This window comes from Oncorhynchus mykiss, chromosome 1, assembly GCF_057628025.1.
Source record: "Oncorhynchus mykiss isolate SJ-2025 chromosome 1, ASM5762802v1, whole genome shotgun sequence".
Lineage (NCBI taxonomy): Eukaryota > Metazoa > Chordata > Actinopteri > Salmoniformes > Salmonidae > Oncorhynchus > Oncorhynchus mykiss.
Window position 1 is genome coordinate 22,848,063 of NC_143022.1, and position 72,089 is coordinate 22,920,151.

Here is a 72,089-nt window from a genome sequence, read left to right on the forward strand (position 1 = left end):
TGAGTGGCTGTAGGGCTGAAGTTAGTCATCTCATGAACAGACATATCTACTATATAAACATCATTTGGTCATAACTACGGTACCATTTATGCAAGATTTTAGTTTTGGGTTAAATGAGATTAGTAAATGAGTCACCATCTGTCAGCATAGACTGAAATAGAAGTTCAATAAGCCTGGTGTAGTTAAGAGGGACTGACAAAAAGTTTAACCAGCATATGGCATCATGTTATGACATATTGTTGAGCAATGCTATTGCAAAACCGCTCAGCAAGGATGAAGCCACTGCTCCAGACTACGGTTTGCAACTAACTGCACATGAGGAGAAACTGGAGAAATGTCCTCTGGTCTGATGAAACAAAAAAAAAGAGAACTGTTTGGCTATAATGACCATTATGTTTGGAGGAAAAAGGGGGAGGCTTGCAAGCCGAAGAACACCATCCCAACCGTGAAGCACGGGGAGTGGCAGCATCATGTTGTGGGTTGCTTTGCTGCAGGAGGGACTGGTGCACTTCACAAAATAGATGGCATCATGAGGGAAAACTGAATATATTGAAGCAACGTCTCAAGACAGTCAGGAAGTTAAAGCTTGGTCGCAAATGGGTCTTCAAAACGGATAATGACCCCAAGCATACTTCCAAAGTTGTGGCAAAATGGCTTAACGACAAATAAGTCAATGTATTGGAGTGGCCATCACAAAGCCCTGACCTCAATCCTATAGAACATTTGTGGGCAGAACTGAAAAAGTGTGTGAGAGCAAGGAGGCCTGCAAACCTGACTCAGTGTTACACCAGCTCTGTCAGGAGGAATGGGCCAAAATTCACCCAACTTATTGTGGGAAGCTTGTGGAAGGCAACCAGAAACATTTGACCCAAGTTAGATTTAAAGACAATGCTACCAATTACTAATTGAGTGTATGTAAACCTCTGACCCACTGGGAATGTGATGAAAGAAATCAAATCTGAATAAATCACTCTATTATTCTGACATTTCACATTAAAATAAAGTGGTGATCCTAACTGACTTAAGACAAGGAATTTTTACTTGGATTAAATGTCAGGAATTGTGAAAAACTGAGTTTAAATGTATTTGGCTAAGGTGTATGTAAACTTCGGACTTCAACTGTACTTGCACACAATAATTATTTATTAGAGGCCTGGTGAGAGTAAACATTCATAAAACCGGTTGTGGTTGGAGGACTGAAAGTCTTGAGTCAGAACATGATTAGAACTCTGGAGTGCTTTTGTTAAGATAGAACCTATGGTTGAGACCAGAGTCCTTTTTTTTTTTACACTAATTGCGGTTTTAAAATGGACAGCACCACAAAAACCTGAGGTAACCATATTGACTCAAAGAACATTTCCACACCGAGACACAAAGAGGGAGTGATGGAGATCTTTACATGGTCAACAGCCCCCCCCCCCCCCCCCCCACATACATTGAGTAACACCAAAGCAACCACCTGCTGACGAAATGTGAAACAAAAGCAAGCATACCACCAAAATCAGTATGGACAAAACATGATGCCTTCAATAAATTAATTAGAACACTTGAGAAATCACAACATAGCCAAAACAAAAGGTGATTGTAATAGCTACCCTTGGTTAATGGGTTTGTCTCACCACAATGGAACAGACTTTGCTCCATTTGCTACGTGCTTTGACTGGTCTACGAAAACTCGCCAAGTGGCGGAAAGGAGAACTGCATTAAGTATAACAACAAAATACAGGAAAAACACATTGTACACAGAATAAATGTATGTTTGGTCTTCTTTCCCTTACAAAATGTATCACACAATACCAGTCATTGAATCCTACATAAAAAGGAACAAAAATACAGAATTATTGGCAGGTAAATCCAAATCAATTTATTGGTCATTTCATTCCACTGTACAAAGCAAGCATGAGATCTTGCAGTTACTGACTTGACTGGTCCGGGAAACAGTTGGAGAATTTTCATTTCCTTTATACCAACACGACACCTGGAACAAATGCGAAAATCTGATTACGGTAAGTACACAGTCATCCAGAAATAAAAACAGTCTGACATAACATTGGGGTGTGCTAAAGACCCAACAACCTGTCCAAATACTTACTGAACCTTATAGATAAAATGGAAGACTACGCCTGAACCCCTCGGTCAAGGACACTTGGACCTTTGATATTTTCAGTGGTATTGTTAACAAAACAACCCCATAAAGAAAACACAAATAAATAAAAAACAGGTCCAGCCCCTGGTTCGTCTGATCTGGCAGTTACTCCACTTCTGTTGGTCTAACCCCAAGTGGTTCTGGAAAACGGTTAAAGAAAATAAACCCTCCTCACAGCTGCCCATGTCCCTTAAAGTTGAAGTGGTTTTTACTGACAAGAAGCACATGGCTGAGCTCGAATCACCACTATTAATTCAGGATTCCTATGACTCAGCCATGCCTCCTTGCCCGTCCAATATTTCCTCATCTCCCACCCCTTCTAATGCAACTATACCTGATGCGTCGCTCTTTTTCCCCCTGCCCCTCTACAAAGTTTCCCTCTGCAGGCAGTCACCTAGTCCGAGGTGCTAAAGGAGCTCCTGAAACTTGACGCAAAAAAACTATTTTTATTGACTTGGCCAAAGCTTTTGATAGGGTGATACCTACTGCAGCCCTCGTCCTCCACATACAACACCCGTTCTGCCAGTCACATTCTGGTAAAGGTCCCCAAAGCACACATATCCATGGGTCAATCCTCTTTTCAGTTCGCTGAAAATTGATTGTCCGATCCCTCCTGATAACCCGATTGGACATGACTCCAACAGGGTCACTAGGATGGATCAGCCAATGAAGTAGAAAGTCCAACCCAGTTGACTATATTAAAACTTTATAATCCCTCAATGGTGCTACCCATGCCATTAAAGCCTTTTGGCTACCAGAGGCTTATCATTCTCTAGAGTCCCACCTAGTTGACTACTTCAAAACGGTGAATGTACTCAATAGCGATGCCCATGCTGAAACAATCTCTCCTTCAAACAGAGTGCATGATGGCAATTCTGTTAGCCAACGTCAAAGCTTGGTAACAAGATCTACCCTGCACCTAGTGGCTGAAATGTGCATAACTCGTCATCATCCATTAAGTCACTGCTGTCTGCTTTCATAAAAAATAGCTGGTAGGCGATTAGCTCGGCAAGTGTAAGCCTTTAAAATACACACTGATCGCTTCAAGGAGAATATGAGCGAGGATTGGATGCATTTTAAAGCTTTTCCAACAGCATCTAGGTCAGATGTGAAGCTCATATGCTCTACACTTCTACCACCTTACATGGTTGCAATACATACCACAAAGACCAGTAGCGCGGTCTACTCCAGGGCTTTGACGATTGCCTCGTTGGCGTCTATGTTGATCTGGACCTCGGCCCTGGCAGCCTCGTCAGACGCAGACGCCATTTCAGACTGAGCCTTCTCCAAGTTGACCTTGGCAGCCTAAAGAGCAGAGAGGTCAAATACAGAACCATAACCCAATATCCATACTACAAAGTGCTGGACATCATGCATACTAAATATGCTAGCACAGTACCAGTTTTTTTTTCTTACATTCAACTGAATAACCAATTAAGGCTAATAGTTTTTGGGATGCATTTACACAGGCAGCCGAATTCTGAAATATTTCACCATATGTCTTTATTTTAGTTTTTTTTACCCCTTTTTCTCCCCAACGCTAGGCCAATTGTGCGTCGCCCCACGGACCTCCCGGTCATGGTCGGTTACGACAGAGCCTGGGCGCGAACCCAGGGTCTCTGGTGCGCTGCAGTACAGCGCCCTTAACCACTGCACCACCCGGCAGGCCTCACCATTGGTCTTTTGACCAATCAATTCAACTCTAATGCCAATAATTGGGCAAAAGAACTGGGCTGCATGAGTAACACAGCCTTAGACAAGGGTCAGAGCTAGGCAGCGGGTCCCTGTAAGCATAGTTTGGGGAAACACTGCTTCAGCGATGCTAAAGCTGCATAATCCAATCCTGTGCGGATAAATCTTTGAGCATAGAACATAGTTCAAAAAAAGGACATCCTGTTCTTTATGCTTCTGCCAGGCAAATAAACTATTTTCAGTGGGTTTGATCCTAAATGAAATTGGTGGTATCAATAACTCATTGGTCTAGGTTAAATGTAGGGGTAATGATTATTCTAATAATTAAATTACTGGATGCAATGTAGTAGTCTAGCTTACTGTTGCCAATTTGGACTATGAAGCTGAACTAGGCCTATGGGCTTGTTCCAGATCTCCATCTCTGACCTAATCCATCAAGTTAGGTGTGATTACTACCATTCATTCAACATGCCTTGTCATTGATGAACTGACTATTATCACATCATTAGTAGCCTATTGTAGACATTTGCCAATTTTGCAAATATTCCAAAAACATGCTCCCTGTTTACAACAAGGCACTATAGTAATATTGCATTAAAACATGCTCCCTGTTTACAACAAGGCACTATAGTAATATTGCATAAAAACATTAAAGCAATTCACTTTTTTTTCTTCTTCCATGAACACCAAGCATTACTGGATTTCCCCAAAAATACAACATTACTGAGTACCACTCCATATTTTCAGGCACAGTGTTGACTTCATCTTATGGGTATGCTTGTAATCGTTAAGGACTAGGGAATTTATCCAGGACAAAAAAAAAGCAATGGAGCTAAGCACATGCAAAATCCTAAAGGAAAACCTGGTTCGGTCTGATTTCCACCAGAAACTGGAACATCAAATTCACCTTTCAGCAAGACAATAACCAAAAACACAAGAACAAATCTATACTGGAGTTGCTTATCAAGAAGACAGTGAATGTTTCCAAGTGGCTGAGTTACAGTTGAGACTTAAATCTATGGCAAGACCTGAAAATGGTTGTCTAGCAATGACCAACAACAAATTTGATAGTGTGTTGAGTACCAAGCAGTTAACAAGTTGGGTAGGCTACTAATGACCATCAGCAGCATCAGAGCTTGGAGAAGCCTAGTTACCGTGCGTGACCAAACAGTCACAGGCAATTTGACCGCTGTCACGACTTGTGACCGCCGGTAATATGGTCAGCGTAACAGCCCTAGGCCTAACATGTCCTCTCCTTGCAAGATAGACTAATTGAATAGGAAGTTTAAACAAACCTGGTACATTTCTGCTTTACTAGATCAACTTGACAGCCTATGGATTTTATGAAGGCACAATATATTTTTCCTACACTTTGAAGTAAACATACCTTTGACAAGATACAATTATAAATTAATATTTAGAATAGTGTCAACGTTTTTATTTAGGTCCTTGAATTGCACAACAGGCAATAGGAATGAACAAAAAAAATACATTAATAGAATCTAAACCATGGGGGTATCTACTAAGAAAATATGGAATTGTTTTAAGATAGCTAAATGATCCATGGTATGACTATTGGAATTGGAATTTTAGGACCCCTTAAAAATGATCAGAACTGTTTTTAATTGATGAAACATTGAATTTGGCCTTAATGCTATTCGCCCATAGAAACCTTTAATAAGAGCTTCATACATGGATAAAAACTAAAATATGTGGAAATAGGAAGTTTGTTCAGAAAGTCTGTCCTATAGCTGACAGATAAGGATAACTATGTATTTATTTTGACAAGCATTTAACACCTTATTTTAGGGATTAAAATATCTCCATATATAAACTCATCAACAATAGAAATATCCTCACTGTCAACTGCGTTAATTTTCAGCAAACTTAACGTGTGCCCAATCTGTTCAGACACTACATAGAGGACGGCAGATCGGCTGTACCGACTACAAAACGAGTCCCATGATGCTTGTGGGTCATAGAGCACTATCGTGAGGCTCTCAGACATCATGTTCATGGGAGCCAAGTCTTTCCGTAGTGGGGTCATAGTTTGTAGGCCAAACCGTTTGGGCTCCAGGCTTTGTGAGAACACCGCTCTAGTTTGTCACCTTTCACAGCAGACGCGGAAGGGTAACGTTGGCAGATGTGGTGGATTGAGACGCAGCCCATGCAAAACATCTTTTAAACTGACAAGATTGAGGGGGATTATTTTATTATGCTAATTAGATTCCCCACGGGGAGCAGACAGCGACTCTAGAGGGCTAATATTCTCTTTTTTTTAAGGTAGGCAAACTTGATTTTTTTGTGAAGGATGGTATCAGCAGAACAGCTCTCTGCCATGTCTGTCTCCATCCATGCCGAAACGTACACTGAACTATCGCAACACCACGTTTCCTTTCTCGCCAATGCGCTAGCACCTACTGTTGCGGAGTGCAAGTGCTCACAAGAAAGTATTCTCTTAGTTGACTAAATTCTGTAGCTAACTACTTTCGTTGTAATGATGGCTTTTCTCCTCACCCAAGTCTTCAGATTGGATCAGTTACAACTTCAGACAGTTGGGTCAAAAACCACAATGTGCCAACGAGAAGCCTATTTTAGGGCATCTTTTCATTCCAGCATACTTTAACCTAAAATTGTGTGCATGTTGGCAGGTCTGGAAGAGAGAGACTAGCATTGCAAATTCACATTGCCTCTTTCCTGTGAAAGGCCCATTTGTTACAGTAGCGATTACAGCGTAGAAATGCCAAACATAGCTGGGAGTTAAAGGTCTCCCAGTGGGAACTTGGCACATCTGCTATAACTCAACAGTGACTGACCTTTCCTGCCTTATTAACAGCAGGGTTTCTCCTGTGCATTGTTCTCAGAGGGAGAAAAAAAAAAAGTCATCCATTTCTTGAGTCAACTTGACAGTATGTGCCCTTCTTAGGACAGGGTCAAAGAGAAAGAGGGAGCTCCTCTACGATGAACGTGTTTAGTCGGCTGATGGGGCTGTGAAAAGTAAAGAGCAACATGGCCTTAGGGACATTTCACACAAATACATATTTTGACTGACATTTGAGCCAATGCTGTGCAGAATTCTGTTGAGTAAGGGATTTGGTCATTTAATGGAAGGTTTCCTTTTGCAAAACTATGGCTAAGGTCTGACTGAGCAGAGCTGCACACAGTTAACATCTTTATAAAAGGGTTTGGGTTTCAATCAATGACTGACTGCATGGGCTGAATGATGCCAATCACAACTCTAGCCTAGCTTTTCAGAGAACAAAGCAATCCTAATGTAGAGGATGGGAAATGTTCATGCAATTGTTATTGCTCTGATGAAGAGCCTCTTGTGATTGCTCTGGTTCAATGATTTAAGGACATTCTGCTCCCATTGGCAAAGGAAACGCAAGGTATCCCTCTGCGGCCCGTCTTCCTGCCCAGCTCTAACACACTACACCAGGTGTGTAACCATTAGCCAAACAGTTGAAAAAGAACGACAAATTCAGGTAGGTCCATCAGTTGTTTGCTTCAATTAAATAAATGTTTCGCAACAGAATTGTATCCACCCCAGGGGTGTAATCATTCCGCCGATGCTATTGCAAAATATTTTGTCTGTTGCAAAACGTTTAACAGACACCGTTTGCTCCAAAAGGAAAACAAAAATGAATTTATATTTGATAAATTCAGGTAGGAACCTCCGTTTCGTTTTGGTTCTTCAACGGTGAACGGTTCCCGTAACGAATACACCCCAGTCCAACTATACCACTATGATTAGTTGATTACTAGAATCAGTTGTGATGCGGTGGCCTGGAAGACAAGCCTGCCCACCCTGTGGCCTGCAGGACAAGAGTTGCCCACCCGTTGCCATAGAGATAATAAATAGGTCTATGAGTGGGTGCTGGGTACTTACAGCCACATCCAGCTGGTCCAGGGGGAAAGCCTCTTCAGCCAGTAGTTGCACCGAGGAGTCTGCGTTCACTGTGATTGACCCGCTGCTCACTGAAACAGACAGAATTTGAGTAAAGCAACCGATTCCATTCAACCACCCACCCATCATACCGGGCAGACTTCTCTGTATACATCAATGATGTCGCTTTTGATGCTGGTGATTTTCAGATCCACCTTTAAGCAGACATGGTACTTCTGGCCCTTCTTTGGACACTTAACTAACCTTCAGATGAGCTTCATTGCCATACAACTCTCCTTCCGTTGCCTCCAACTGCTCTTAAATGCAAGTAAAATTAAATGCATGCTCAACAAACCGATCGCTGCCCGCACCTGCCCGCCTGTCCAGCATCACTACTCTGGACGGTTCTGACTTAGAATATGTGGACAACTACAAATACCTAGGTGTCTGGTTAGACTGTAAACTCTCCTTTCATACTCACATTAAGCATCTCCAATCCAAAATTAAATCTAGAATCAGCTTCCCATTTGGCAAAACAAAGCATCCTTCACTCATGCTGCCAAACATACCCTCGTAAAACTGACCATCCTACCGATCCTCAATTATGTCATTTACAAAATAGCCTCCAACACTCTACTCAACAAATTGGATGCAGTCTGTCACAGTGCCATCGGTTTTGTCAAAGCCCCATATACTACCCACCACTGCAACCTGTACACTCTTGTTGGCTGGCCCTCGCTTCACTCGACCTGGAGCCAGTGGGTTTGGTGACATCAAGGTTCTGCTAGGTAAAGCCCTGCCTTATCTCAGCTCACTGGTCACCAACCCATAGCACGCGCTCCAGCAGGTATATCTCACTAGTCACCCCCAAAGCCAATTCCTCCTTCGGCCACCTTTGTTCCAGTCATTGGCAGCAGAGAACTGGAAGGAAACTGCATTTTTTTTTTTTTTTTAAATGGGTGATTATTTAACTGAAACTAGAAACACGTCTCCCTCATTAGCTTTAAGCACCAGCTGTCAGAGCAGCTCTCAGATAACTGCACCTGTAAATAGTCCATCCTGTAAATAGTCCATCCAACTACCTCATCCACATACTGTATTTAATTATTTATTTATCTTGCTCCTTTGCACCCCGATATCTCTACTTGCACATTCATCTTCTGCACATCAATCACTTCAGTGTTTAATTGCTATATATTGTAATTACTTCACCACCATGGCCTATTTATTGCCTTAACTCCCTTATCTTACCTCATTTACACACACTATATTTTTCTACTATGTTTGTTTATTCCATGTGTAACTCTGTGGTATGTGTCGAACTGCTTTACTTTATTCTTGGCCAGGTAGCAGTTGTAAATGAGAATGTTCTCAATTAGCCTACCTGGTTAAATAAATAAAATATACCGCCCAGCCCCATGTAGACAACTTAATCTATTGAAATTAAATAAATGCATTGCCTTCATGCACAGACTGCAACAGTCTCTTAAAGTTCTGTGCAGTCACTAACATAGAATTTTATTTTAGCTGATTTCAATCCAGGGAAGTAGACTACAATTTGAAAGTGTTACGCTAAGTCTGATTTCTCCAGGTCAAGAATGCAGTCATCCCCACAATTCAAGACAGTACTGACCCCTGCTGGAAGTTCCATGTTAAAAGAGGTCCAATGAGGCAATCCTCAATATCAAATCATTTCTGGGTAACAATTAAGGAAGGCTCTTTGTGATTAATTGAAAACAAAATTGTAAAAAATAGCAAAGAACAATCAAGCAATAATGTTGCTAGGACTGGGTTTGAGTGGAGAAAAGTGAAAATGAGCTGTTATTAGTAGATGGGTTTGAACTGTTATGTCTATTAAATAATTTACCACCTGGTGATATCACCAGACATGCCAAAACTCCATCCCACCAAAACAGGCTGAAATTTCAGCTCTTACACTAAAAAGGGGCATTATACATTTTTCAGAAATCCACAGTATTATTCCAACATCACCATGGATGGAGAGGTGTATTTCTATATAAATAAAACTGAAAAAATACAAGTTAGACTGCACTGGGACTTTAAAGTAAGGATGGGCAATGTGTAGTGTTAAGGTATGGATCCACATAACGATATACAATATTCATACTACCATCTATTTCTACTCCCTAACCTCATCTCACATACACCCTTTAAAAATGTTCAGTGCAGCCACTTCTGCAAATGTGCCATTTTGTTCTAGTGGATTATAAAGCAGGGGGAAGTAGGGTAACACTTTCAAATGTAGGCTAAGTTATATTTCTCCAGGTCTAGGATGCAGTCATTGTCTCCCCCACAATTCGAGATAGGACTGACCCCTGCTGTATGGTCCACATTAAGTGGCCAGTTGTTGATATGGAACCTACCATTGATATCATCTAGAAACACAGAAGGCATGCGCAAGCACTGTCCCCATTTTGTATCTAAGTAGCTTAAATATCTGATTAATAAAAGCAATTATTTCTAAGTTGATATCACAAGGTCATTAAAAATGTAATCAAAGCATCCAAAATGATGAATCGGCCTACCACATACACTGGTATTTGTACACATATGGGTGTCAGAGGAAAAATCTAGCCATAGTGAATCAAATACATTTTAGGTGATACCACTAGTCGCCTCAAACGTCAGAGGTCAGAGACTCACCCACCATTTCATAAAGGGTTAAGAACAGAGGAATTCCCACCATGTTGCTACACCTATTGAACTAACCCTTTTAGTTAGTTAGAGCTCATGCAAGGGACTAGAGGTTAGGGACAGAGCCTATTGTGGATTGGGCGATCCTGAAAAGCATCCTGTCTCACAGCATAGACTTGTGTGTGATAAGAGATTTTACATACTATGAAACAGACAAGACAGACGCACACAAACAACGACATCACCCCTGCCCAGACCCACATGCTCCCAGCACCTGCAAGACTATTCCATATGACCTCGAACTGCTCCACTGCCTTGGTTACCCACACCCTTCTCAATACTCAAATAATAATGTATTTGATTCTTCCACCGTCGCAACAATGGAGGATCACTTGATTTCCAGTTAAGCAAAAGTTTTGAAATGATTGAGGAGAAAAGTACAGCCCAACCCATTTCCTATCTCAAACCACCCTCATATGCAATCTCTTGAAACAGAGCGCTTACATTTTTGTTAACTGTAATTTTGTTAATTATATTCAAACACTCCATCTTCAGTTGGATAGGCTTTCTGCAAGGTTTTGTACATATCTGACCCATCATTTTAGTATTGTTTTCTAACTCAGAATTTCCTCTACATTGCTCTGATGTCCAAAAGATATCAGCTCGAACTTGTGATAAAAGTTGCATGTACAGTTGAAGTCAGAAGTTTACATACACTTTTCAACCACTCCAAAAAAATGTCTTGTTAACAAACTATAGTTTTGGTAAGTCGGTTAAGACATCTTTGTGCATGACAAGTAATTTTTCCAACAATTGTTTACAGAGATAATTTCACTATATCACAATTCCAGTGGGTCAGAAGTTTACATACACTGAGTTAACTGTGCCTTTAAACAGCTTAGAAAATTATATCATGGCTTTAGAAGCATCTGATAAATTATGTCAATTAGCCTGAATCAATTGGAGGTGTACCTGTGGATGTATTTCAAGGCCTACCTTCAAACTCAGTGCCTCTTTGCTTGACATCATGGGAAACTCAAAAGAAATCAGCCAAGAAGTCAGAAAAAAAATTGTAGACCTCCACAAGTCTGGTTCATCCTTGGGAGCATTTTCCAAATGCCTGAAGGTACCACGTTCATCTGTACAAATAATAGTACACAAGTATAAACACCATGGGACCACGCAGCCGTCATACCGCTCAGGAAGGAGACACGTTGTCTACTAGAGATGAACGTATTTTGGTGCCAGAACAGAGGACCTTGTGAAGACGGAGGAAACATGTGCAAAAGTATCTATATCCACAGTAAAACAAGTCCTATATCGACAACCTGAAAGGCTGCTCAGCAAGGAATCCACTGCTCCAAAACTTCCATAAAAAAGCCAGACAATGGTTTGCAACTGCACATGGGGACACAGATTGTACTTTTTGGAGAATTGTCCTCTGGTCTGATGAAACAAAAATAGAACTGTTCGGCCATAATGACCATCATTATGTTTGGAGGAAAAAGGGGGAGGCCTGCAAAGAACACCATCCCGTGAAGCACGGGGGGGGGGGGGGGGGGGTGGCAGTATCATGTTGTGGGGGTGCTTTGCAGCAGGAGGGACTGGTGCACTTCACAAAATAGATGGCATCATGAGCATGGAAAATGATGTGGATATATTGAAGCAACATCTCAAGACATCAGTGACCAAGTTAAAGCTTGGTCACAAATGGGTCTTCCAAATGGACAATGACCCCAAGCAAAATGGCTTAAGGACAAATAAGTCAAGGTATTGGAGTGGCCATCAAAGCCCTGGCCTCAATCCATAGAAAATCTGTGGGCAGAACTGAAAGTGTGTGCAAGCAAGGAGGCCTACAAACCTGACTCAGTTACACCAACTCTGTCAGGAGGAATGGGCCAAAATTCCCCCAACTTATTGTAGGAAGCTTGTGGAAGGCTACCCAAAACATTTGACTCAAGTTCAATTTAAAAGGCAATGCTACCAAATATGAATTGATGGGTGTAAACTTCTGACCCACTGGGAATGTGACAAAAGAAATACAAGCTGAAATAAATCATTACTATAATTCTGACATGTCACAAACTTAAAATTAAAGCGGTGATCCTAACTGACCTAAGACAATAAATGTTTACTAAGATTAAATGTCAGGAATTCTGAAAAACTGAGTTTAAATGTATTTGGCTAAGGTGTGTGTAAACTTACGACTTCAGCTGTATTTGTAAATGTCTACATTGGTCAGTCCAAATTTCCTTTTTAATTCTGTCATTGAAATGTTATTTCAATGTTAGCTTTTCCATGTGGGCGAATTTTAGAAATACTATGGATCATTATGCCATTTGATTCTGAATTTTAGGACGCCTTTAGATATCATGTGCTGTAGATTGTTGGTCGCACTCCTTGCTGAATGACAAATGGATGAACAGGTGATAATTGTGCACCTTACTTCACAATTCAATTTAAAATTAGGCCTAACTGAATGATAAGGGTGAAGAGGTTGATTTAAACTTAGAAAGACAAATTGTGTAAGGAGTGTGTTATGCCTATTAAAATCAGCAACAAATCATTTGACAGTGTGCCTTGCGGGTTGACACCGTTCTCTTTTACTTTTAACTTTGTAAAAATAAGCAGTTACAGGATAGTTTTATTTACTGTAACCATTACTAATCAAATGTATTCTAATAGAAATGAAAACATACTGCGTTGCAAAATAATGCAAGACATATCCTTGACTATCCAACTTGAGCTTGAATCAAAATATGACAGTCAGCATGCACATCGAAACTCATTTCACACAATAAGAAAGCCTATAGACAAGATTAAATTGACAATCTGATGAGTGACAATTAGGCTTAACAGCTGTCAGATTGTACATAAAGAGATGGGCGCACCGTTAAATTTAAAGATGCAGGAAAGGATCACCCCGATCAAATCCTCCTTCAGAGTCACATGCAGGTAAAACATTGATTTCTATATAGTATTAGAAAGCATAATCTGGTGTTTCGATGACACTTACCTTTGTCATAATTCAAGAGGTGCAGCTCTACTTTCAAATGTCACCTCTTGCAAGAATATGCGCGCTGTCCATGCCTTCAGCACGACCGCTCACACAGCAGCGTTGCTCTGGCCACTAACCAAAAATATGCCATTTATGTAATTCATCCCTTACAATTGTTCATGCACTGGTGCTTTTGTTTAACTTTGGCACCTGTCTGGTTATATTAATACATTGTTTCTACCATGTCAAAAGAAGCTGTAACTTGACTTAACTAATCAAATCAACAAATCAAGTTGATCAAATGGATTGCACTAATGTTATTGTAAGGGAAACTAAAATAAGTTATAGGCATCGTTTTCCTAGGACTGTAGAATTATACTAAACATATCCTTGACTAACAAATAACTTCTTTCAAACATATATTCCCACTAATAAACTCAGCAAACAAAGACATCCTCTCACTGTCAACTGTGTTTATTTTCCAACTTAAGGTGTAAATATTTGTAAGAACATAAGATTCAACAACTGAGACAAACTGAACAAGAAGTGAAATAATGTGTCCCAGAACAAAGGGGAAGGCAAAATCAAAAGTCAGTCAGTATCTGGTGTTGCCACCAGCTGCATTAAGTACTGCAGTGCATCTCCTCCTCATGGACTGCAACAGATTTACCAGTTCTTGCTGTGAGATGTTACCCCACTCTTCTACCAAGGCACCTGCAAGTTCTCGGACATTTCTGTGGGGGGGGTGGGGGGGGAATGGCCCTAGCCTTCACTCCAATCCAACAGGTCCCAGGTGTGCTCAATGTGATTGAGATCCAGGCTCTTTGCTGACCATGGCAGAACACTGACATTCCCGTCTTGCAGGAAATCATCCATACGGCTCATTCTGTGCGTGGTGGCATTGTCATGCTGGAGGGTCATGTCAGGATAAGCCTACACCTCGATCCCGCTCCCGAGTACAGGCGTCGGTGTAACACTCATTCCTTTGATGATAAACGTGAATCCGACCATCACCCCCGGTGAGACAAAAACCGCCAGTGCCACACTTTTTGCCATTCATGTCTGGTCCAGCACGGTGGGTTTGTGCCCATAGGCGACGTTGTTGCCGGTGATGTCTGGTGAGGACCTGCCTTACAACAGTCCAGCCTCTATCAGCCTATTGCGGACAGTCTCAGCACTGATTGAGGGATTGTGCGTTCCTGGTGTAACTCGGGCAGTTGTTGCCATCCTGTACCTGTGCCACAGGTGTGATGTTCGGATGTACCGATCCTGTGCAGGTGTTACACGTGGTCTGCCACTGCGAGGATGATCAGCTGTTTGTCCCATCTCCCTGTAGCGCTGTCTTAGGCGTCTCACAGTACGGACATTGCAATTTATTGCCCTGGCCACATCTGCAGTCCTCATGCCTCCTTGCAGCATGCCTAAGGCACGTTCAAGCAGATGAGCAGGGACCCTGGGCATCTTTCTTTGTGTTTTTCAGAGTAGAAAAGCTCTTTAGTGTTCTAAGTTTTCATAACTGTGACCTTAACAGCTTACAGACAGTAGGCAATTAAGACACTAACAACCATTCCACAGGTGCATGTTCATTAATTGTTTATGGTTCATTGAACAAGCATGGGAAACTTTGTTAAAACCCTTTACAATGAAGATCTGTGAAGTTTGACTTTTACGAATTATATTTGGAAGACATGGTCCTGAAAAAGGGACTTTTTTTTTGCCAAGTTTATTTATTCATGTAATTAATCCTTTATTTATTAAGCATTGGCACTTATGATTCCTGCACCTTTCAGGATAATATGCATCTGATGCATATGCTTAAGTAGACGGCCGGCAATGTTCTCTAGCAGGTACTTATAGCCTGAAAGGCCAGGCAGTTCTAGTGTTGAAGGATTTCTGTAGACCCTGAGGTTGTCTTTTTCCCTATAGTTTTTTTTTTCTCTCCATCTCAGGATATAAAATTATTTTCAAAATTGTAAATGGGGGCATTTAGTTTAATAACAGTCAGTTATATCATTGGCAAATAAGCTTAGTTTATATTCATCTTTACCAATACCTGTTACGTTTGGGTCCTGTCTAATTCTTTCTGCAAGCGGTTCAATTGCTAGTGCAAACAGGATGAGGGAGAGAGGGCATTCCTGTCTCGTGCCCATTTCTAAAGCAGTTTAAAATCAGATAGTGTATTAAGAAATGTATAATTTGAGCTGAAAAATTGAAGATTTGAATAGAAAAGGCTATTCAAGACTTGACAACAGCCATAGTTTGATAAATCTACATTAATTTGGTTAGTGTATTATATTGAAACATGGTCTTGTATGGTAAGACTTGCCATTCTGTTTATGAGTTACATTCCTTTTGTTGCCACTTATGGGTCTGAAAGCTGCAGAGGACTCCAGATTTTCCTGAATTTAATATAATGGAACTCTGAAGCACCGACTTGAGTGATGTGTGACATCATTTGAGTAAATAGGGGCGCTTCCACTGTCCCAGAATGTCAACTCAAATTCTACGGGAAAGCCGTCCATACTTTTTGCCTTGAGAGCTTTGTAACAGCGCCTATTTATTTATTTTGGGGTGTTATTTATTTTTAGTGATTCTTGGTCTGCTGATAAATCTTAACTATAGAAGCTTTTAAAATTGTTATGTTCAGAGAATATATTTTCATTACCTTATTAAAACTTACCAAGACGTATTTAAAACACATTTACAGTCTTCAAAGAGCCATGATATAGGATCATTCTCCTGTATCATGCAGAATTACACCAACAGAAAATTCTGTTGAAATTGCACTTAGCGAAGGAATATGGAGAACGAACAGAGCTACATTTCTTAAATGCGTAAACGTAAAAATAACAACCTTTTAGCATTACAAATGTAGACAGAGGAAAGCAGACAGATGACAAAATTTGGGATCCTTTTTATGCATACTTTAGGGGAATGATAATCTCATACTCAGTTCAAGTTAAATCTGAGTAAAGTAAAAAAAACACTAAATGTTAGAAAAAGCCCATAAAATATTTACAAGATATAAAAATAATATTTCTGAACATAAGCCAGAATATGATATTTTAATTTTGAAGAGAGCCAAACTACAGGTTAAACAAAAATAAAACACTGCAAATAAAGCTGGTAAACACCTCAGACATCCCAGATGTCATTGTCATTCAGATGTCAACTCTGGATTTCAGATAGCAATAGAAATCATGTTATATTAGACAGCAGACAGGTCCTGGACAAATAAAATTGTCTGGCCTTGGATTTTGACCAACTTCCCCCTTGACTTTGGTCTGAAAGTTCCATCGTTTGATGATACCCATGAGTGGGTATTTAGCATTCTTCTGTTTCACTCCGATCTAGTGGTATCGTTCCAGATCCTCTGGTGATATACCCATGACAAGTTCCTCTGATAACAGTTTGACCACATTGCTGGAATTTCTCATTTTTCGTAATCTTCTGGTCAGGACAATACTCTCATGTTACATCTGATTGTGTTTTCTTGCTGGTCCAATTCTCCTCAAGTTCACAACCTTGTTCCCAAAAGGCAAATTTTGTTAATTCATGCGCACGCCTTGTTTGTGCGTATCTGACACAATATCCTATGTCTGCGAATCTGCTATTTTTTTTCTTCCCAAAATTGTAGCAGTTTTGGTGTGCATTGAGAGTATTAAAGCTATGTTTTCCTGGACAGCATTTAACTTTTCATAACTTTTGTTTGCGTCTACAAGTTGCCATTTTCTTTGAAGGCGGCAATGGTCTGTTGGATTCATGTCGCGGCTCTGTTTAACAAACGGATTGCTCACTCTCCCAGTTTTTTGGAGACTTGGTTAATCAAGGGGCTTGCTTTAACTTTGTTATCTGGTTTCTACATATAACCACAGTTGACCGTACAAAACAGAGCTACACACACATCATGCGTCCAACCGGTACACTCATGAGCCTCCTCTTTGCCCTTTATGTTTGAAGCATAAAATCATGAGGTTCAGACCACTGAGCCGTCAAGCAAAATCTCACCAAAGAACTTTGCTGCGGAGCCATCATCGTTGAACACGGTGACCACTCCGGGCCGGAGAACCTGCAGTGTGGGGACATGGGCAGGGAGGATACCGAAAGCACCAGTCAGCGTGGGGACGTCAACCTGTTTCACACTGGCCTCCTTGAAGTACACCTGGGAGAAGGAGAAACACATACATTACATTGACTATTATTGATTTTCTTAGCATTGAAGTTGAATATTATCTGTGGAAATATACAATATCTGCATGCAGTACTAGATAATTGTTCTAATGGATAAAGTCCATGCATACTTACTGAGATGTTACTATATTTTAGTTGTCAATGAGGTTCTGCTAAGGTACATTGCAGTTATGTTATCATACGTTATATAATATGCCATTAGTGTCTGACAGGTTGAAAAGCAAACAATTATCTTATTTAATGTTGACTTATGTAACTAGGTAAGACTGTTTCCAACTAGCTAGTAAATTACTGTCAGATGCACTTCAGTGACATCTAGCTAGCTATAACGCCAACTTGTACCTAGCTAACTAACAGAATAGCTAGCTAGTTATGTGGGTGACAAAGAAGGTGGAGTCGGCACACTCCTGAAGATTTAGCCAATCTAATTATTAAATCAGAAGTGGTTGTTAACAATTGAAGAGTACTGTAATCCATTTATAGTCCCAAGGTGAAATCATAAGAAAGTGCAAGGGCCTGTGATCCATTGTGGTAACTAGCTTTGACAAACAGGTTATTTATTGCAATCTAACGTTAGCTAGCAAGTGGCAACACAGGGACACATTGTTGCACAGAACAATTTAGGCATGCCAAACTGATTTGGCGAGGCTTGGTTGGAAGAAAATACACGCGCGAGCGTCAATTTACAACTAACTGTTACACGCACAGGTAAAAAGTAGGTACGCTAACTCGCTAACGTTACCAAGTTAAACTAGGTAGCCACAGGCATTTGTCGCTAGCTAACTACATGCGTATGGTTGGATAATGTGTCTTTATTATTAAGAGAGTGACGTTATATCTGTCTTTGGTTATATCAATGGAGATAGCTAGCTAGGACTCTACCGTAGGCCAATAGCATAAGCCTTGTCAACCCCGGACTATATTACCTGCGTTGGCGAGGCAAATGTGAATGACATCTGTGCAGAACCTGAAGGTGCGTCGGCGTAGCATCTTGCTTGCCTCAATACAGGGAGAGCGCAACGGAGAAACCTTGCTGCCATCATTTTGTTTGAATGAATATAATTCAAGTACAAACGAATCCCCAAGCCCTTGCGCGAAGTCAGTCAAACAGTGTGCGTCTGATAGGACAAGGACATTGAACCGAACAACAATGCCTTATGAGCGTTCAAAGGATGACGGGAAATGTAGTTATTTTCTAGAGGCAACACATTCAACCCAAAGATTCGTATCCCTCAGTGTTCAATCTGAAAATGTGTCTCGTTCGGTGTGATCTTTAACACGGAATATTTCATATTTTGGTTTATCTGCCGTTGTAAATAGACAGATTTATTGAAAAAGTGAAGGCATATGTGGCAGTGTGCAACATTTCACAGCCAGGGGGTGGCGCCGTTAGAATGTCAAACAGGATCCACTGATGAGATGATTGATAAGATCATCACTGACCCATCAAGGTGAACATAATCAAAGTTAAAGTGTTATTCTGTTTTACCAAAAGCTGCAAAATAATACAGAGCCTGATACTACAGTATCCACTATGGTTGCTCAGATAATAATGTTAAATATAAAGTATAGTCTATATAATAAAATATTAGAGCTCTATATATAATATTATAAATAATAAGGAATATTAGGTATAGCCTACAAATTCAGAACGGAAACGTAACAACCATTATTCTAGCCCTATTAGAATTCTTCATTCGGAAAATAATGTGAATTTACATATTTTCATTCTGTTCCACCAGAAGCGTGTTCATAAGGTCTCCTACCCTCCCCCAAACAGCCTACCTTTGAAGGGATGGATGCTGATGATCTTCAGCGCACGCCTCCTCCAGCTCTTCAATCACTTACGTCACGTGGTGCGTCCCGGGTGGTGGGTGTGGCTTCAGCCATAGGGTTTCATTCATAAATAGTTTTTGCTTTTAAATCAGACTTTAAGTGTTCGGCGAAGGTTTTGGCGCTATTGGCTTCTGCCTAAGTTCCCTCACATGGACCACCTCAATTTTAATTAGGTGAGTGGCATTTCTTTATTTTTTTTTTTACAAATTCACGTTTGTGATGGACATCAAACCTTAGCCTATCGGTTCCACATTAAAATCAGGAGATTTTAGTATTCTATTTAATCGATTACTGCCCGCATGAAGATTTCAAAATCCATCTCACTATTTTCATTGAATACCAGTTTAAATCGGTGATATACAGTCCATGTAGAAAGAATGGAAACAGCTGGCAACGCAAGGGCCGTTTTTCTAAAATTATTTGACATAAATATAATCAAATATACAATAGAATAGAATAGCCTGTATATTATCAGGCACGCACAGAGACGCGTTCTTGCTATAGGAATATACAGTCGATACGCTATTAGCGATCGCTATACTTTTCTGTTGATCAAAACCAATTCATCCCAACGTCATGGACTGTACAAAGGAAATATCAGAAAGAGACGATCAATTCAGATGTTATGTGATCTTTATAACAACAAAGGCAAACAACATAAGGTAACATTTGGGATTCAAAGTATTTTGAAATGTCTATTGCGTAGCAGTTTATGAGGAATGCAGCAGATCCAGGGAGAGAAGAGAAGGCTGATATGAGGTGTAAAAGACTAGTGGAGAATTATCAATAATCATTTTCAGTTTACTACCACCAAAGCAGTCAATTGAGCAGTCACACTGTAAATCATAGACATCATGGATGATTATGCATGTAACAGCATTCAGACAGGTGGTGAACTATAAATAATGAGTGACTTATTTGCATGCATGGTTTTACAGTAGGCTACTTAACATATAGGCAGAATATAAAAGTAACATGCAACAATTTCAACGATTTTACTGAGTTACAGTTCATGTAAGGAAATCAGTCAATTTTAATACATTCTTTAGGCCCTAATCTATGAAACATGACTGGGCAGAGGCACAGCCATGGGTGGGCTTGGGAGGGCATAGGCCCACCTACTTGGGAACCAGGCCCATGTTTGATTGCAGATGCCTTGTTGTTGTTGCTTCCTAAGCAGCTGAGCTTCTGGTCAGAGTCTAGGCAAGCCTATGTTGAGAGGACAAAATAGCCCTGAGGAGGCTGGCCAGCCAGGTGGGTGGGCAGAGGCAGGCTGAGAATGCAGCAAGGGAGCTGAGGAAGATCTGAGCAGGGAGACATCAACATCCAGAGCTGCTGCACACAGCCCTCCATCAGGGTAAGACACTCCGACAGGCAGCTTCAGCACATGTCAGGTGCGTGTGTGTGTGTGCGTGTGTGTGTACACTGTATGCAGTGTGGTCGGAAGCAGTAATGGCTATGATCTGCTGTGTGTGAGGGAACGCATCAGGCCTCAGCTGTTGGACCACCACAGCTATCTCACAGTAATGTGATGAGAGAGAAGAGAGAGAGAGAGAAATTTACATGGATGCTAGGCTGCCTGGCTAATGACTCTTTTACCATTCAGCAGGCACAAGCTAGTTTTGGTTCTGCTCTCATGCCTGGAAATGTTGACATTTATAGTCATTCATGTATGGACAAATATGTGAAGTTACAGTATATGTACATGTATATTGGTATATGTTCTTTACTGTGTTTGTTCAGTTTAAAAGACACTTTTCTAACAGGTTGATAAAGTTGGCCTATGACTGGCTTGCATTATTATGTTTTGCTTTTCTGCATATTCATAAATTATTTTAAAGAGGAACAAGTATCTGCAGATATATTTACAGAAGATATCTGCGATATCAAACAAACATTTCTACCCAGCTGCCTGTGTTCTGACTGCATGTCTGTCAGTGAGGAGAGCAGAACCGGTATCCAAATCTCTGTGGAGTGTTTTGTGGTGTGTTCTGGGAGCTTCCTAACTTCCTGTTGTCTGTTGTCTCAGGGGGACGCTCACGCTCGCCTGGACCATGAGCAATGAGTCTACCGTCTGGATCAACCTCACCGAGAACTCCACCGTAAGTCATTGCCAAGACCCCCTCCTCATCCTCCTTCCGTTGTGTGTGAGCCGTGTGTGCGTGCCTGTGTGTTTGTGTGTGCTCTGCTAAATGCTCGAGGTGACTGTGTTCTCCTTCTATACAGCCTGACTGGCTAATAGAGAGAACATCCTGGTCTGTGCCTGAAATAATTGAATCCCTGATCTAATCTCGAGTTTAATATCCCCTTTTAGAGAATTTACAATCTGACATCAGTGTCAGCGGTCATTAATGCTGGGGTAACATGCATATTACTGAGTGTATGGTACAGTTGTTAATCTTGGTTACTATGTGTCTGTGGTATTAAACAGATGTACATGAGCAGCATACCACTGTAAAACAGCTGTGTACTGCTGCTTCTCTTGAGTGGTTTGCATCTAACAATGCAATGGATCAAAGAAGCTGCAGAAATTAGTTTCTGATTGAACTAGCTAGTTGTTTTGATAGTAGGGCATCAACAGAGCAGATGCCAATGCTCAGCTATGTTAACTTTTAAATTACCCACACACAGCACACACCCTAGGGCCAGAGTGACTTGATGTGCTGTTGGCAAGGTAACATTTTACTATCTGGCCAGTGGAAAAGTTGTTCTGCCTTGGCTGATCCAAAAGCTTTTAGATAGACTACACATAATTATATCGAGTCCAACCTCATTCAGAGTCTGACAGTTTTGATAAACTCTAAACTGTGTCTTTGTCAGACAGCTAGACACCCTAAAATATCCTCCCTTTTGTATTCAGTCAGTTCCAGCCCACCCATCAGAGCATTTTTTTCCTGTCTTAGGTGCAGACAGGTTAATAGCACATGCCCCAATGGATAAATACCTCTGTGGCGTTTATAGATTCATGGTGCACAAACCAGTGGGGGTAAATCAATGGCTTTAAGCTGCATGCTGTAATTGGTAAAGTAATGCCTCTGCCCAGTGGGCTGTTTAGGGAGGCCTTTCTCATAGCATTGTGTGTTTTTCACATCCGAACACTTCCTGACTGAGATGTGGCTTTTTTTGTGATCAGTCTAACCATTCCTGGTCTTACGCAATAGGTAGAAAGAAGTATGTATGGAGTGTAATAATTGCTCTCTAACAAGATAAAGCAATTAAAAGAAAAGCTGTTACAGAGGGAAGTGTAGAGAAGTGCAGTGTTGCTTTTTTCTTCCATTTAGCGCTCCTGCTGCCTTGTCTCACCTGAAAAGCCTGCTCACAAAGGGACCAGGGGAACAGTTAGCCAAGAGGCCCTTCTACAAGTGGCTTCTCTCTGGGCTTTGATGTTCATGGGGAAGATGCATGGCTCTGTGTTTTTTCTCTTCTCTTCCCTCCACACACACACAGTCTTTGTGACTCAGGTTTCCGGCCCCGTCTCCCTCTCAGTAAACCCCCATACCTCTCAGGATCTTATAGCCGTGCACTTATCATCTCAACCCCAGAACAATGAGCACACCTGTGCATACTCTCCCTCCACCCACTCACCGCTAACCACAGTAGCATGACACACAGGCAGGGTATGATCTACCAAACCTCAATCTGAAACAATAGATTGAATAATATATGGAGATTAAATGTAATTGTCTGAAGGGGGGCATGTTTTAAAGTTCCAAGGGTTATTTTCTTTTTTATCCCTGGTTTAACCACCTTGATTAGTTCTATTATATTCCATTCTTCCATCAGTCCTTCACATCCCTACAGCTTTGTCTCTAGTCTCTACAGTTCCTGCTTTCCCTCATCCTCTCTCCCATGTTTTTTCCAGGGGGTCCCATTTGAGCCTGGTAAACAACAGGATGGTTACATCCTACTGCTGGTGCTCCTGTCCATCTTCCTGGGGGGAACACTGGTCCTGCTGTCTGTCCTGCTGATCATCTGCAGACGTTGCTGTGATGGAGACTGCCGCCATGCCAGGTCAGACCACTAGTCCAGTGGTTCCCAACCAGGGGTACTTGGCCTATCCACACGGGGTACTTGAGAAGACTCATGAGACCATAGGCTTAGTGGTAAAATGCACATGAGAGGGTACTCCGGGCAGAGTAAAATTCCGTTGGTGGTACAGTAACCACGGCACTAGTATGCATGGTTTAGTGACTATGCATGTCTATGAGTGAGATGGAGACCATTCAAATCCTGTATGCACACGTGTCCATCCCTCTGACATAAAGAGTGCATGCAGAGATGTAACAATGCATGTTGTAAGTATGGTAAAAAGACTACAGTGCATTCCTTTATTATTGAGTTCTATTGTCTGTCTACAGACCATTGTTGATCTAACATGGAAACATCGTTATATTCATTTGTAAGTTATTTTTAATCGTCTTCATTTAGAAATAGCACCTTTGTTGTTATGTCTGAGAGATACAGACTTCTATTTGTATATGATATGTTTACTCCATTTCCATGCGCCCCTCTTTTCAGTACCCAGCAACAGAGTCAGGCAGTGGCAGGCTGCAGGCTGGCCGGGGTAGAGTAGTGCAGACTGGTACAAATGATGAGTGTAATGAGATTTCATAGCAGCCATCAACGCTGATTCATTTTGCGTCTCACACTGTCATAAGCTCTAGCTGCAGCACACACACACACACACACACACACACACACACACACACACACACACACACACACACACACACACACACACACACACACACACACACACACACACACACACACACACACACACAGACACAGACAGAGAGAGAGGAAATGAAAGCACAGCGCCGGGCAGCCAGAGAAATCCCTCAAGTCATTCTCACACAGATATTATGAACTGGGTGGTTTGAGCCCTGAATGCTGATTGTATATCAGATCTTAAACCACAGGTATGACAAAACATGTATTTGTACTACTCTAATTACGTTGGTAACCAGTTTATAATAGCAATAAGTCATCTGTGTTGCGTCGTACCTAAGAACAGCCCTTAGCCGTAGTATATTGGCCATATACCACACGCCCTCGTGCCTTTTTACTGAAATATCAAATCAAATTTGATTTGTCACATACACATGGTTAGCAGATGTTAATGTGAGTGTAATGAAATGCTTGTGCTTCTAGTTCCGACCATGCAGTAATATCTAACAAGTAATCTAACCTAACAATTTCACTACCTCACTACACACAAGTGTAAAAGAATGAATAAGAATATGTACATAAAAATATATGAATGAGCGTTGGCCGAACGGCACAGGCAAGATGCAGTAGATGCTATAAAGTACAGTATATACATATGGGATGAGTAATGTAGGGTATGTAAACATTATATAAAGTGGCATTGTTTAAAGTGGCTAGTGATACATTTATTACATAAATGTTTTAATTATTAAAGTGGCTAGAGATGAGTCAGTATGTTGGCAGCAGCCACTCAATGTTAGTGATGGCTGTTTAACAGTCTGATGGCCTTGAGATAGAAGCTGTTTTTCAGTCTCTCGGTCCCCGCTTTGATGCACCTGTACTGACCTCGCCTTCTGGATGATAGCGGGGTGAACAGGCAGTGGCTAGGGTGGTTGTTGTCCTGGAGGGCAGGTAGTTTTCCCCCGGTGATACGTTGTGCAGACGTCACTACCCTCTGGAGAGCCTTACAGTTGTGGGCGGAGCAGTTGCCGTACCAGGCAATGATACAGCCAGACAGGATGCTCTCGATTGTGCATCTGTAAAAGTTTGTGTTTTTGGTGACAAGCCAAAAAAAATTCAGCCTCCTGAGGTTCACCATGCTGTCTGTGTGGGTGGACCATTCCAGTTTGTCCGTGATGCGTACGCCGAGGAACTTAAAACTTTCCACCTTCTCCACTACTGTCCCGTCGATGTGGATAGGGGGCTGCTCCCTCTGCTGTTTCCTGAAGTCCGCAATCATCGCCTTTGTTTTGTTGACATTGAGTGTGAGGTTATTTTCCTGACACCACACTCCGAGGGCCCTCACCTGCTCTCTGTAGGCTGTCTCATCGTTGTTGGTAATCAAGCCTACCACTGTAGTGTCGTCTGCAAACTCAATGATTGAGTTGGAGGCGTGCATGGCCATGCAGTCGTGGGTGAACAGGGAGTACAGGAGGGGGCTGAGAACACACCCTTGTGGGGCCCCAGTGTTGAGGATCATCGGGGTGGAGATGTTGTTACCTACCCTCATCACCTGGGGCAGAAAGTCCAGGACCCAGTTGCACAGAGCGGGGTCGCGACCCAGGGTCTCGAGCTTGATGACGAGTTTGGAGGGTACTATGGTGTTAAATGCTGAGCTGTAGTCGATGATCAGCATTCTAATATAGCCTAAAGGAACCACAGACACTCTGACAGAGAAGAGATCTCAGCTGCTCTACTGCTCCAGAATAAGGCTGTGGTGGGAGTCAAAAACACAGTGCATCAGTGAGTTTAGGGCAATTACAGATATAATAGGGAGAATTCCTCCACTTAGAGAAGTTATAACGAAGAGAACTGCATATATTTCATTTGTATCATAGTAGGCATTAATAGAGATCTAATTTGTAATATGTATTAGTCAAAATAATACTCTATATTAGTATTAGAAAGAACCCATAGTATAGAACTGACATCCCATTCTCTACTGAAGAGGTCAAGAGGCCCATTTTCCCTGAAGGCTTCCATGTCACCTGACATGATTTACATGTGCATTGATTATGCTGCTACTAGTCAGATTGACCTTGCTGTGAGAGTATGTTTGTCCTCTCTATGTGCTCCTGTCAGCTCACCTACAGCCTAGGGCTAAGCATATGGCCATATTTCAAATGACACCTTATTCTAGATGTAGGGCACAACTTTTGATGAGACTCTGGTCAGAAGTTGTGTACTACTTACAAAATAGGGTGTGATTTGAGACGTAGCTATAGACTTCAGGGGTAAAGATGTATGTGCATTGATCGGTGCTCCTCTGTGCTGCAGGGCCAGCGATGACCCTGAGAAAACCAACACCAGCTACATGGAGGAGTCTCAGCCAGTACATGGTAAATCAAAAACCCCTGTTCCTCATTTGTCAGCACTTGTAAAAAAGAATGTATAGAAGCTGAATAAAATACTCTTGCTTCAATGCAAATTATTGATTTAAAGTCACAAATGTTTCGGCTTGCCTCCATCAGGGTTTCTTTGTCGTCTCCAGTAAACACCCATGGGCATTGGCCATATTGCCATGTACTGTACTAACCCAAGAACAAAAGGTTCTGTCAAAGTGAAGCCATGCTCCTCTGCTACAGTACGCAGTCATGCCATGTACAGTGCATTCGGAAAGTATTCAGAGCCCTTGACTTTCTCCACATTTTGTTACGTTACAGCCTTATTCTAAAATTCATTCAATTTTTCCCCCTCATCAATCTACACACAATATCCCATAATGATAAAGCAAAAACAGTAAAAAAAAAATGTTTTAATTAAATATCTTATTTACATAAGTATTCAGACCCTTTGCTATGAGACTTGAAATTGAGCTCAGGTGCATCCTGTTTCCATTGATCATCCTTGAGATGTTTCCACAACTTGATTGGAGTCCACATGTGGTATATTCAATTGATTGGACATGATTTGGAAAGGCACATACCTGTCTATATAAGGTCCCACATTTGACAGTGCATGTCAGAGAAAAAAAAGCCATGAGGTCAAAGGAATTGTCTGTAGAGCGCCAAGACAGGATTGAGTCGAGGCACAGATCTGGGGAAGGGTACCAAAAAAATTATGCATCATTGAAGGTCCCCAAGAACACAGTAGCCTCCATCATTCTTAAATGGATGAAGCTTGGAACCACCAAGACTCTTCCTAGAGCTGGCCGCCCCCGGCCTAACTGAGAAATCGGGGGAGAAGGACCTTGGTCAGGGAGGTGACCAAGAACCCAATGGTAACTCTGACAGAGCTCCAGAGTTCCTCTGTGGAGATGGGAGAACCTTCCAGAAGGACAACCATCTCTGCAGCATTCCACCAATGAAGCCTTTATGGTTGAGTGGCCAGACGGAATCCACTCCTCAGGAAAAGGCACATGACAGGCCGCTTGGAGTTTGCCAAAAGGCACCTAAAAGGTCTGATGAAACCAAGATTGAGCTCTTTGGCCTGAATGCCAAGCGTCACGTCTGGAGGAAACCTGGCATCATCCCTACGGTGAAGCATGGTGGCGGCGGCATCATGCTGTGGGGATGTCTTCAGTGGCAGGGACTGGGAACGGAGCAAAGTACAGAGATCCTTGATGAAAACCTTCTTCAGAGCGCTCAGGACCTAAGACAGGGGCGAAGCTTCACCTTCCAACAGGACAATGACCCTAAGCACACAGCCAAGACAGCGCAGAAGTGGCTTCGGGACAAGTCTCTGAATACACTTGAGTGGCCCAGCCAGAGCCCGGACTTGAACCCAATCGAACATCTCTGGAGAGACCTAAAGAATAGCCGTGCAGTGACGCTCCCCATCCAACCTGACAGAGCTTGAGAGTATCTGCAGAAAATAATGGGAGAAACTCCCCAAATTCAGGTATGCCAAGCTTGTAGCGTCATAAATCAAATCAAATTTATTTATATAGCCCTTCGTACATCAGCTGATATATGATAGAAACCCAGCCTAAAACCCCAAACAGCAAGCAATGCAGGTGTAGAAGCACGGTGGCTAGGAAAAACTCCCTAGAAAGGCCAAAACCTAGGAAGAAACCTAGAGAGGAACCAGGCTATGTGGGGTGGCCAGTCCTCTTCTGGCTGTGCCGGGTGGAGATTATAACAGAACATGGCCAAGATGTTCAAATGTTCATAAATGACCAGCATGGTCAAATAATAATAATCACAGGCAGAACAGTTGAAACTGGAGCAGCAGCACGGCCAGGTGGACTGGGGACAGCAAGGAGTCATCATGTCAGGTAGTCCTGAGGCATGGTCCTAGGGCTCAGGTCCTCCGAAAGAGAGAATTTGAGAGGACATACTTAAATTCACACAGGACAACAGATAGGACAGGAGAAGTACTCCAGATATAACAAACTGACCCTAGCCCCCCGAGACACAAACTACTGCAGCATAAATACTGGAGGCTGAGACAGGAGGGGTCAGGAGACACTGTGGCCCCATCCGAGGACACCCCTGGACAGGGCCAAACAGGAAGGATATAACCCCACCCACTTTGCCAAAGCACAGCCCCCACACCACTAGAGGGATATCTTCAACCACCAACTTACCATCCTGAGACAAGGCCGAGTATAGCCCACAAAGATCTCAGCCACGGCACAACCTAAGGGGGGCGCCAACCCAAACAGGAAGATCACATCAGTGACTCAACCCACTCAAGTGACGCACTCCTCCTAGGGACGGTATGAAAGAGCCCTAGTAAGCCAGTGACTCAGCCCCTGTAATAGGGTTAGAGGCAGAGAATCCCAGTGGAAAGAGGGGAACTGGCCAGGCAGAGACAGCAAGGGCGGTTCGTTGCTCCAGAGCCTTTCCGTTCACCTTCCCACTCCTGGGCCAGACTACACTCAATCATATGACCCACTGAAGAGATGAGTCTTCAGTAAAGACTTAAAGGTTGAGACCGAGTTTGCGTCTCTCACATGGGTAGGCAGACCATTCCATAAAAATGGAGCTCTATAGGAGAAAGCCCTGCCTCCAGCTGTTTGCTTAGAAATTCTAGGGACAATTAGGAGGCCTGCGTCTTGTGACCGTAGCGTACGTGTAGGTATGTACGGCAGGACCAAATCAGAGAGATAGGTAGGAGCAAGCCCATGTAATGCTTTGTAGGTTAGCAGTAAAACCTTGAAATCAGCCCTTGCCTTGACAGGAAGCCAGTGTAGGGAGGCTAGCACTGGAGTAATATGATCACATTTTTGGGTTCTAGTCAGGATTCTAGCAGCCGTATTTAGCACTAACTGAAGTTTATTTAGTGCTTTATCCGGGTAGCCGGAAAGTAGAGCATTGCAGTAGTATAACCTAGAAGTGACAAAAGCATGGATTAATTTTTCTGCATCATTTTTGGACAGAAAGTTTCAGATTTTTGCAATGTTACGTAGATAGAAAAAAAGCTGTCCTTGAAACAGTCTTGATATGTTCTTCAAAAGAGAGATCAGGGTCCAGAGTAATGCCGAGGTCCTTCAGTTTTATTTGAGACGGCTGTACAACCATTAAGATTAATTGTCAGATTCAACAGAAGATCTCTTTGTTTCTTGGGACCTAGAACAAGCATCTCTGTTTTGTCCGAGTTTAAAAGTAGAAAGTTTGCCATCCACTTCCTTATTCCTGAAACACATGAAACACATGCTTCTACCCAAGAAGACTTGCGGCTATAATCATTGCCAAAGGTGCTTCAACATAGAACTGAGTAAAGGGTCTGAATACTTATGTAAATGTGATATTTCTTTGTTTTTTATTTTATTTTTGGCTTCATTTGCAGACAACAAAATCAACTGTTTTTGCTTTCTCAGTATGAGATAGTGTGTAGATTGATGATGAGAAAAAAACAATTTAGTTGATTTTAGAATAAGGCTGTAACGTAACAATGTGGGAAAAGTCAAGGGCTCTGAATACTTTCCGAATGCACTGTATATACAGACATTTCAATGTGGTTTATCTGAGGATCTCAGCTCTCTCCTGGGTATGATCATTCGGGAGTACATTTACATTCATTAAGTGAGACAAAGTAATTACCTAAGGCAAGGGACATTTAGTACACAATATCAGATCTGCTTTGTCCTGAATATATTAGAACAAACAAAGTTCTATTTTGAAAAGTGCATGTCATACATATACACATGCACACAACTTAGCATGGTGCTTGCCTGGATCATAGGTTCGATTCTTCCTGAGACCAACCTTCCGCCAGACCCTGACCTCCCTCCCTCTCTCACCCCCCCCCCAGGACAGATCACCATCCGTGTAGACGAGTCAGACTGCCTATCGGCCGCCAGCTCCCACGTGGACATGGAGACAGAGCGCTTCCTGTCCACAGGCACCCACGGTGGCCGCCGAGTCTCTTTCAATGAGGTGGCACTCTTCGACCACGGCAAGAAGGCCCAGGAGAAAGGCCGTAGGTCAGACAGATTCCTCCGCCAGACACCCACTCACTCCCCCGCAGTTGACTACTCTGAATACACTCATATTCTACAATATAATACAACGACGGCCTTAGCAACAAGTTGTTTGTGTGTTTAAAACCCGTGAAAAGATTCGCTCTTACATTAGAAGACATTATGGAGACACTTTGTAAGAGCCATCTGTGTAATACATTATAAAGGCAGTTGGAAGAGCTGTTATGATGCTTTATAATAATAGGGACTGATGTACTGAAAATGCATCATACACACATTATTCATAGAAAGGATTTCCAAAATGCAGACATACTCGCAAAACATAATTGTGCAGTGTAGCCTACTTTCACAATGTATTATGTATGATCCAATGACTGAATATATGAATGGACAAAGCCATCGATCACATGACACCATTCATTCCTATGTGAAGCCTCAATAGCGCATTGAAACCAAATGTCGTTTATGATGGCTTCTCAGGGAGACATAAAATCAGAGAGGAAGAAGTGAAGCGAGAGGTTTAAGCCCAAAATCTGTCCACGAAAATAAGCCCACGAAGTTTAGATTTTTTTTGTGTCGAATTTGGTCAACAAAAAATGCAATTGCTAATTTGCATGTAGAATTATTTTTTTTTTTTTGAATTTTACCCCTTTTTCTCCCCAATTTCGTGGTATCCAATTGTTGTAGTAGCTACTATCTTGTCTCATCGCTACAACTCCCGTACGGGCTCGGGAGAGATGAAGGTTGAAAGTCATGCGTCCTCCGATACACAACCCAACCAGCCGCACTGCTTCTTAACACAGCGCGCATCCAACCCGGAAGCCAGCCGCAACAATGTGTCGGAGGATACACCGTGCACCTGGCAACCTTGGTTAGCGTGCACTGCGCCCGGCCCGCCGCAGGAGTTGCTGGTGCGGGCGATGAGACAATACAATCCAACTGTGTGTAATCAAGTCTCCGTATAAATGCACCTGCACTGTGATAGTCTCAGAGGTCCGTTAAAAGCGCAGAGAGCATCATGAAGAACTAGGAACACACCAGGCAGGTCCGAGATACTGTTGTGAAGAAGTTTAAAGCCGGATTTGGATACAAAAAGATTTCCCAAGCTTTAAACATCCCAAGGAGCACTGTGCAAGCGATAATATTGAAATGGAAGGAGTATCAGACCACTGCAAATCTACCAAGACCTGTCCATCCGTCTAAACTTTCAGCTCAAGACTGATCAGAGATGCAGCCAAGAGGCCCATGATCACTCTGGATGAACTGCAGAGATCTACAGCTGAGGTGGGAGACTCTGTCCATAGGACAACAATCTTGCACAAATCTGGCCTTTATGGAAGAGTGGCAAGAAGAAAGCAATTTCTTAAAGATATCCATAAAAAGTGTTGTTTAAAGTTTGCCACAAGCCACCTGGGAGACACACCAAACATGTGGAAGAAGGTGCTCTGGTCAGATGAAACCAAAATTGAACTTTTTGGCAACAATGCAAAACGTTATGTTTTGCGTAAAAGCAACACAGCTCATCACCCTGAACACAACATCCCCACTGTCAAACATGGTGGTGGCAGCATCATGGTTTGGGCCTGCTTTTCTTCAGCAGGGACAGGGAAGATGGTTAAAATTGATGGGAATATCCAATAAATGTCGTTCCACTTCATGATTGTGTCCCACTTGTTGTTGATTCTTCACAAAAAAATACAGTTTTATATCTTTATGTTTGAAGCCTGAAATGTGGCAAAAGGTCGCAAAGTTCAAGGGGGCCGAATACTTTCGCAAGGCACTGTAATTGACAATCTTTGATAACGTGCAGTTTGAGCTACTCTAGGAAGTGACGTTGCAGGCTAGCACAGTGCTACCCCCTCTCAATGAGTAAATCAAGTTGAAGGGCGACCGGAGTACTACAGGCTGCCATTAGCAAATAAATTATCCTTATTACTTCCTCTTTGTGCAATTTTTTTTATTTTTTTATTAATTGGTTTAAGGACATACGCTACATGACCAGAAGTATGTGGACACCTGCTCGTTAAACATCTCATTCCACAATTATGGGCATTAATATGGAGTTGGTCCCCCCTTTGCCTCCACTCTTCTGGGAAGGCTTCCCACTAAATGTTCTAACATTGCTGTGCGGACTTGCTTCCAGTCAGCCACGAGCATTAGTAAGTTTGGGCTCTGATGTTGGGCAATTAAGCCTGGCTCGCAGTCGGCATTCCAATTCATCCCAAAGGTGTTCGATGGAGTTGAGGTCAGGGCTCTGTGCAGGCCAGTCAAATTCTTCCATACCGATCTCAAGAAACCATTTTTTTTTTTATGGATCTCGCTTTGTGCACAGGGGGCATAGTCATGCTTAAACTGGAAAGGGCCTTCCTCAAACTGTTGCGACAAAGTTGGAAGCACAGAATTGTCTAGAATGTCATTGTATGCTGTAGCGTTAAGATTTCCCTTCACTGGAACTATGGGGCCTAGCCCGAACCATGAAAAACAGCCCCAGACCATTATTCCTCCTCCACCAAATTTTACAGTTGGCACTATGCATTCGGGCAGGTAGCGTTCTCCTGGCATCCGCCAATCCCAGATTTGTCCATCGGACTGCCAGATGGTGAAGCGTGATTCATCACTCTAGTGAACGTGTTTCCACTGCTCCAGAGTCCAATGGCGGCAAGCTTTACACCACTCCAACCGATGCTTGACATTGTGCATGGTGATCTTAGGATTGTGTGCGGCTGCTCGGCCATGGAAACCCATTTCACGGAGCTTGCAATGAACAGTTCTTGTGCTGACGTTGCTTCCAGAGACAGTTTCAAATCGCTAGTGACTGCTGCAACCGAGGACAGACGATTTTTACACACTTCAGCACTCGTCTGTCCCGTTCTGTGAGCTTGTGTGGCCTACCACTTTGCGTCTGAGCCGTTGTTGCTCAATAACAGCACTTACAGTTGACCGGGGTAGCTCTAGCATGGCAGAAATTTTAGGAACTGACTTGTTGGAAAGGTGGCATCCTATGACGGTGATATATTGAAAGTCACTGAGCTCTTCAGTAAGGCCAATGTTTGCTATGGAGATTGCATGGCCGTGTGCTCGATTTTATACACCTGTCAGCAACCGATGTGGCTGAAATAGCCAAATCCACTAATTTGAACGTGTGTCCGAGGTCGACCGATTAATCGGAATGGCTGATTAACTAGGGCCGATTTCAAGTTTTCATAACAATCAGAAATCGGTATTTTTGGACGCGGATTTGGCAGATGTATTTTTTTTACACCTTTATTTAACTAGGCAAGTCAGTTAAGAACACATTCTTATTTTCAATGACTGCCTAGGTACAGTGGGTTAACTGCCTTGTTCAGGGGCAGAACGACAGATCTTTACCATATCAGCTCGGGGATTCAATCTTGCAAGTTTACAGTTAACCAATCCAACGCTCTAACCACCTGCCTCACGAGGAGCCTGCCTGTTACGCAAATGCAGTAAGAAGCCAAGGGAAGTTGCTAGCTAGCATTAAACTTATCTTTATAAAAAACAATCAATCAATCAATCATGATCACTAGTTAACTACACATGGTTGATGATATTATTAGTTTATCTAGCGTGTCCTGCGTTGCATATAATCGATGCGGTGCACATTCGCGAAAAGGGACTGGCGTTGCTCCAACGTGTACCTAACCTTAAAATCAATACACAGAAGTATATATTTTTAAATCCTCATATTTAGCTAAAAGAAATCCAGGTTAGCAGGGAAAAATTAACCAGGTGAAATTGTGTCACTTCTCTTGCGTTCATTGCACGCAGAGTCAGGGTATATGCAACAGTTTGGGCCGCCTGGCTCGTTGCGAACTAATTTGCCAGAATTTTACGTAATTATGACATAACATTGAAGGTTGTGCAATGTAACAGGAATATGTAGACTGAGGGATGCCACTCGTTAGATAAAATAAGGAACGGTTCTGTATTTCACTGAAAGAATAAACATTTTGTTTTTGAGATGATAGTTTCCGGATTCGACCATATTAATGACTTAAGGCTCGTATTTCTGTGTGTTATTATGTTTTAACTAAGTCTATGATTTGATAGAGCAGTCTGACTGAGCAATGGTAGGCAGCAGCAGGCTCGTAAGCATTCATTCAAACAGCACTTTCATGCGTTTTGCCAGCAGCTCTTACCTGTGCTTCAAGCATGACTTCAAGCCTATCAACTCCCGAGATTAGGCTGGTGTAACCGATGTGAAATGGCAAGCTCGCTCTGAGACATGAAGTGGTTGTTCCCCTTGCTCTGCATGGGTAACGCTGCTTCGAGGGTGGCTGTTGTCGATGTGTTCCGGGTTCGAGCCCAGGTAGGAGCGAGGAGAGGGACGGAAGCTATACTGTTACATTGGCAATACTAAAGTGCCTATAAGAACATCCAATAGTCAAAGGTATACGAAATACAGATCATATAGAGATAAATAGTCCTATAATTCCTATAATAATTACAACCTAAAACTTCTTACCTGGGAATATTGAAGACTCATGTTAAAAGGAACCACCAGCATTCATATGTTCTCATGTTCTGAGCAAGAAACTTAAACGTTAGCTTTCTTACATGGCACATATTGCACTTTTACTTTTTTCTTTTGCATTATTTAAACCCAACTGAACATGTTTCATTATTTATTTGAGGCTAACTTGATTTTATTGATGTATTATATTAAGTTAAAATAAGTGTTCATTCAGTATTGTTGTAATTGTCATTATTACAAATAAATAAATAAAATCGTCCGATTAATCGGTATCGGCTTTTTTTGGTCCTCCAATAATCGGTATCGGCGTTGAAAAATCATAATCGGTCGACCTCTAGTTCACATACTTGTGTATGTAGTTTATATCTGTTTTTTTTTTTTTAATCAATTATTGGTACCATGATTGTCTTTGAATGTTTTTTTATTTACACAAACATTGACTATGAAGATTGCCATTTTTCCATTCACTATAATGGAGGATCCTGTTTTCTGCTAACCATGCCTTCGGTACCTAGGTCGGCCTTGAACTTCCGTGGCTTCATTGAGAAGAGGCAGTCCTTCTCCACTCATGCTCTCTCTCTCTCTCTCTCTCTCTCTCTCTCTCTCTCTCTCTCTCTCTCTCTCTCTCTCTCTCTCTCTCTCTCTCTCTCTCTCTCTCTCTCTCTCTCTCTCTCTCTCTCTCTCTCTCTCTCTCTCTCTCTCTCTCTCTCTCTCTGACCTAATTCTTTGTTTGAGCCCCACCTCATTCTGATATGCAAATGTGGTTGAGACAAACTCTGTAGGGCAAAATACACAATACAGCTGAGCCTTGAGTTTGAAGTGAGAATTCCTCAGTGTGTTCCTGCCCAGTACTAAAAGGCTTGATCCAACAAATGAAACACTTGATGATTAGTGAAATCAGGTGTAGTGATAGTTGAGAAGAAAAGCCTTCACTCCCTGCAGGTCCCAAGGAGTAAGAGAATAATATTCCTTGAAATCAGCACTTCTATTGTGTCAGCCTCCAACTCTCTGAACTGTTTGTTATGTTTCTCAACCCCTTTCCACCTCAGATTTACGTTGACTGAGGGTGACTTCCACCACCTGAAGAATGCGCGGCTCACACATCTCCACATCCCACCACTGGCCCTCAAGATCGTCACCATCCACGAGTGTGAGTCATCTGAGAACAGCATCGCCATGACGACCTGCCCCGCCGCCAAGTCCAGCCTCTCCATCTTCCAGGTGACAGCCGGTCTACTGTGCTGCTATTAGCAATGATACATCATTAGTCATGACTGGGCCCATTAGGTCATCCATCAATGTGGGGCCCACAACATGTATCAAGCCTATCAAATGCAGCCCATGGATAATTCTGCTTCCTCATTCCAATGGGCCATATACATTGATTTTGCAATTGTCTGAGGTTTCTCAGTCATTTTGCGATGGACTTGCTTCAACTTGATTTGTCACTAGCTAGTAGGCCAACGACCTCTCCCAGTACCGATGTAGAATTCAGTCTGTGTATCTGTATCCTCCTTGTATCCTGCCTTGATGGTGTGTATTCTGTGTATGTGTATGTGCATGTGTTGCGCGTATGTTTGCATTTGTGTGTGTTTGTGTGTGTAGCCGCCTTTGTGTGCCCGACGGCCACTGTGTCCCCTGCCCCAGACAGCATTGACCAGTCTCAGTGTCAGCCCCAGTTCAGCCCTCCCTGGGGACACCCTTAACTCGGTGGTGGACACCAGCTTCAGTGAGAGTCCCTTGGCACCGGGTCCCAAGGAGCCCAGCACCAGCAGCGTGAGTCACTTACCCCTATCTGTCAATCAACCCAACAATCAACCATTCACATTTAAAATTAGGTGTAATATTGAACACTACGTTAAGGGACTCGGTTAATTATTCATCATCACATACAAAGTGTCTACCTACATATGACAGGCTGAATGACAGCGTTGTTGGGTTGAATCTAAACCTTTATGTTTTAATTAACATTTTACTATGGAATACAGTTAGCCACTAATCATGTGTATGATGGGTCTGAATAGAGTATCATTTTTATTTTATTAATTTCTTGGATCAGCTTTGAAATGTGCATATAAAATTGGAGTTAGATCATTTAAATAGAGATTTGACATGATTGCAAATATACAAATGTGTTGCACACACAGTAGCACACACTAAGCTTGAGTGAACATTGAAGCCAAGAGGTTATTATGAAGCCTCTGATGTGTGAGAGGAGAAGTAAGGAGTGTGCATCCACAGTGTCCCTAGTCTCTCTGTCTTAATGACAAGAGTGGTGGAGGATGATGGATAAATAAGGGAGAGCCTCCGGAACAGCCTTGTCAGGGGAGATTACAGACACCGCTGCTCTCCACATTTGCTCATCGTTCCTGGCTGCTCACCGGCCCCGCTCTCCCTCTCCGTGGTAGATGGGAGAAAGTTAACAGTTGCATGGAAAATTGTATAATTTTTAACCTCGGGAGGAAGGAGAGAGAGAGATTAAAATCACATTTATATCAACTTCCATTTGTCCTTAGAGTATCTGTCATATTTTATTGTTGTCCACACAATATGGACAACTCCCTTTTATATCCCCTCCCTCTCTCTCCCCCAGATTGAGGTGATGGCGTCTGGCTCCAGGAATGGGGGAAGTCCGTCTTTGAGTGAAGGGGCGTCGGTGACGTCTGTGACAGGTGCATCTCCTGGCGCAGGGGTGGGGCAGGGCCCGGTGCTGCAGTTCTTCACCAAGCTGAGGCGCCACGCCAGCCTGGAGGGAGCCAGCCCATACTTCAAGATCAAGAAGTGGAAGCTAGACAGCAGCCAGCGGGCCTCCAGTCTGGACACCAGAGGTACAGGACAATTGGCTTTTAATATCTATTATTATGTTATGATGATATGCTTATGTACAGATTGATGGAGCATCAGCTTGGATTTACATGATCGTTTGTTTTTTGGATTTAGTGTACAAATTCTATTTCTATCTGGGCCTGGTTTAACAAAAGCATCTTAAGGCTAAGTTCATCATTAGAACCACAATGAACTTAGCCTTAAGATGCTTTTGGGAAACCGGCTCCTGTTCCCTTGTGGAAAAAGACAATGCCTCTTAAGAATGAGGTCCCACTTTCAGAGGCTTCACCGGACTGGCAAGGTGCATAGTGCACAATAACACACCAACATGTACACAGGGCTCTCACACTGTGCTCACACTCTAACAGATGGATTTATGACGTAGGGCTCTTCTCTTCCAAGGCATTGTGAGTCTAACTGAAGCCACCCCACAGATCCCCTCATACACAAACACACATACCACTCCCTTTCCCGCTTCCCCTATACTCAGGGAACAACAGAGCACACAGGACTAACACCCCTAAAATATCTCAAAGCCTGCTGGGATCTCTTCATGACATCATTGTGACACATATGTCACCTCCAGATCCATTGTTTATGCTGTCTTCAGATATGCTGAACATTCACTATGGTGAACGTTTGTGCCAACGTCATTTTCCATCCCATGTCCCCCTGTACCCTCGGACTAATGTCTAAGGTCCTCTGTCTCTGTGTGTCAGGGTCCCCTAAGAGGAGGCAGTTCCAGCGGCAGCGCGCTGCCAGCGAGAGCATGGACCAGGAGGATAGCGACGCCCACCACATTGACCTCATCCAGTACATTGCCAGGACCCAGGATGCCACCTATCACCCCTGCCGCCCCTCTGCCTCGGCCTGCCTCCTGCCCCACTCCTCCCCCTCCACGCCACCACCCTCCCTCGGCAGGTATCTTTAATTCCCTCGCCATCCTTCCACCCCACTGCTTTGCCTCCGTCATCACTACGGTAGATAGTGCCTCTCTCCTTAACGGTAGAATTCGTCACAGTTGCCTCTAGATACTGATAGGTCAGTTTTGCATATTTTTTCCTGTTAAGGTCAGGATTTGGGGAGAGTAAGCTGATCCTTGATCTGTGCCTACTGGCAACTTTTACCCACAGCTGCTTAACAAGCTAGCCCATTCCATCGCTGATGCAGAGTGATGTCATGGACAGGAATAGTTGTCAGGGTCAATGACTACGTTTCAACTCATAAAAGACACACCCTCGTCCGCTTACCCTCACTTATGCCCTTGGGGGAATCCCCACGGCCATATTTGTTGTCGGTCCAAATGATTAGCCAAACAAGGGAAGTTTGCAACGTAAGGCCCTCAGCCCTCGTTTTTAATGGAGTTTGCGAATGTACAATTACGTTCACTTTGGGGCCTGAAACGCCTCATAATTCAATTTGCGATGATTGTACATCCTCTAAGAAAAGTCAGTCAAAACTTAAAACCTTAACGTCAATATGGAGTCAACATACAAGTGTAGGTAAAAACAAATGTAAATAAGTTCAATTGTGCTACTAATGCACATGACGGCACAAACACGTCTCGTAAAAGTAATGATGTTTTGTTTGGTTAGCTTTCGGAAATTGTACGAATAAAACATTTTCCTCCTAAATAACCGTGACCAGTAAGATCACAATGTATGGAAATTCAACACATTTGCAAAGCACATGACATTGGTGCATTGCAATTCAGTGGTTCGTGGAAAACATGCTAATACCATTTCAAGTCATGGTGACCACTTGTAATCATAGCGGCTGCAAACATCAGACATCAGATGTGTGTATGGGCATCATGAGAGTGCTTTGTGACTGACTCTTGTACTGTGTGTGTGTGTGTGTGTGTGCGCGTGCGTGCGCCTGTCTTCGTATTTGTGTGTGTCACCACAGGTTAGAGGTGGAGGTGGTGGTGGAACCCAGCTGCAGCAGGGGCCAGGGGCTGGAGGTGATCGGCTTGTCCCCGGAGCCCCAGGACGAGGCAGCGAGCCTGGGGGACTGTAGACCGGAAAACTCGGCATCAGACCACCAGGCCCTGTACAGAGACATCTGGACACTCCGGGCCTCCCTGGAGCAGTATGGCTCCTCAGACCAGATCAACAACAATGACAGGGACTCTGTCCGCAGCGATGCTGACAGTGTCTGCTCTCTGAGGGGGCAGACCAAGAGGGGGGGGCTAACCAGTTACCTCTCCCAGGACATCGGGGATGGGCCCGAGGGGGATGTGGAGCTGCCCATGGATGAAGGGATGGGAGAGAAGGAGAAAGGGGGGAAGCATGACAGTGTGGAGTCAGAGAGGGGCAGTGACGGGGAGTCAGGGAACCGTAAGTTAATGCAGATGGACAGTGGCTATACATCTATAGAGGCTCCATCACGGGCGCCGGAGGAGCTGAGACTGTTTGGCAGTAGTGGCAGCAGTGGCAGTATAGACAGGACGGCCCTGGAGAAGAGACACTACTTCACCAGTGCAGGGGGCACTGGCACAGTGGTTGAGAGCTTTGAGGCCCGCATCTTCGAGGAAGAGCCAGACGAGGAGACGCCGGCGGGTGCAATGGGCGGCATGACCATAGAAACGGCCAGGTCTCCCCTGGGCTGGTCTCCGTACGGTCAGATGTTCACCCCGCGAGAGGCGCAGCCGCAGCCGCACCCCCAACCCCCCTTATCAATTCACCACCGTGACTACAGCATCGACGAGAAGACGGACGCGCTCTTCCACGAGTTCCTCCGCCACGACCCCCAGTTTGACCAGCAGGAGACGCCGAAGAAACATCGGTCGCGCATCCACCTCCGCAAGCAGTGGCAGCGCCACAAGCAGTACAGTGACCCAGGCGTTCGCTACCAGTACCACTCCTTTGAGAGGCAGCGGACCCCCCTGCGACGTGGCGATAGCGTCAACTACCCGCTGGACACAGGCTACCACAGCACGCTTCCACGCATCATCAGTGCGCCTGACGAGGAGGCCAGCGAGGGGACCCCCAGCACCCCCCTGACGCCCAAGGCTGAGGCGGTGGTGGCGGGAGGGGCAGAAGGTGCCGAGGTACAGGAAGGAGACAGGAGAGAGAGTCCCAGCAGTAGCTGTGGCAGTAGCACCGTGACCATCACAGACGACAAAGGGATGGCGTCCTGTTCCCCTCCCCCTCCCCCGGAGAGAGAGGGTCTGCTATGGGAGCAGCCCGACCCCCAGGAGGACACTACGCAGGCAGAACACCCCCCTGAGCCACCTGACGAGCCCCCCCAGCCCCCTGTCAAGGGCTACGGCCCACAGACCATCACAGCCGAGCTGACGGACAAGCTGAGCGCCACCCTGGACGAGCGGCTGTACACGGGCCTGCGACGGACAAAGGACCCGGCGGCGGTAACTGAGTGTGTGGTGACAGTCACTCACGCCTCCCCCGACCACAGCCCAGTGTAGCATGTCTCCAGTCCTCCTCCACTCCTCCCTGATCTTTGTGTTTGATTTGATTTCAGTCTGCGCCAGGTAACTGCGATGACTCTGTATCTGTCTGAATTAGCATGTTCCAGACCCGTAACATGAAAACAGGCTACACTATACAGTGTCATGTAGGCTAGCTGAAGAATCCACCCCTAGATAGTGTCTACAGTACCGTGGTGTCTCTGACTGCTATGATTCCTTTCTCCTCTGAGAGAAGTGACGATGTTAAAGGGAAACACCACTCAAACTATCCTTTGGTATTTTTTTTCATTAGTCCACTGTTGATACAGTACCAAAATGTTTTGCATGTCAGCCGTCCGGTTTCCAAGATATTGGACTTTCAAAAAGCAAAGTGTCACCGGCCAAGATGACGCTTTGCTTCTTGAAAGGCCAATAACATTTTGGGACTGTATCAACAGCCGATTAATGAAAAGAAAGTAGAATAACTGTGGATTTTCCCTTTAAGAGCCAGTATGCCCTCTGAACTAGTCTATCCACTGTGAAACCAGGTGCTATTAAACATCTAAAGATCTGGATACAAAGTTTATCTGGGCCCTTTAGGCCAGTCCTGGCTGAATATCAAAATAGGTTTATCTATGTTTACATCACTTCATCACTTCATTTCTTAAATATGGCTCTGGATTTCTGTTGTCTTTGGCCATTGACATATATCAAATTCTTTCCATGTGGCATTTTGACTCTTGAAGTCGTCATAATTGTTTTACAAATAATTAGGTCTCCCTGATATTTTTTCGAAGCCAAATTTGACATTGTCCACATGTTTCTCGGGACATATGAATATAGTAATCTACTACTTCAGTACCGTATTGGTCATTAATTGAAGCAATCCTGTAAATTGTAATGTATGATTGAATGTTTTTGGACAGATTTCTGTTGAATCTTGATGTACTTGAATCAGAATCTATGGTACTAGGAACAGAAAACAGTCGACCATAGATTTGATGATGAAGATGAATTGTTTCTCATACGCTGTCATTAAATGGATATGACGAGGGCCGAGGTTCTCCTAATTTGGACACTGACTATATTACAGCATTTATATAATTACAGCCTCATCATGTCCACTCTGGATCAGAGCATTATCCTTCGTCAAATGTCCTTGTCGCTGAATGTCTGGACTCATGTTTCTATTCAAAGATGTTCTTAAAGGGGAAAATTGCTTTCCAGAAAAGTTCTGGTTGTTAGGACATGTTGTTCAATACCGTTGTATTTATTGTTGACAGATTTGATTTAAATGTGTCTATGCTCGTCTTATATTTCTTCTGCTTGTGACAATAAGTGGCTTACAGGAGGCCAGGGTGAGAGTTAAATTCCAGGCTTTTGCCTAATTTCTGTGCCAGAAAAACCCTGTCTGCAAATAAAGGGATCGCAATAGTGTTACTGACAACTCTGTTAGGCGCACATATCAAAGGCAGGCTCCTTTGCCCCCCCCCAACAGTGTTGGTCAGTGCAGGTCTATAGCTGTAACAGTTTAAATTAAGGCTTTGAATGGGGCCAATGTTGCTCTCGCAGACATTTGCGTTCATTGAATTTCTTCATACTTTCTCGTGCATGGATTCACCGAACAGGCTTTTTTTGTTTGCTTATATTCTTTTGTTTCCCCCTCCTCCTGTGAAAGTAGACAACGCAGCAGCGATCCCCCTGGGCTATAAGGACTGCACTTCCAAACCAGAACAAATTCCACATTTTCTCCTCTGACTTCCTCTGTGTAGACTTTGCCACCCAATGCTGCCATTCAAGTATAACCACATTATCAGATTATGTTTTATGGGCCAAAAGAAGGCAAGGAATGGCATGCCCATTCCAGAAGTACCTTGGAAACTATTTTGCACTTAGCTGTGTAATGGCTGGGAGTGTGCTGCATCTCCCACATGCTACAGTCAGCAGCTCCGGCTCCCAGCTCTCTGACCCAAACTGTAAAAATAATCCTGTTGTTTTTACGGTAACTTACTGGCAGCCAGTTACCTGTAAGTTACTGTAATAAAAGGTACTGTATGTTACCATAAATTCAAAATAAACTTTGGTTTAACAGTACATTACTGTAAACTTTATCCCCAGTTTCCTCAGAAGCTAGTTATTGCTTTACGTTTAGAGGAAAGTGCTGCAGGAAAAGGTGCTGAATATGGTCTCTGGCTGAGGGTATAACACAATTAAGATTAAGATCACTTTATTGGTCAATTGGTCACAAGGTCCAACCAAAATGTGACTTCTGCTTTATCCCAACCCCCCCGAAAGACACACATACAGATAATTGCAAAATGATGGATTCAATGTATATTGAAAGCAGATGCTTCCACACAGGTGTGGTTTCTGAGTTAAACGATTAACATCCAAGCATGCGTAGGGTCATTTATCAGACTTGCCTAGTTAAATAACAATTTAAAATAAATAAATGTATAAAAGTGCTGGGGAGGCCATTATTTTGGCTACCATGGAATCGCTCCCATAGAATGACAATGCCCCCATCCACAGGGCACGAGTGGTGACTGAATGGTTTGATGAGCAGGAAAACGATGTGAACCATTTGCCATGGCCGTCTCAGTCACTAGATCTCAACCCAATTTAACTCTTACAGTATGGGAGATTCTGGAGCGGCGCGGGAGACAGTGTTTTCCACCACCATCAACAAAACACCAAATGATGGACTTTCTCATGGAAGAATGATGTGGCATCCCTCCAAGAGTTCCAGACCCTTGTAGAATCTATGACAAGGTGCATTGAAGCTGTTCTGCCTCATGGTGGCCCAACACCTTATTAAGACACTTTATGTTGGTGTTTCCTATATTTTGGCAGTTACCTGTACACACACACATACATATATATATATATATATATATATATATATATATATATATATACACACACACAGGTTGGAGCAGGGGGCTGCCACACTGGGCACCTGTGGAGCAGATGTGGGGGAGTTAAGTCCCTTGATCAAGGGCACAACAACAGGCAATGGCATCTAGGATTTGATATTAGCAACCCTCCGGATGCCAGCTCCAGTCCTGACAGATTTTTCCCAGCAGACCTGGGACTCAAACTGGCAACCCTCCGGATGCTGGCTCGCCTCTCTAACTGCTAGGCTACCTGCCATTGCAATAAAGATAGGCGTTTCTGTAATTGGGAAAGAGGGAGATATTTCTAGCTGTCATTTCCCTATGTTTGGGTGTGATTGTGCTACTTCACAGCCCTGGGGAATCAGATCTGTTTCCTCTAACATGGAGATCAGGCAGCTCCTTGTTATAGCAGAGTGGACTCACAGGCAGAAGGCACCTTTTCCCTCATTAGACAAAGAATGGTCAAGATGAAAGGTGGTGAGAGGGCTTGAATTTGTCTTCTAGCGTGGAGAGGCTAGTGATATCCTTCCTTTCTGTCTCCTTCACTTAGCCCACACATCAGTGCACATTACGTCACCATGGGAAACCCAGGGGCTTCACATGTTTCAGCACCATTTTGTGTTATTACCAGGTGCCTTTATGGAGGTGTTGGAACATCATCAAGGAAGGAAAAAGACCGATCTTTCAGCCAGTCATCTTAGGAACAAACAAGATCAGATGCCTTTGAGGTTACTGGTTACTTAACATTTTCTGATTATTGTCAGAAATTAGAGGAATAGTGCATCATTTCTGCCATTTAGTTGAATTGATGGAAGAAAGGGGGTGATAACACCAACTTAATGAAAAAGACTAGAGGGGCGAACAAATTAGTACATTTGTACAAAAAGTTACTTTGTTGTGAGATACAAGCACAATGTTGGAGGAGCTAATGTAGTCTATGTCTTTTATTCGGTGTAGACGTAACTGGGGACACTGGTCATATACTTTTTGTATACGAACAAGTAGCCTGTCCAATGCATTGATGCATTACGGTGCATAGGTTTGCATGACAATTAATAATTTTAATACGTATCTCCATGTTTCTCAGAACTACTGTACCAAATGATTCCATGGTTGTTGGTTGACACTTTTGAGGCAGAACATAGACATTTAAATCAGCACTGGTACTTCTAGAGGTTTTGTATTCTATGACATGTACCTTTGTTTAGGAGTCATGCAATGCTAAATGATATGCTATGATTGTGAGATTTATTTCCATGAAAGAAAAACATATATATTTCTGTATTCCTGCTTGTTAGTTATTACTGCTCAATTTCTCAAAGAACTAGTTCAAAAAAGTAGAGCTTTATAAACAACTTAGCCTTTGTTGACCCCTACCTATTTGAGCCTTGAGGGACCAAACAATTGAAAATGTTATTTTGGGGTTTTCCAATCAGTAAATAAATGAATGAAGCATTAATGATTGTGGTTTGTCTCATTTCAACCTTTAATAGTACTCAGAGGAAAAAGAGGAGGAGGACGAGAAGAGGAGAAAGGCACGGTGACTACAAGTATTTCCTCCAACCTCCCTCACTTCTCTCTCCCATCTTTCCTTCCCACTCCAGTGTGTTGTTCCCTCCAGGTGTTGAGGGTCGACACATGTTGTTACGTTACAGACTTATTCTAAAATGGATTAAATTATCATGTTCTCATCAATCTACACACAATACCCCACAATAACAAAGAGAAAACAGGTTTAGAGAAATTTCAGGTAATTTAAAAAACAGAAATACCTTATTTACGTAAGTATTCAGACCCTTTGCTATGAGACTTGAGCTCAGGTGGATCCTGTTTCCATTGATCATCCATTGAGATATTTCTACAACTTGGGAGTCCACCTGTGGTAAATTCAATTGATTTGACATGATTTGGAAAAGCACACACCTGTCTATATAAGGTCCCACAGTTGACAGTGTGTGTCAGAGCGAAAACCAAGCCATGAGGTCGAATTGTCCATAGAGCTCAGAGACAGGACTGTGTCGAGGTACAGATCTAGGTCCCCAAGAACACAGGTACAGATCTGAAACGTTCAAGGTCCCCAAGAACACAGTGGCCTCCATCATTCTTAAATGGAAGGAGTTTGGAACCACCAAGACTCTTCCTAGAGCTGGCCGCCCGGCCTAACTGAGAAATCGGGGGAGAAGGACCTTGGTCAGGGAGGTGACCAAGAACCCGATGGTCACTCTGATAGAACTCCAGAGTTCCTCTGTGGAGATGGGAGAACCTTCCAGAAGGACAACCATCTCTGCAGCATTCCAACAATCAGGCCTTTATGGTAGAGTTGCCAGACAGAAGCCACTCTTCAGTAAAATGCACATGACAGCCTGCTTGGAGATTGCCAAAAGGCACCTAAAGGACTCTCAGACCATGAGAAACAAGATTCTCTGGTCTGATGAAACCATGATACAGAGTACAGAGATCCTTGATGAGAACCTAGTGCTCAGGACCTCAGACTGGGGCGAAGGTTCACTGTCCAACAGGACAATGACCCTAAGCACACAGCCAAGACAATGCAGAAGTGGATTCAGGACAAGTCTCTGAATGTCCTTGAGTGGCCCAGCCAGAGCCTGGACTTCAACCCGACCGAACATCTCTCGAGAGACCTTAAAATAGCTGTGCAGCGACGCTCCCCATCCAACCTTCCAGAGCTTGAGAGGATCTGCAGAGAACAATGGGAGAAACTCCCCAAATACAGGTCTGCCAAGCTTGTAGCGTCATACCCAAGAAGACTTGAGGCTGTAATTGCTGCCAAAGGTGCAAAGTACTGAGTAAAGGGTCTGAATACTTATGTAAATGTGTTATTTCAGTTTTTTATACATTTGCAAAAATGTCTAAACCTGTGTTTGGTTTGTCATTATGGGGTATTGTGTGTAGATTGATGATGGAAAAAAACAATTTAATACATTTTAGAATTAGGCTGTAACGTACCAAAATTTGGAAAAAGTCAAGGGGTCTGAAAACTTTCCGAATGCACTGTATACACCAGAGCCAAAGCACATCAATTAATGATGATTCCACAGTGATAACGATTCCCAGTCTATAGCAGAGGGGAGGGAAAGTATGGTAGCAGTCTCAGCCTTCATGGCTGAGATTACACAGGCAATCAAATTCAGATATTTCTTCACTAATTGGTCTTTTAACCAATCAGATCAGCTCTGGAAAAAAGCTGTTGTGAAAACATCTGATATGATTGGTCAAAAGACCAATTAGTGGAAAGAAAATTGGTCTGCTTGTGTAAACCCAGCCCATAAGAACTGTATCACCTAGCCAACATCAGCAAATATGACAGAATGATAAATGCCAGCATTCCATCAGATTCCCTGATAGGTTATTTTAATCATTGGAGTAAATCTTAGTCACATTATCACTATAATAAATAATAAACCACTAGCACTAGGGTTGCTAAACTACTGGTAATTTACCAAATGTTACCGGAATCTTCAGTAATTAATAGAATCTATGGTAACTTTTAAAACATGTATTCATATATACTATTCATTTATTATATATGTTTATATTGTCCATGAGTTTCTAGTAGATAAACCATACTGTATGATTTAAGAAAAATAGCCAAATTAATTTAAAAAACATCTAATCAACAATGGCATTATTTAAAATTAACTCTGGAACTCTTTTTCACAACTGCCACCAATTTGGCGCCAAAACATTTCAAACAAAGACATATTTCTATAAATAAATAAAATATTTCATGCTGAGAGACGCTCACATTTAAACACCAATGGTATTCACTAAGTTGATGATTTATATTTAGGATAATATTTTACAGCTTTGTCATTCTATGTTTTATTTTAGAATCATTTTATAAGATTTTTTATATAGTCTACATCTGCTAGAGCCACAGAGGGCCAGAGATAATTACAGCACACCTGTTATAATCTGAAGAACCCAAAAAGGCCACTAGATGTCATCTGATAAAATTCCCCAAAAACTTTAAAGTTACCAAAATGATGGTCATTTATTGGTAAACTTAGAAAGATTTTAGTAATAAACCCTCCCTTTGCAACCCTAGATTAGCACTAATGTGTGGATTTACTTACCACCCTACAGCAAAGCTATAACTTCTGTTCTTTCTATTTTGCTCTTGGTTTTATGAAAAATCTACTGTTGCATAGTTTGAGAAGCATGTTGGGTCTGTGTGAATATTCCTCTGTTGTGCTCCAGTTCAGGATAAAGTAACACCCTGGATCAATACCTTGGCCAGGCCAGCTCTACTAAAACAAGCCCGTCACAGCAGGAGCCACATATTATCTTATCAAAGTATGCTGCAGCAAACCCTCCCACCAGCCAATAGACCAGTAAGAATAATACATCAAAGTCAAGGTAAAGCGATCTGCAGTACAGTGCTGTGGCTCTAAAGCAGCCTGCAGGGTTGACTGCAACAGAAACTCATGTAACCAATTACAGCTGTTCTTTAAAGAACCTGGAAAAGTGAAAAGCAGACCAAATGAATTTATGTCAGTGAAATGTCATAAGGTTTGTAATCTCGCCCACCCGTCAGCTCTCTTTCGCTCTCTCTGAACCTAGAAATTGAGCCTGGGGACGAGGTTCTAAAGTTTCAAACTGCCTATTGTTTGATTGACCAGATACATTTATAATACAGCCACAAATAAGGAGAAATCACTGAAGAAACACAGCTGGTGAGGTTGGGGTACGTTTTATATAAATAATAATGAAAAACATATTGTGGGGAATAAAACCCTGAAACAAAACCCAGACCCAAAATTAAAAACCAAGCCAAGACATTCCTGAATAGTTATGTATGCTTGGCGTATCTATAGATCCATTTCTTTTAGCCTGTATGCTTGGCGTATCTATAGATCCATTTATTTTAGCCTGTATGCTTGGCGTATCTATAGATCCATTTATTTTAGCCTGTATGCTTGGCGTATCTATAGATCCATTTATTTTAGCCTGCATGGCATGCAGTTTATGCATTTTATATAAATGATCATTATTCTTACCAATATTTTAATTTATTGAAATGATCAATGTCATTCAATACACATCACAATGTGCGCTTTAATACAGAGTAACTGTAGGATAAACAGTGTAGTAGTCTAAAACGAGCTACATTAATACAGAGTAACTAGGATAAACAGTGTAGTAGTCTAAAACGAGCTACATTAATACAGAGTAACTAGGATAAACAGTGTAGTAGTCTAAAACTAGCTACATTAATACAGATGAATACAGAGTAACTAGGATAAACAGTGTAGTAGTCTAAAACGAGCTACATTAATACAGAGTAACTGTAGGATAAACAGTGTAGTAGTCTAAAACGAGCTACATTAATACAGAGTAACTAGGATAAACAGTGTAGTAGTCTAAAACGAGCTACATTAATACAGAGTAACTAGGATAAAAAGTGTAGTAGTCTAAAACGAGCTACATTAATACAGAGTAACTAGGATAAACAGTGTAGTAGTCTAAACTGAGCTACATTAATACAGAGCAACTGTAGGATAAACAGTGTAGTAGTCTAAAACGAGCTACATTAATACAGAGTAACTGTAGGATAAACAGTGTAGTAGTCTAAAACGAGCTACATTAATACAGAGTACCTGTAGGATAAACAGTGTAGTAGTCTAAAACGAGCTACATTAATACAGAGTAACTGTAGGATAAACAGTGTAGTAGTCTAAAACGAGCTACATTAATACAGAGTAACTGTAGGATAAACAGTGTAGTAGTCTAAAATGAGCTACATTAATATAGAGTAACTGTAGGATAAACAGTGTAGTAGTCTAAAACGAGCTACATTAATACAGAGTAACTAGGATAAACAGTGTAGTAGTCTAAAATGAGCTACATTAATACAGAGCAACTGTAGGATAAACAGTGTAGTAGTCTAAAACGAGCTACATTAATACAGAGTAAATAGGATAAACAGTGTAGTAGTCTAAAACGAGCTACATTAATACAGAGTAACTAGGATAAACAGTGTAGTAGTCTAAAATGAGCTACATTAATACAGAGCAACTGTAGGATAAACAGTGTAGTAGTCTAAAACGAGCTACATTAATACAGAGTAACTGTAGGATAAACAGTGTAGTAGTCTAAAACGAGCTACATTAATACAGAGTAACTAGGATAAACAGTGTAGTAGTCTAAAATGAGCTACATTAATACAGAGCAACTGTAGGATAAACAGTGTAGTAGTCTAAAACGAGCTACATTAATACAGAGTAACTGTAGGATAAACAGTGTAGTAGTCTAAAACGAGCTACATTAATACAGAGTAACTGTAGGATAAACAGTGTAGTAGTCTAAAACGAGCTACATTAATACAGAGTAACTGTAGGATAAACAGTGTAGTAGTCTAAAATGAGCTACATTAATACAGAGTAACTGTAGGATAAACAGTGTAGTAGTCTAAAACGAGCTACATTAATACAGAGTAACTGTAGGATAAACAGTGTAGTAGTCTAAAACGAGCTACATTAATACAGAGTAACTAGGATAAACAGTGTAGTAGTCTAAAATGAGCTACATTAATACAGAGCAACTGTAGGATAAACAGTGTAGTAGTCTAAAACGAGCTACATTAATACAGAGTAACTGTAGGATAAACAGTGTAGTAGTCTAAAACGAGCTACATTAATACAGAGTAACTGTAGGATAAACAGTGTAGTAGTCTAAAACGAGCTACATTAATACAGAGTAACTGTAGGATAAACAGTGTAGTAGTCTAAAACGAGCTACATTAATACAGAGTAACTGTAGGATAAACAGTGTAGTAGTCTAAAACGAGCTACATTAATACAGAGTAACTGTAGGATAAACAGTGTAGTAGTCTAAAACGAGCTACATTAATACAGAGTAACTGTAGGATAAACAGTGTAGTAGTCTAAAACGAGCTACATTAATACAGAGTAACTGTTGGATAAACAGTGTAGTAGTCTAAAACGAGCTACATTAATACAGAGTAACTGTAGGATAAACAGTGTAGTAGTCTAAAACGAGCTACATTAATACAGAGTAACTAGGATAAACAGTGTAGTAGTCTAAAACGAGCTACATTAATACAGAGTAACTAGGATAAACAGTGTAGTAGTCTAAAACGAGCTACATTAATACAGAGTAACTGTAGGATAAACAGTGTAGTAGTCTAAAACGAGCTACATTAATACAGAGTAACTGTTGGATAAACAGTGTAGTAGTCTAAAACGAGCTACATTAATACAGAGTAACTAGGATAAACAGTGTAGTAGTCTAAAATGAGCTACATTAATACAGAGCAACTGTAGGATAAACAGTGTAGTAGTCTAAAACGAGCTACATTAATACAGAGTAACTGTAGGATAAACAGTGTAGTAGTCTAAAACGAGCTACATTAATACAGAGTAACTGTAGGATAAACAGTGTAGTAGTCTAAAACGAGCTACATTAATACAGAGTAACTGTAGGATAAACAGTGTAGTAGTCTAAAACGAGCTACATTAATACAGAGGGATCCCAGAATATGATTTTCAGGGGGGGGGGGGGGGGGGGAGTCCTAGTCCTCCTACCCTCTTCTTAATTTCTTTCTGGTGCTTCACTCTTGGATCATCATCATCGTTATGTTGTCAGTCTTCAGACAGGCAGATCAAGTGAAACAAACCACTGTAGTGCAGCATGTCCTGCTATTGCATCCTGTAGGCCAGGCTGTCAAAACATTAATCTCCCCAACATCAGGAGCAGGAAATTAGAGACCTACGAGGGAATCAAAACACACAATTAGCTCAAGACTTTTACAGTATTACTCAGTCAGTCATTTAACATTTACACAATAGAGTTAGTGATGTCTGAATAATGGAGGATTCACATAGTATTACAGTCTATGACACCAATGGAACCAAGGTTTTATGGATAGTGTCCTGCATCTGTATCTGTCCAGCGATTCAGTTGGCGCTGTAATCCTCCCTGTGGCCACTCTCAGTGAGTGGGATGCCGCCCACACAGAGTCAGCCAGCGTGACACGCAGAGACGGATGTGGAGGATTTCCCTCTGTGAACCAACCAGGCAGCGGGCTGTTAATGCTGGAATCTGCTGGACTTTGTCAGAAAGCAGGCAGTTACTGCTGGAATCTGCTGGACTGGTCAGGCAGCAGGCTGTTACTGCTGGACTTTCTGTCAGACAGCAAGCTGTTACTGCTGGACATTCTGTCAGGCAGCAGGCTGTTACTGCTGGACTTTCTGTCAGACAGCAGGATGTTACTGCTGGACATTCTGTCAGACAGCAGGCTGTTACAGCTGGAATCTGCTGGACATTCTGTCAGACAGCAGGCTGTTACAGCTGGAATCTGCTGGACATTCTGTCAGACAGCAGGCTGTTACAGCTGGAATCTGCTGGACATTCTGTCAGACAGCAGGCTGTTACAGCTGGAATCTGCTGGACATTCTGTCAGGCAGCAGGCTGTTACTGCTGGAATCTGCTGGACTTTCTGTCAGAAAGCAGGCTGTAACTGCTGGACTTTCTGTCAGACAGCAGGCTGTTACTGCTGGACATTCTGTCAGACAGCAGGATGTTACTGCTGGACATTCTGTCAGGCAGCAGGCTGTTACAGCTGGAATCTGCTGGACATTCTGTCAGACCGCAGGCTGTTACAGCTGGAATCTGCAGGACATTCTGTCAGACAGCAGGCTGTTACAGCTGGAATATGCTGGACATTCTGTCAGACAGCAGGCTGTTACAGCTGGACTTTCTGTCAGACAGCAGGCTGTTACAGCTGGAATCTGCTGGACATTCTGTCAGACAGCAGTCAGTTACTGCTGGAATCTGCTGGACTTTCTGTCAGGCAGCAGAATGTTACAGCTGGACTTTCTGTCAGGCAGCAGGCTGTTACTGCTGGAATCTGCTGGACTTTCTGTTAGGCAGCAGGCAGTTACTGCTGGAATCTGCTGGACTTTCTGTCAGGCAGCAGGCTGTTACAGCTGGACATTCTGTCAGACAGCAGGCTGTTACTGCTGGAATCTGCTGGACTTTCTATCAGGCAGCAGGCTGTTACTGCTGGAATCTGCAGAACTTTCTGTCAGGCAGAAGGCTGTTACAGCTGGAATCTGCTGGACATTCTGTTAGGCAGCAGGCTGTTACTGCTGGAATATGCTGGACTTTCTATCAGACAGCAGGCTATCACAGCTGGAATCTGCTGGACATTCTGTCAGGCAGCAGGCTGTTACTGCTGGAATCTGCTGGACTTTCTATCAGACAGCAGGCTATCACAGCTGGAATCTGCTGGACATTCTGTCAGGCAGCAGGCTGTTACAGCTGGAATCTGCTGGACATTCTGTCAGACAGCAGGCTATCACAGCTGGAATCTGCTGGACATTCTGTCAGACAGCAGGCTGTTACAGCTGGACTTTCTGTCAGACAGCAGGCTGTTACAGCTGGAATCTGCTGGACATTTTTTCAGACAGCAGGCTGTTACAGCTGGAATCTGCTGGACATTCTGTCAGACAGCAGGCTGTTACTGCTGGACTTTCTGTCAGGCAGCAGGCTGTTACTGCTGGAATCTGCTGGACTTTCTGTTAGGCAGCAGGCAGTTACTGCTGGAATCTGCTGGACTTTCTGTCAGGCAGCAGGCTGTTACAGCTGGACATTCTGTCAGACAGCAGGCTGTTACTGCTGGAATCTGCTGGACTTTCTATCAGGCAGCAGGCTGTTACTGCTGGAATCTGCGGAACTTTCTGTCAGGCAGCAGGCTGTTACAGCTGGAATCTGCTGGACATTATGTTAGGCAGCAGGCTGTTACTGCTGGAATATGCTGGACTTTCTATCAGACAGCAGGCTATCACAGCTGGAATCTGCTGGACATTCTGTCAGGCAGCAGGCTGTTACTGCTGGAATCTGCTGGACTTTCTATCAGACAGCAGGCTATCACAGCCGGAATCTGCTGGACATTCTGTCAGGCAGCAGGCTGTTACAGCTGGAATCTGCTGGACATTCTGTCAGACAGCAGGCTATCACAGCTGGAATCTGCTGGACATTCTGTCAGACAGCAGGCTGTTACAGCTGGACTTTCTGTCAGACAGCAGGCTGTTACAGCTGGAATCTGCTGGACATTTTTTCAGACAGCAGGCTGTTACAGCTGGAATCTGCTGGACATTCTGTCAGACAGCAGGCTGTTACTGCTGGACTTTCTGTCAGACAGCAGGCTGTTACAGCTGGACTTTCTGTCAGGCAGCAGGCTGTTACTGCTGGACTTTGTCAGGCAGCAGGCTGTTACTGCTGGAATCTGCTGGACTTTCTGTCAGGCAATAGGCTGTTACTGCTGGACTTTGTCAGACAGCAGGCTGTTACTGCTGTAATCTGCTGGACTTTCTGTCAGGCAGCAGGCTGTTACAGCTGGAATCTGCTGGACATTCTGTCAGACAGCAGGCTGTTATAGCTGGACTTTCTGTCAGACAGCAGGCTGTTACAGATGGAATCTGCTGGACATTCTGTCAGACAGCAGGCTGTTACAGCTGGAATCTGCTGGACATTCTGTCAGACAGCAGGCAGTTACTGCTGAAATCTGCTGGACTTTCTGTCAGGCAGCAGGCTGTTGAAGCTGGACATTCTGTCAGGCAGCAGGCAGTTACTGCTGGAATCTGCTGGACTTTCTGTCAGGCAGCAGGCTGTTACTGCTGGAATCTGCTGGACTTTCTGTCAGGCAGCAGGCTGTTACAGCTGGAATCTGCTGGACATTCTGTCAGGGAGCAGGCTGTTACTACTGGAATATGCTGGACTTTCTGTCAGGCAGCAGGCTGTTACAGCTGGACTTTCTGTCAGACAGCAGGCTGTTACAGCTGGGATCTGCTGGACATGTTTTCAGACAGCAGCCTGTTACAGCTGGAATCTGCTGGACTTTCTGTCAGACAGCAGGCTGTTAAAGCTGGACATTCTGTCAGACAGCAGGCAGTTACTGCTGGAATCTGCTGGACTTTCTGTCAGGCAGCAGGCTGTTAAAGCTGGACATTCTGTCAGGCAGCAGGCAGTTACTGTTGGAATCTGCTGGACTTTCTGTCAGACAGCAGGCTGTTACAGCTGGACTTTCTGTCAGGCAGTAGGCAGTTACTGCTGGAATCTGCTGGACTTTCTGTCAGGCAGCAGGCTGTTACAGCTGGACATTCTGTCAGGCAGCAGGCTGTTACTGCTGGAATCTGCTGGACTTTCTGTCAGACAGCAGGCTGTTACTGCTGGACATTCTGTCAGACAGCAGGCTGTTACAGCTGGAATCTGCTGGACATTCTGTCAGACAGCAGGATGTTACTGCTGGACATTCTGTCAGACAGCAGGCTGTTACAGCTGGAATCTGCTGGACATTCTGTCAGAAAGCAGGCTGTTACTGCTGGAATCTGCTGGACATTCTGTCAGACAGCAGGCTGTTACAGCTGGAATCTGCTGGACATTCTGTCAGACAGCAGGCTGTTACAGCTGGTATTTCTGTCAGACAGCAGGCTGTTAGAGCTGGAATCTACTGGACATTCTGTCAGGCAGCAGGCTGTTACAGCTGAACTTTCTGTCAGACAACAGGCTTTTACAGCTGGAATCTGCTGGACTTTCTGTCAGGCAGCAGGCTGTTACTGCTGGAATCTGCTGGACTTTCTGTCAGGCAGCAGGCTGTTACAGCTGGAATCTGCTGGACATTCTGTCAGGGAGCAGGCTGTTACTACTGGAATATGCTGGACTTTCTGTCAGGCAGCAGGCTGTTACAGCTGGATACTGCTGGACTTTCTGTCAGGCAGCAGGCTGTTACAGCTGGAATTTCTGTCAGACAGCAGGCTGTTACAGCTGGAATCTGCTGGACATTATGTCAGACAGCAGGCTGTTACAGCTGGAATCTGCTGGACATTCTATCAGGCAGCAGGCTGTTACTGCTGGAATCTGCTGGACTTTCTGTCAGGCAGCAGGCTGTTACAGCTGGACTTTCTGTCAGACAGCAGGCTGTTACAGCTGGGATCTGCTGGACATGTTTTCAGACAGCAGCCTGTTACAGCTGGAATCTGCTGGACTTTCTGTCAGACAGCAGGCTGTTAAAGCTGGACATTCTGTCAGACAGCAGGCAGTTACTGCTGGAATCTGCTGGACTTTCTGTCAGGCAGCAGGCTGTTAAAGCTGGACATTCTGTCAGGCAGCAGGCAGTTACTGTTGGAATCTGCTGGACTTTCTGTCAGACAGCAGGCTGTTACAGCTGGACTTTCTGTCAGGCAGCAGGCAGTTACTGCTGGAATCTGCTGGACTTTCTGTCAGGCAGCAGGCTGTTACAGCTGGACATTCTGTCAGGCAGCAGGCTGTTACTGCTGGAATCTGCTGGACTTTCTGTCAGACAGCAGGCTGTTACTGCTGGACATTCTGTCAGACAGCAGGCTGTTACAGCTGGAATCTGCTGGACATTCTGTCAGACAGCAGGATGTTACTGCTGGACATTCTGTCAGACAGCAGGCTGTTACAGCTGGAATCTGCTGGACATTCTGTCAGAAAGCAGGCTGTTACTGCTGGAATCTGCTGGACATTCTGTCAGACAGCAGGCTGTTACAGCTGGAATCTGCTGGACATTCTGTCAGACAGCAGGCTGTTACAGCTGGTATTTCTGTCAGACAGCAGGCTGTTAGAGCTGGAATCTACTGGACATTCTGTCAGGCAGCAGGCTGTTACAGCTGAACTTTCTGTCAGACAACAGGCTTTTACAGCTGGAATCTGCTGGACATTCTGTCAGACAGCAGGCAGTTACTGCTGGAATCTGCTGGACTTTCTGTCAGGCAGCAGGCTGTTACAGCTGGTATTTCTGTCAGACAGCAGGCTGTTACAGCTGGAATCTACTGGACATTCTGTCAGGCAGCAGGCTGTTACAGCTGAACTTTCTGTCAGACAACAGGCTTTTACAGCTGGAATCTGCTGGACATTCTGTCAGACAGCAGGCAGTTACTGCTGGAATCTGCTGGACTTTCTGTCAGGCAGCAGGAGGTTACTGCTGGAATCTCCTGGACTTTCTGTCAGGCAGCAGGCTGTTACAGCTGGACATTCTGTCAGAGAGCAGGCTGTTACTGCTGGACTTTGTCAGGCAGCAGGCTGTTACTGCTGGAATCTGCTGGACTTTCTGTCAGGCAATAGGCTGTTACAGCTGGACATTCTGTCAGAGAGCAGGCTGTTACTGCTGGACTTTGTCAGACAGCAGGCTGTTACTGCTGGAATCTGCTGGACTTTCTATCAGGCAGCAGGCTGTTACTGCTGGACTCTGCTGGACTTTCTGTCAGGCAGCAGGCTGTTACAGCTGGACATTCTGTCAGAGAGCAGGCTGTTACTGCTGGACTTTGTCAGGCAGCAGGCTGTTACAGCTGGAATCTGCTGGACTTTCTGTCAGGCAATAGGCTGTTACAGCTGGACATTCTGTCAGAGAGCAGGCTGTTACTGCTGGACTTTGTCAGGCAGCAGGCTGTTACTGCTGGAATCTGCTGGACTTTCTGTCAGGCAATAGGCTGTTACAGCTGGACATTCTGTCAGAGAGCAGGCTGTTACTGCTGGACTTTGTCAGACAGCAGGCTGTTACTGCTGGAATCTGCTGGACATTCTGTCAGACAGCAGGCTGTTACAGCTGGACTTTCTGTCAGACAGCAGGCTGTTACAGCTGGACTTTGTCAGGCAGCAGGCTGTTACAGCTGGAATCTGCTGGACTTTCTGTCAGGCAATAGGCTGTTACAGCTGGACATTCTGTCAGAGAGCAGGCTGTTACTGCTGGACTTTGTCAGGCAGCAGGCTGTTACTGCTGGAATCTGCTGGACTTTCTGTCAGGCAATAGGCTGTTACAGCTGGACATTCTGTCAGAGAGCAGGCTGTTACTGCTGGACTTTGTCAGACAGCAGGCTGTTACTGCTGGAATCTGCTGGACTTTCTATCAGGCAGCAGGCTGTTACTGCTGGACTCTGCTGGACTTTCTGTCAGGCAGCAGGCTGTTACAGCTGGACATTCTGTCAGAGAGCAGGCTGTTACTGCTGGACTTTGTCAGGCAGCAGGCTGTTACAGCTGGAATCTGCTGGACTTTCTGTCAGGCAATAGGCTGTTACAGCTGGACATTCTGTCAGAGAGCAGGCTGTTACTGCTGGACTTTGTCAGGCAGCAGGCTGTTACTGCTGGAATCTGCTGGACTTTCTGTCAGGCAATAGGCTGTTACAGCTGGACATTCTGTCAGAGAGCAGGCTGTTACTGCTGGACTTTGTCAGACAGCAGGCTGTTACTGCTGGAATCTGCTGGACATTCTGTCAGACAGCAGGCTGTTACAGCTGGACTTTCTGTCAGACAGCAGGCTGTTACAGCTGGAATCTGCTGGACATTCTGTCAGACAGCAGGCTGTTACAGCTGGAATCTGCTGGACATTCTGTCAGACAGCAGGCAGTTACTGCTGAAATCTGCTGGACTTTCTGTCAGGCAGCAGGCTGTTAAAGCTGGACTTTCTGTCAGGCAGCAGGCTGTTACTGCTGGAATCTGCTGGACTTTCTGTCAGGCAGCAGGCTGTTACAGCTGGAATCTGCTGGACATTCTGTCAGGGAGCAGGCTGTTACAGCTGGAATATGCTGGACTTTCTGTCAGGCAGCAGGCTGTTACAGCTGGATACTGCTGAACTTTCTGTCAGGCAGCAGGCTGTTACAGCTGGACATACTGTCAGACAGCAGGCTGTTACAGCTGGAATCTGCTGGACATTATGTCAGACAGCAGGCTGTTACAGCTGGAATCTTCTGGACATTCTGTCAGACAGCAGGCTGTTACTGCTGGAATCTGCTGGACTTTCTGTCAGGCAGCAGGCTGTTACAGCTGGACTTTCTGTCAGACAGCAGGCTGTTACAGCTGGGATCTGCTGGACATGTTTTCAGACAGCAGGCTGTTACAGCTGGAATCTGCTGGACATTCTGTCAGACAGCAGGCTGTTACAGCTGGAATCTGCTGGACATTCTGTCAGACAGCAGGCTGTTAAAGCTGGACATTCTGTCAGACAGCAGGCAGTTACTGCTGGAATCTGCTGGACTTTCTGTCAGGCAGCAGGCTGTTACAGCTGGACATTCTGTCAGGCAGCAGGCAGTTACAGCTGGAATCTGCTGGACTTTCTGTCAGGCAGCAGGCTGTTACAGCTGGAATCTGCTGGACATTCTGTCAGGGAGCAGGCTGTTACAGCTGGACTTTCTGTCAGACAGCAGGCTGTTAGAGCTGGAATCTGCTGGACAATATGTCAGACAGCAGGCTGTTACTGCTGGAATCTGCTGGACATTCTGTCAGGCAGCAGGCTGTTACTGCTGGAATCTGCTGGACTTTCTGTCAGGCAGCAGGCTGTTACAGCTGGACTTTCTGTCAGGCAGCAGGCTGTTACAGCTGGAATCTGCTGGACATTCTGTCAGGGAGCAGGCTGTTACAGCTGGACATTCTGTCAGACAGCAGGCTGTTAGAGCTGGAATCTGCTGGACAATATGTCAGACAGCAGGCTGTTACAGCTGGAATCTGCTGGACATTCTATCAGGCAGCAGGCTGTTACTGCTGGAATCTGCTGGACTTTCTGTCAGGCAGCAGGCTGTTACAGCTGGACTTTCTGTCAGACAGCAGGCTGTTACAGCTGGGATCTGCTGGACATGTTTTCAGACAGCAGGCTGTTACAGCTGGAATCTGCTGGACATTCTGTCAGACAGCAGGCTGTTACTGCTGGACTTTCTGTCAGACAGCAGGCTGTTACAGCTGGAATCTGCTAGACATTCTGTCAGACAGCAGGCTGTTACAGCTGGAATCTGCTGGACATTCTGTCAGACAGCAGGCTGTTACAGCTGGATTTCTGTCAGACAGCAGGCTGTTACAGCTGGATTTCTGTCAGACAGCAGGCTGTTACAGCTGGAATCTGCTGGACATTCTGTCAGACAGCAGGCTGTTACAGCTGGAATCTGCTGGACTGTCAGGCAGCAGGCTGTTAAAGCTGGACATTCTGTCAGGCAGCAGGCAGTTACTGTTGGAATCTGCTGGACTTCCTGTCAGACAGCAGGCTGTTACAGCTGGACTTTCTGTCAGGCAGCAGGCAGTTACTGCTGGAATCTGCTGGACTTTCTGTCAGACAGCAGGCTGTTACTGCTGGACATTCTGTCAGACAGCAGGCTGTTACAGCTGGAATCTGCTGGACATTCTGTCAGACAGCAGGATGTTACTGCTGGACATTCTGTCAGAGAGCAGGCTGTTACAGCTGGAATCTGCTGGACATTCTGTCAGAAAGCAGGCTGTTACAGCTGGAATCTGCTGGACATTCTGTCAGACAGCAGGCTATTACAGCTGGAATCTGCTGGACATTCTGTCAGACAGCAGGCTGTTACAGCTGGTATTTCTGTCAGACAGCAGGCTGTTAGAGCTGGAATCTACTGGACATTCTGTCAGGCAGCAGGCTGTTACAGCTGAACTTTCTGTCAGACAACAGGCTTTTACAGCTGGAATCTACTGGACATTCTGTCAGGCAGCAGGCTGTTACAGCTGGACTTTCTGTCAGACAGCAGGCTGTTACAGCTGGGATCTGCTGGACATGTTTTCAGACAGCAGGCTGTTACAGCTGGAATCTGCTGGACATTCTGTCAGACAGCAGGCTGTTACTGCTGGACTTTCTGTCAGACAGCAGGCTGTTACAGCTGGAATCTGCTAGACATTCTGTCAGACAGCAGGCTGTTACAGCTGGAATCTGCTGGACATTCTGTCAGACAGCAGGCTGTTACAGCTGGATTTCTGTCAGACAGCAGGCTGTTACAGCTGGATTTCTGTCAGACAGCAGGCTGTTACAGCTGGAATCTGCTGGACATTCTGTCAGACAGCAGGCTGTTACAGCTGGAATCTGCTGGACTGTCAGGCAGCAGGCTGTTAAAGCTGGACATTCTGTCAGGCAGCAGGCAGTTACTGTTGGAATCTGCTGGACTTCCTGTCAGACAGCAGGCTGTTACAGCTGGACTTTCTGTCAGGCAGCAGGCAGTTACTGCTGGAATCTGCTGGACTTTCTGTCAGACAGCAGGCTGTTACTGCTGGACATTCTGTCAGACAGCAGGCTGTTACAGCTGGAATCTGCTGGACATTCTGTCAGACAGCAGGATGTTACTGCTGGACATTCTGTCAGAGAGCAGGCTGTTACAGCTGGAATCTGCTGGACATTCTGTCAGAAAGCAGGCTGTTACAGCTGGAATCTGCTGGACATTCTGTCAGACAGCAGGCTATTACAGCTGGAATCTGCTGGACATTCTGTCAGACAGCAGGCTGTTACAGCTGGTATTTCTGTCAGACAGCAGGCTGTTAGAGCTGGAATCTACTGGACATTCTGTCAGGCAGCAGGCTGTTACAGCTGAACTTTCTGTCAGACAACAGGCTTTTACAGCTGGAATCTGCTGGACATTCTGTCAGACAGCAGGCAGTTACTGCTGGAATCTGCTGGACTTTCTGTCAGGCAGCAGGCTGTTACAGCTGGTATTTCTGTCAGACAGCAGGCTGTTACAGCTGGAATCTACTGGACATTCTGTCAGGCAGCAGGCTGTTACAGCTGAACTTTCTGTCAGACAACAGGCTTTTACAGCTGGAATCTGCTGGACATTATGTCAGACAGCAGGCAGTTACTGCTGGAATCTGCTGGACTTTCTGTCAGGCAGCAGGAGGTTACTGCTGGAATCTCCTGGACTTTCTGTCAGGCAGCAGGCTGTTACAGCTGGACATTCTGTCAGAGAGCAGGCTGTTACTGCTGGACTTTGTCAGGCAGCAGGCTGTTACTGCTGGAATCTGCTGGACTTTCTGTCAGGCAATAGGCTGTTACAGCTGGACATTCTGTCAGACAGCAGGCTGTTACTGCTGGACTTTGTCAGACAGCAGGCTGTTACTGCTGGACTTTGTCAGGCAGCAGGCTGTTACTGCTGGAATCTGATGGACTTTCTATCAGGCAGCAGGCTGTTACAGCTGGAATCTGCTGGACATTCTGTCAGACAGCAGGCTGTTACAGCTGGACTTTCTGTCAGACAGCAGGCTGTTACAGCTGGGATCTGCTGGACATGTTTTCAGACAGCAGGCTGTTACAGCTGGAATCTGCTGGACATTCTGTCAGACAGCAGGCAGTTACTGCTGGAATCTGCTGGACTTTCTGTCAGGCAGCAGGAGGTTACTGCTGGAATCTCCTGGACTTTCTGTCAGGCAGCAGGCTGTTACAGCTGGACATTCTGTCAGAGAGCAGGCTGTTACTGCTGGACTTTGTCAGGCAGCAGGCTGTTACTGCTGGAATCTGCTGGACTTTCTGTCAGGCAATAGGCTGTTACAGCTGGACATTCTGTCAGACAGCAGGCTGTTACTGCTGGACTTTGTCAGACAGCAGGCTGTTACTGCTGGACTTTGTCAGGCAGCAGGCTGTTACAGCTGGTATTTCTGTCAGACAGCAGGCTGTTACAGCTGGAATCTACTGGACATTCTGTCAGGCAGCAGGCTGTTACAGCTGAACTTTCTGTCAGACAACAGGCTTTTACAGCTGGAATCTGCTGGACATTATGTCAGACAGCAGGCAGTTACTGCTGGAATCTGCTGGACTTTCTGTCAGGCAGCAGGAGGTTACTGCTGGAATCTCCTGGACTTTCTGTCAGGCAGCAGGCTGTTACAGCTGGACATTCTGTCAGAGAGCAGGCTGTTACTGCTGGACTTTGTCAGGCAGCAGGCTGTTACTGCTGGAATCTGCTGGACTTTCTGTCAGGCAATAGGCTGTTACAGCTGGACATTCTGTCAGACAGCAGGCTGTTACTGCTGGACTTTGTCAGACAGCAGGCTGTTACTGCTGGACTTTGTCAGGCAGCAGGCTGTTACTGCTGGAATCTGATGGACTTTCTATCAGGCAGCAGGCTGTTACAGCTGGAATCTGCTGGACATTCTGTCAGACAGCAGGCTGTTACAGCTGGACTTTCTGTCAGACAGCAGGCTGTTACAGCTGGGATCTGCTGGACATGTTTTCAGACAGCAGGCTGTTACAGCTGGAATCTGCTGGACATTCTGTCAGACAGCAGGCAGTTACTGCTGGAATCTGCTGGACTTTCTGTCAGGCAGCAGGAGGTTACTGCTGGAATCTCCTGGACTTTCTGTCAGGCAGCAGGCTGTTACAGCTGGACATTCTGTCAGAGAGCAGGCTGTTACTGCTGGACTTTGTCAGGCAGCAGGCTGTTACTGCTGGAATCTGCTGGACTTTCTGTCAGGCAATAGGCTGTTACAGCTGGACATTCTGTCAGACAGCAGGCTGTTACTGCTGGACTTTGTCAGACAGCAGGCTGTTACTGCTGGACTTTGTCAGGCAGCAGGCTGTTACTGCTGGAATCTGCTGGACTTTCTATCAGGCAGCAGGCTGTTATAGCTGGAATCTGCTGGACATTCTGTCAGACAGCAGGCTGTTACAGCTGGACTTTCTGTCAGACAGCAGGCTGTTACAGCTGGGATCTGCTGGACATGTTTTCAGACAGCAGGCTGTTACAGCTGGAATCTGCTGGACATTCTGTCAGACAGCAGGCTGTTACAGCTGGAATCTGCTGGACATTCTGTCAGACAGCAGGCAGTTACTGCTGAAATCTGCTGGACTTTCTGTCAGGCAGCAGGCTGTTGAAGCTGGACATTCTGTCAGGCAGCAGGCAGTTACTGCTGGAATCTGCTGGACTTTCTGTCATGCAGCAGGCTGTTACTGCTGGAATCTGCTGGACTTTCTGTCAGGCAGCAGGCTGTTACAGCTGGAATCTGCTGGACATTCTGTCAGGGAGCAGGCTGTTACTACTGGAATATGCTGGACTTTCTGTCAGGCAGCAGGCTGTTACAGCTGGATACTGCTGGACTTTCTGTCAGGCAGCAGGCTGTTACAGCTGGAATTTCTGTCAGACAGCAGGCTGTTACAGCTGGAATCTGCTGGACATTATGTCAGACAGCAGGCTGTTACAGCTGGAATCTGCTGGACATTCTATCAGGCAGCAGGCTGTTACTGCTGGAATCTGCTGGACTTTCTGTCAGGCAGCAGGCTGTTACAGCTGGACTTTCTGTCAGACAGCAGGCTGTTACAGCTGGGATCTGCTGGACATGTTTTCAGACAGCAGCCTGTTACAGCTGGAATCTGCTGGACTTTCTGTCAGACAGCAGGCTGTTACAGCTTGACTTTCTGTCAGACAGCAGGCTGTTACAGCTGGAATCTGCTGGACATTATGTCAGACAGCAGGCTGTTAAAGCTGGACATTCTGTCAGACAGCAGGCAGTTACTGCTGGAATCTGCTGGACTTTCTGTCAGGCAGCAGGCTGTTAAAGCTGGACATTCTGTCAGGCAGCAGGCAGTTACTGCTGGAATCTGCTGGACTTTCTGTCAGGCAGCAGGCTGTTACAGCTGGACATTCTGTCAGGCAGCAGGCTGTTACTGCTGGAATCTGCTGGACTTTCTGTCAGACAGCAGGCTGTTACTGCTGGACATTCTGTCAGACAGCAGGCTGTTACAGCTGGAATCTGCTGGACATTCTGTCAGACAGCAGGATGTTACTGCTGGACATTCTGTCAGACAGCAGGCTGTTACAGCTGGAATCTGCTGGACATTCTGTCAGAAAGCAGGCTATTACTGCTGGAATCTGCTGGACATTCTGTCAGACAGCAGGCTGTTACAGCTGGAATCTGCTGGACATTCTGTCAGACAGCAGGCTGTTACAGCTGGTATTTCTGTCAGACAGCAGGCTGTTAGAGCTGGAATCTACTGGACATTCTGTCAGGCAGCAGGCTGTTACAGCTGAACTTTCTGTCAGACAACAGGCTTTTACAGCTGGAATCTGCTGGACATTCTGTCAGACAGCAGGCAGTTACTGCTGGAATCTGCTGGACTTTCTGTCAGGCAGCAGGCTGTTACAGCTGGTATTTCTGTCAGACAGCAGGCTGTTACAGCTGGAATCTACTGGACATTCTGTCAGGCAGCAGGCTGTTACAGCTGAACTTTCTGTCAGACAACAGGCTTTTACAGCTGGAATCTGCTGGACATTCTGTCAGACAGCAGGCAGTTACTGCTGGAATCTGCTGGACTTTCTGTCAGGCAGCAGGAGGTTACTGCTGGAATCTCCTGGACTTTCTGTCAGGCAGCAGGCTGTTACAGCTGGACATTCTGTCAGAGAGCAGGCTGTTACTGCTGGACTTTGTCAGGCTGCAGGCTGTTACTGCTGGAATCTGCTGGACTTTCTGTCAGGCAATAGGCTGTTACAGCTGGACATTCTGTCAGACAGCAGGCTGTTACTGCTGGACTTTGTCAGACAGCAGGCTGTTACTGCTGGAATCTGCTGGACTTTCTGTCAGGCAGCAGGCTGTTACAGCTGGAATCTGCTGGACATTCTGTCAGACAGCAGGCTGTTACAGCTGGACTTTCTGTCAGACAGCAGGCTGTTACAGCTGGAATCTGCTGGACATTCTGTCAGACAGCAGGCTGTTACAGCTGGAATCTGCTGGACATTCTGTCAGACAGCAGGCAGTTACAGCTGAAATCTACTGGACTTTCTGTCAGGCAGCAGGCTGTTAAAGCTGGACATTCTGTCAGGCAGCAGGCAGTTACTGCTGGAATCTGCTGGACTTTCTGTCAGGCAGCAGGCTGTTACAGCTGGACATTCTGTCAGAGAGCAGGCTGTTACTGCTGGACTTTGTCAGGCAGCAGGCTGTTACTGCTGGAATCTGCTGGACTTTCTGTCAGGCAATAGGCTGTTACAGCTGGACATTCTGTCAGACAGCAGGCTGTTACTGCTGGACTTTGTCAGACAGCAGGCTGTTACTGCTGGACTTTGTCAGGCAGCAGGCTGTTACTGCTGGAATCTGCTGGACTTTCTATCAGGCAGCAGGCTGTTACAGCTGGAATCTGCTGGACATTCTGTCAGACAGCAGGCTGTTACAGCTGGACTTTCTGTCAGACAGCAGGCTGTTACAGCTGGGATCTGCTGGACATGTTTTCAGACAGCAGGCTGTTACAGCTGGAATCGGCTGGACATTCTGTCAGACAGCAGGCTGTTACAGCTGGAATCTGCTGGACATTCTGTCAGACAGCAGGCAGTTACTGCTGAAATCTGCTGGACTTTCTGTCAGGCAGCAGGCTGTTGAAGCTGGACATTCTGTCAGGCAGCAGGCAGTTACTGCTGGAATCTGCTGGACTTTCTGTCAGGCAGCAGGCTGTTACTGCTGGAATCTGCTGGACTTTCTGTCAGGCAGCAGGCTGTTACAGCTGGAATCTGCTGGACATTCTGTCAGGGAGCAGGCTGTTACTACTGGAATATGCTGGACTTTCTGTCAGGCAGCAGGCTGTTACAGCTGGATACTGCTGGACTTTCTGTCAGGCAGCAGCCTGTTACTGCTGGAATTTCTGTCAGACAGCAGGCTGTTACAGCTGGAATCTGCTGGACATTATGTCAGACAGCAGGCTGTTACAGCTGGAATCTGCTGGACATTCTATCAGGCAGCAGGCTGTTACTGCTGGAATCTGCTGGACTTTCTGTCAGGCAGCAGGCTGTTACAGCTGGACTTTCTGTCAGACAGCAGGCTGTTACAGCTGGGATCTGCTGGACATGTTTTCAGACAGCAGCCTGTTAGAGCTGGAATCTGCTGGACTTTCTGTCAGACAGCAGGCTGTTACAGCTGGACTTTCTGTCAGACAGCAGGCTGTTACAGCTGGAATCTGCTGGACATTACTTAAAGCTGGACATTCTGTCAGACAGCAGGCAGTTACTGCTGGAATCTGCTGGACTTTCTGTCAGGCAGCAGGCTGTTAAAGCTGGACATTCTGTCAGGCAGCAGGCAGTTACTGCTGGAATCTGCTGGACTTTCTGTCAGGCAGCAGGCTGTTACAGCTGGACATTCTGTCAGGCAGCAGGCTGTTACTGCTGGAATCTGCTGGACTTTCTGTCAGACAGCAGGCTGTTACTGATGGACATTCTGTCAGACAGCAGGCTGTTACAGCTGGAATCTGCTGGACATTCTGTCAGACAGCAGGATGTTACTGCTGGACATTCTGTCAGACAGCAGGCTGTTACAGCTGGAATCTGCTGGACATTCTGTCAGAAAGCAGGCTGTTACTGCTGGAATCTGCTGGACATTCTGTCAGACAGCAGGCTGTTACAGCTGGAATCTGCTGGACATTCTGTCAGACAGCAGGCTGTTACAGCTGGTATTTCTGTCAGACAGCAGGCTGTTAGAGCTGGAATCTACTGGACATTCTGTCAGGCAGCAGGCTGTTACAGCTGAACTTTCTGTCAGACAACAGGCTTTTACAGCTGGAATCTGCTGGACATTCTGTCAGACAGCAGGCAGTTACTGCTGGAATCTGCTGGACTTTCTGTCAGGCAGCAGGCTGTTACAGCTGGTATTTCTGTCAGACAGCAGGCTGTTACAGCTGGAATCTACTGGACATTCTGTCAGGCAGCAGGCTGTTACAGCTGAACTTTCTGTCAGACAACAGGCTTTTAAAGCTGGAATCTGCTGGACATTCTGTCAGACAGCAGGCAGTTACTGCTGGAATCTGCTGGACTTTCTGTCAGGCAGCAGGAGGTTACTGCTGGAATCTCCTGGACTTTCTGTCAGGCAGCAGGCTGTTACAGCTGGACATTCTGTCAGAAAGCAGGCTGTTACTGCTGGACTTTGTCAGGCAGCAGGCTGTTACTGCTGGAATCTGCTGGACAATATGTCAGGCAATAGGCTGTTACAGCTGGACATTCTGTCAGACAGCAGGCTGTTACTGCTGGACTTTGTCAGACAGCAGGCTGTTACTGCTGGAATCTGCTGGACTTTCTGTCAGGCAGCAGGCTGTTACAGCTGGAATCTGCTGGACATTCTGTCAGACAGCAGGCTGTTACAGCTGGACTTTCTGTCAGACAGCAGGCTGTTACAGCTGGAATCTGCTGGACATTCTGTCAGACAGCAGGCTGTTACAGCTGGAATCTGCTGGACATTCTGTCAGACAGCAGGCAGTTACTGCTGAAATCTGCTGGACTTTCTGTCAGGCAGCAGGTTGTTAAAGCTGGACATTCTGTCAGGCAGCAGGCAGTTACTGCTGGAATCTGCTGGACTTTCTGTCAGGCAGCAGGCTGTTACTGCTGGAATCTGCTGGACATTCTGTCAGACAGCAGGCAGTTACTGCTGGAATCTGCTGGACTTTCTGTCAGGCAGCAGGCTGTTAAAGCTGGACATTCTGTTAGGCAGCAGGCAGTTACTGTTGGAATCTGCTGGACTTTCTGTCAGGCAGCAGGCTGTTACAGCTGGACATTCTGTCAGGCAGCAGGCAGTTACTGTTGGAATCTGCTGGACTTTCTGTCAGGCAGCAGGCTGTTACAGCTGGAATCTGCTGGACTTTCTGTCAGGGAGCAGGCTGTTACAGCTGGACTTTCTGTCAGACAGCAGGCTGTTAGAGCTGGAATCTGCTGGACAATATGTCAGACAGCAGGCTGTTACTGCTGGAATCTGCTGGACTTTCTGTCAGGCAGCAGGCTGTTACAGCTGGACTTTCTGTCAGACAGCAGGCTGTTACAGCTGGGATCTGCTGGACATGTTTTCAGACAGCAGGCTGTTACAGCTGGAATCTGCTGGACATTCTGTCAGACAGCAGGCTGTTACTGCTGGACTTTCTGTCAGACAGCAGGCTGTTACAGCTGGAATCTGCTAGACATTCTGTCAGACAGCAGGCTGTTACAGCTGGAATCTGCTGGACATTCTGTCAGACAGCAGGCTGTTACAGCTGGATTTCTGTCAGACAGCAGGTTGTTACAGCTGGAATCTGCTGGACATTCTGTCAGACAGCAGGCTGTTACAGCTGGAATCTGCTGGACTGTCAGACAGCAGGCAGTTACTGCTGGAATCTGCTGGAATTTCTGTCAGGCAGCAGGCTGTTAAAGCTGGACATTCTGTCAGGCAGCAGGCAGTTACTGTTGGAATCTGCTGGACTTTCTGTCAGACAGCAGGCTGTTACAGCTGGACTTTCTGTCAGGCAGCAGGCAGTTACTGCTGGAATCTGCTGGACTTTCTGTCAGGCAGCAGGCTGTTACAGCTGGACATTCTGTCAGGCAGCAGGCTGTTACTGCTGGAATCTGCTGGACTTTCTGTCAGACAGCAGGCTGTTACTGCTGGACATTCTGTCAGACAGCAGGCTGTTACAGCTGGAATCTGCTGGACATTCTGTCAGACAGCAGGATGTTACTGCTGGACATTCTGTCAGAGAGCAGGCTGTTACAGCTGGAATCTGCTGGACATTCTGTCAGAAAGCAGGCTGTTACAGCTGGAATCTGCTGGACATTCTGTCAGATAGCAGGCTGTTACAGCTGGTATTTCTGTCAGAAAGCAGGCTGTTACAGCTGGAATCTGCTGGACATTCTGTCAGATAGCAGGCTGTTACAGCTGGTATTTCTGTCAGACAGCAGGCTGTTAGAGCTGGAATCTACTGGACATTCTGTCAGGCAGCAGGCTGTTACAGCTGAACTTTCTGTCAGACAACAGGCTTTTACAGCTGGAATCTGCTGGACATTCTGTCAGACAGCAGGCAGTTACTGCTGGAATCTGCTGGACTTTCTGTCAGGCAGCAGGCTGTTACAGCTGGTATTTATGTCAGACAGCAGGCTGTTACAGCTGGAATCTACTGGACATTCTGTCAGGCAGCAGGCTGTTACAGCTGAACTTTCTGTCAGACAACAGGCTTTTACAGCTGGAATCTGCTGGACATTCTGTCAGACAGCAGGCAGTTACTGCTGGAATCTGCTGGACTTTCTGTCAGGCAGCAGGAGGTTACTGCTGGAATCTCCTGGACTTTCTGTCAGGCAGCAGGCTGTTACAGCTGGACATTCTGTCAGAGAGCAGGCTGTTACTGCTGGACTTTGTCAGGCAGCAGGCTGTTACTGCTGGAATCTGCTGGACTTTCTGTCAGGCAATAGGCTGTTACAGCTGGACATTCTGTCAGACAGCAGGCTGTTACTGCTGGACTTTGTCAGACAGCAGGCTGTTACTGCTGGAATCTGCTGGACTTTCTATCAGGCAGCAGGCTGTTACAGCTGGAATCTGCTGGACATTCTGTCAGACAGCAGGCTGTTACAGCTGGACTTTCTGTCAGACAGCAGGCTGTTACAGCTGGAATCTGCTGGACATTCTGTCAGACAGCAGGCAGTTACTGCTGAAATCTGCTGGACTTTCTGTCAGGCAGCAGGCTGTTAAAGCTGGACATTCTGTCAGGCAGCAGGCAGTTACTGCTGGAATCTGCTGGACTTTCTGTCAGGCAGCAGGCTGTTACAGCTGGAATCTGCTAGACATTCTGTCAGACAGCAGGCTGTTACAGCTGGAATCTGCTGGACATTCTGTCAGGCAGCAGGCTGTTACAGCTGGATTTCTGTCAGACAGCAGGTTGTTACAGCTGGAATCTGCTGGACATTCTGTCAGACAGCAGGCTGTTACAGCTGGAATCTGCTGGACTGTCAGACAGCAGGCAGTTACTGCTGGAATCTGCTGGACTTTCTGTCAGGCAGCAGGCTGTTAAAGCTGGACATTCTGTCAGGCAGCAGGCAGTTACTGTTGGAATCTGCTGGACTTTCTGTCAGACAGCAGGCTGTTACAGCTGGACTTTCTGTCAGGCAGCAGGCAGTTACTGCTGGAATCTGCTGGACTTTCTGTCAGGCAGCAGGCTGTTACAGCTGGACATTCTGTCAGGCAGCAGGCTGTTACTGCTGGAATCTGCTGGACTTTCTCTCAGACAGCAGGCTGTTACTGCTGGACATTCTGTCAGACAGCAGGCTGTTACAGCTGGAATCTGCTGGACATTCTGTCAGACAGCAGGATGTTACTGCTGGACATTCTGTCAGAGAGCAGGCTGTTACAGCTGGAATCTGCTGGACATTCTGTCAGAAAGCAGGCTGTTACAGCTGGAATCTGCTGGACATTCTGTCAGACAGCAGGCTGTTACAGCTGGAATCTGCTGGACATTCTGTCAGATAGCAGGCTGTTACAGCTGGTATTTCTGTCAGACAGCAGGCTGTTAGAGCTGGAATCTACTGGACATTCTGTCAGGCAGCAGGCTGTTACAGCTGAACTTTCTGTCAGACAACAGGCTTTTACAGCTGGAATCTGCTGGACATTCTGTCAGACAGCAGGCAGTTACTGCTGGAATCTGCTGGACTTTCTGTCAGGCAGCAGGCTGTTACAGCTGGTATTTATGTCAGACAGCAGGCTGTTACAGCTGGAATCTACTGGACATTCTGTCAGGCAGCAGGCTGTTACAGCTGAACTTTCTGTCAGACAACAGGCTTTTACAGCTGGAATCTGCTGGACATTCTGTCAGACAGCAGGCAGTTACTGCTGGAATCTGCTGGACTTTCTGTCAGGCAGCAGGAGGTTACTGCTGGAATCTCCTGGACTTTCTGTCAGGCAGCAGGCTGTTACAGCTGGACATTCTGTCAGAGAGCAGGCTGTTACTGCTGGACTTTGTCAGGCAGCAGGCTGTTACTGCTGGAATCTGCTGGACTTTCTGTCAGGCAATAGGCTGTTACAGCTGGACATTCTGTCAGACAGCAGGCTGTTACTGCTGGACTTTGTCAGACAGCAGGCTGTTACTGCTGGAATCTGCTGGACTTTCTATCAGGCAGCAGGCTGTTACAGCTGGAATCTGCTGGACATTCTGTCAGACAGCAGGCTGTTACAGCTGGACTTTCTGTCAGACAGCAGGCTGTTACAGCTGGAATCTGCTGGACATTCTGTCAGACAGCAGGCAGTTACTGCTGAAATCTGCTGGACTTTCTGTCAGGCAGCAGGCTGTTAAAGCTGGACATTCTGTCAGGCAGCAGGCAGTTACTGCTGGAATCTGCTGGACTTTCTGTCAGGCAGCAGGCTGTTACAGCTGGAATATGCTGGACTTTCTGTCAGGCAGCAGGCTGTTACAGCTGGAATCTGCTGGACATTCTGTCAGATAGCAGGCTGTTACAGCTGGAATCTGCT

At 44.8% G+C, this 72,089-nt stretch overlaps 2 protein-coding genes across 4 annotated transcripts; one reads left to right on the forward strand and one right to left on the reverse strand.

The window, feature by feature from the left end:
* Nucleotides 1–1,841: 1,841 nt before the first annotated feature.
* LOC110508066 (ATP synthase F(1) complex subunit delta, mitochondrial) lies at nt 1,842–18,917 on the reverse strand. 2 transcript variants are annotated; one of them, XM_021588545.3, is made up of 5 exons: nt 18,495–18,917; nt 17,386–17,539; nt 7,728–7,816; nt 3,308–3,451; nt 1,842–1,978 (listed from the first exon to the last, which is right to left on the reverse strand). In XM_021588545.3, exons 1-4 carry the CDS (start codon nt 18,609–18,611, stop codon nt 3,329–3,331), a joined length of 483 nt encoding a protein of 160 aa, XP_021444220.1. In that variant the 5' UTR covers nt 18,612–18,917; the 3' UTR covers nt 1,842–1,978; nt 3,308–3,328. The 2 variants fall into 2 exon arrangements, with proteins under 2 accessions (XP_021444220.1, XP_021444263.1); XM_021588588.3 differs by having other exon boundaries at nt 1,842–1,997; nt 18,495–18,755.
* A 504-nt stretch (nt 18,918–19,421) lies between these two features.
* LOC110507802 (voltage-dependent calcium channel beta subunit-associated regulatory protein) lies at nt 19,422–45,567 on the forward strand. 2 transcript variants are annotated; one of them, XM_021588109.3, is made up of 11 exons: nt 19,422–19,577; nt 20,585–20,761; nt 21,434–21,506; nt 23,267–23,415; nt 26,392–26,453; nt 30,313–30,484; nt 36,026–36,197; nt 36,582–36,752; nt 37,570–37,804; nt 38,522–38,723; nt 39,711–45,567. In XM_021588109.3, exons 3-11 carry the CDS (start codon nt 21,459–21,461, stop codon nt 41,227–41,229), a joined length of 2,730 nt encoding a protein of 909 aa, XP_021443784.2. In that variant the 5' UTR covers nt 19,422–19,577; nt 20,585–20,761; nt 21,434–21,458; the 3' UTR covers nt 41,230–45,567. The 2 variants fall into 2 exon arrangements, with proteins under 2 accessions (XP_021443784.2, XP_090062963.1); XM_090206837.1 differs by having other exon boundaries at nt 19,431–19,577; nt 20,601–20,761.
* The last annotated feature ends 26,522 nt before the right edge of the window (nt 45,568–72,089 follow it).

Bases quoted from the DNA above. Each gene is read 5' to 3' on its own strand.
- LOC110507802 (XM_021588109.3), top strand. From the start codon at position 21,459: ATGAGCAATGAGTCTACCGTCTGGATCAACCTCACCGAGAACTCCACC. The intron at 21,507-23,266 runs GTAAGTCATTGC...TGTTTTTTCCAG, and splicing joins ACCTCACCGAGAACTCCACC to GGGGTCCCATTTGAGCCTGG. The intron at 30,485-36,025 runs GTCAGACAGATT...TTTCCACCTCAG, and splicing joins GCCCAGGAGAAAGGCCGTAG to ATTTACGTTGACTGAGGGTG.
- LOC110508066 (XM_021588545.3), bottom strand. From the start codon at position 18,611: ATGATGGCAGCAAGGTTTCTCCGTTGCGCTCTCCCTGTATTGAGGCAA. The intron at 17,540-18,494 runs GTAATATAGTCC...TCCTTCTCCCAG, and splicing joins CATTTGCCTCGCCAACGCAG to GTGTACTTCAAGGAGGCCAG. The intron at 3,452-7,727 runs GTAAGTACCCAG...TCTGCTCTTTAG, and splicing joins TGGACCAGCTGGATGTGGCT to GCTGCCAAGGTCAACTTGGA.